The 72089-nt window shown below is 36.1% G+C and overlaps 5 protein-coding genes and 1 pseudogene across 11 annotated transcripts in view; 3 read left to right on the plus strand and 3 right to left on the minus strand.

The window, feature by feature from the left end:
* LOC111911028 (glutathione S-transferase TCHQD) overlaps positions 1–649 on the plus strand; it is a 2228-nt gene extending 1579 nt beyond the window's left edge. For all 4 annotated transcript variants that reach the window (XM_023906812.3, XM_023906811.3, XM_042898322.2 and 1 more), the window contains one exon: positions 1–649. This exon is cut by the window's left edge and continues 298 nt beyond it. In XM_023906812.3, coding sequence (XP_023762580.1) covers positions 1–297 — 297 coding nt within the window. In that variant the 3' untranslated portion in view covers positions 298–649.
* Positions 650–2398: 1749 nt separating this feature from the next.
* LOC111911027 (putative F-box/LRR-repeat protein 9) lies at positions 2399–5112 on the minus strand. Of its 2 annotated transcripts, none has more exons than XM_052768518.1 (4): positions 4511–5112; positions 3670–4063; positions 2867–3587; positions 2399–2631 (listed from the first exon to the last, which is right to left on the minus strand). In XM_052768518.1, exons 2-3 carry the CDS (start codon positions 4056–4058, stop codon positions 2897–2899), a joined length of 1080 nt encoding a protein of 359 aa, XP_052624478.1. In that variant the 5' UTR covers positions 4059–4063; positions 4511–5112; the 3' UTR covers positions 2399–2631; positions 2867–2896. The 2 variants fall into 2 exon arrangements, with proteins under 2 accessions (XP_052624478.1, XP_052624477.1); XM_052768517.1 differs by having other exon boundaries at positions 2399–2637; positions 4511–5111.
* Positions 5113–10374: 5262 nt separating this feature from the next.
* On the minus strand, positions 10375–12839 carry LOC111911026 (floral homeotic protein PMADS 2-like; annotated as a pseudogene).
* Positions 12840–30230: 17391 nt separating this feature from the next.
* On the minus strand, positions 30231–30926 carry LOC111911014 (uncharacterized). The gene has a single exon (XM_023906784.1). The coding sequence runs from the start codon at positions 30924–30926 to the stop codon at positions 30231–30233; it is 696 nt and encodes a 231-aa protein (XP_023762552.1).
* Positions 30927–36371: 5445 nt separating this feature from the next.
* Positions 36372–38367, plus strand: LOC111911025 (putative F-box/LRR-repeat protein 23). Of its 2 annotated transcripts, none has more exons than XM_023906805.2 (3): positions 36372–36618; positions 37316–37685; positions 37799–38367. In XM_023906805.2, the coding sequence occupies exons 2-3, from the start codon at positions 37339–37341 to the stop codon at positions 38283–38285; spliced, it is 834 nt and encodes a 277-aa protein (XP_023762573.1). In that variant the 5' UTR covers positions 36372–36618; positions 37316–37338; the 3' UTR covers positions 38286–38367. The 2 variants fall into 2 exon arrangements, with proteins under 2 accessions (XP_023762573.1, XP_023762574.1); XM_023906806.2 differs by lacking the exon at positions 36372–36618 and adding an exon at positions 36637–36709.
* A 7103-nt stretch (positions 38368–45470) lies between these two features.
* On the plus strand, positions 45471–47620 carry LOC111911024 (F-box protein SKIP19). Of its 2 annotated transcripts, none has more exons than XM_023906804.3 (4): positions 45471–45639; positions 45949–46333; positions 46406–47116; positions 47292–47620. In XM_023906804.3, exons 2-4 carry the CDS (start codon positions 45954–45956, stop codon positions 47293–47295), a joined length of 1095 nt encoding a protein of 364 aa, XP_023762572.1. In that variant the 5' UTR covers positions 45471–45639; positions 45949–45953; the 3' UTR covers positions 47296–47620. The 2 variants fall into 2 exon arrangements, with proteins under 2 accessions (XP_023762572.1, XP_023762571.1); XM_023906803.3 differs by having other exon boundaries at positions 45472–45639; positions 47286–47620.
* The last annotated feature ends 24469 nt before the right edge of the window (positions 47621–72089 follow it).

Here is a 72089-nt window from a genome sequence, read left to right on the forward strand (position 1 = left end):
ATTCGCCTACTTGATGACGTGGAAGCACAACTGGAACAAACTTTGTACTTAGCTGGGGACGAGTTCACATTAGCCGATGTCATGTTGGTTCCTGTTTTGGCCAGGTTAGGGCTCTTGGGCTTGGAGAATGATTATATAAATTGTAGGCCGAAGTTAGCAGAGTATTGGAAATTGGTTCAAGAGAGGCCGAGTTATAAGAAGGTGATTGGGAAGCATTTTGGTGGGTGGAAGAGACAGAAAACGTTGTTCAAGACATGGTGCATTGTTCGTATGAGATGTTTGCTAAAACGGTATTGAATCATCTAGTGCTTTTTCGTTAGTTTGTTTGAAATGTCAGTTAATAGTGTGTTTGGGTTTTTAACTTTAAGTGTGTAGTAGTTTGCTCTTTGATGTATGTAATTTACTTAAAAGAAAATTGTAAATGTGCAGTACAATGCAGGGTTTGTGAATGCATAGTACTGAAAGGTCTTTTGTATTGTTTTTGGCATACATTGGACCAACAGTATCATGTCAGTAGGATAAAATGGTAAATTTTTATGCCAACTTGTGGAACATGATACGAATCTCTCGATCTCTTGTATGTACAAAAGACGTAAATGTCGTCATCCTTAATTATTGCAAAAATAAAAAGTTTGTTGTTTACCTTGTAGCCAAAGTGATCGATTTTTAACGTTTTTCTTTTATGAAACATTGTTTGTTTATGGTGATTGTGATGTAAGTTTACAACGGATCTAAGTCTTTACTACTATGAGGTGTTCAAACTAGAGGTCCACAAATCAAACCGGTTTTTATTTTAACCGATGAAATAAAAGAATCGGATACGGTGAAGACTGTGGAGGTTAAAAATCGTTGTTTATTTACTAAATCGGATGGATTTGATCGATTGTGAAAAAATGATTTAAGTTTTAAAAATAAGGGTTGACCTTATAAATGTTAGAAAGATACGGAAAGAAATAGCCAATTGCTAGAGGGCACTATGGTAAATGTTTGAAAATATATATTCTTTTTTTTTTTCCTAAATTTTTAGTTTTATAAAAATCCAAAAAAAAAAAAAAAAAAAAACAATTTTCCAAAATTTATAACAATTTAAATAATACTTACTTCAACTCATTATACTAGTGACTTTGTAAAAAAAAAAATCTAAAATAACTTTTTAAAATGCTCATATTAGTTTTTATAAAAATTTAACAATTTATAAGATACATACACACTATTTCATACTACACGTATACTCCCCACCTACCGTACACACTAATGCCCTACTTTCACCCTCACCTCATCCTACCTTCATTCTCACCCCTATCTGCCCCACACTCACACCTAAACCCTACACACTCCCACCCTATCTACCACACTCACACTCATACTTCCACCTACACAGTGGCGGACCTATTAAGGGCCTTTGGGGTCTCGGGCCACTGCTCAGTTTCCGGCACACAGTGTAAATTTTTTTTTTTTTTTTTTTTTTGGTTTTTTCTATTAGGTGCACCCGCTTGAAGTACGAGGGACACCCCTACTAAAACAGTCTGCGTCCGCCACTGCACCTACACACCCCGCACCACACCCACATGGCCACACGTACACCCATATCCACAATGACATTGACACCGCCATCAACACTCATATATTAACATATACATACACACACACACACACACACACATATATATATATATATATATATATATATATATATATATATATATATATATATATATATATATACACACACACACACATAGGCACACCCACACCCACACACATATAAACATTAATGTTGATGTGTACGCCCCACCTCACCAATATACCCAACCCATACCCCGCCCAAACAAACATATATTGGTTTGAGTGGGTAATTGTTTAATTAATAAAAGTTCTATTGTTTTTATTAAAAAAAAATAGTTATAAGTTACAAAAAAATCAAGAAATTGTATTTTGGTAATCTTACATATTACTTTGCAATTTTTTTTGACAAATATACAAATACAAACTTTTTTATTTTCAAAAAAAAGTGCAAAAATAAACTAAAATAGATCACAAGAAAAGTTCGGCAAGACACGATGCTTTTAGCAGATGACATTTGCATTAACACATTTAATTGGATAAAAATAGATCGAAGTTAGTTTGTATGGTCAATTTGGTGTATGTCTCCTATTACAAATGTTCTCTTATAGTTGACTTTTTTTGTTTTTGGCTCAAGCTCCTTGCCTGAGTCTATTCTTTTTTAGTTTTTTGTGCTAATGTTAATCGCTTGCCATTAAAAAAAAAAAAAAAACGGAAGAGCAGTTATTTTTTCCAATTTGATGAACCAAGCCTAAATAAATAGGGTCCCTTTAGACTAAAAACCAGAAAAGTTACCATGCGAAGGAAGAATAAAGGGAGTGGTGCACAATGGCAATGGGAGAAGAAAATAAAAACACCGATAAACAATACCTAAGCAATGGAGGTCAACCAAAGGTACACATTGAAATGAAGTAATTAAGATGAGATACCATATTAATCAACAAACCAACATAAAATTCTTTTAGTCTTCACCCACGTTTTAGCCAAAAGAAAAAAAAAATGGAAATGATCAACTGCTTATTTGGAGGTGTATAAACAGAGCCTAAACGTCATTCCCAAAGGCAACAGCTACACCTTCAAAAAAAACATCAACCACAATTAGTAAAGACATCTCCATGGTCACACCCATACACTATTTAAATAATATTTGAGATAATAATTGTGCCTTAGAGAAATTCAAAAATACATACATACAGACAAGGATAAATTTATAATAAAAAATTTAGTCATAGTGACTTTGTCTATTAAGTCATTCTTTCTGCATGAAAAAAAGGGAAAAACCTAAAAAGTCCATTAAACTCACCTTTATGTCAAAGAGATCATTCAGACAAGGTCATAAAAGTAGCAACTCCAAGTCCTCAAAGTCATTCAAATCATCATCATCATCATCATCATCAGCATAGACTCCAAAAGCATGATGAACTGTGAAATCATCGGAATCATCATAGACTTCACAATGATAACAGACTTCAGAATCATCATAGTCAGAGTCATCATAGTCAGAGCCTCTAGGCGCAGTACTAAAGTTCACACCATTTTTATAAATATAAGGACATCCTTCAACACTATCATTGGGTAATTTCAAACATTTAATCTTTTCTGATAATTTTTTCCCAAATTCTCCATCAAGCTTAACGTACAAGCACTGACGCAAGTCAAGTGATTCAAGATGACAACAACCATCCAAAATCACTTGCAACTCATAATTCGAGATGTTCATTCCAATAAGTTCAAGGTGCCTTAACTCATGTAAGTTCTCTCCAATATATATTGGTATCTCATTGAGGATGTTTAACCCCTCATCACCATCATACCCATACCAATACCTATCTGCTTCTTGATTTATTTTCAGTGTTCTTAGCATAGGGCAACAACGCCCTGCAGTTGCAATAGATTCTTCTGAGATATTTGTTGTGTAGAGACTCAGTTCCTCTAATAATGGAAACTTCTTCATAGCTTCATTAAAGCTCCCATAAATTTCATTATAGCAACATGCAATTTCAAGACGTTTAAGCCGACTTGATCTGTTAAACACACAAAAAAAAAAAAAAAAACAATTAAAAAGCAAGATCATGTAGCGATACAAATTACACTAAGCACACATACCTATTTGCAACATACTCAAGAAGCTCATCATCTGTAAAATTCACCATGGAGATATCAACCAATTGGCCCTGGCTTCGATCCACAGCATTCTTACACATTTCTCGTAGACGGGATCTTGCATTTGGATCCGTGTAAATATTCTCCATATAAATGATCCTCCACATGGCAGGATCCTTGCAGATATTACGCCAAGTAGTGCAAACTTTCTGGGCATTCTCAAGTATGTCATGAACACCAACTCTGTATAGAATATTAGCCATTACATCAGATGGGAGTTCCAACCAATTCCTTTTCTGTTCCTTCACACGCCATTGTTGCTTTGGTTTTGGAACGAACTTGAAATTCTTGGGTTTTCCTCGATTTGATTTTGATTTTGATGTGGATGCCATCGTAACTTTAACATGTATAAAGCAAAGTTAAATTATACAAAGGCATTTGCATATGCTTTTATATGAAAATTGCATTAAATTTATCAACGTATTTTCAAAGAATAACATATAATGTAACAGATCGATCAAATGAATATATATGTTTTTTAATACATGAAGAACAGACTCCCTACATCCCGCAGGCAACAATGTCAGCAATTCAATTTGCAACGATATATTGCAGAGCACTGTGCAACATTAGTTTGAGCGGTTGCAAAGTGGATTTTTAATGTAAATTAACAAACAATGGATACAACCAATATGAAATCAAGTGTGATTATAGGAAGATACTATAAACATAACGAAAAATCTAAAAACCCTAGAACTACTGAACTTAAAAAAAATAAATAAACGAAATCATAGATTAAAATTTCAAAGTAATATAAGAAAGGTTAAGGAAAAGATAAACGCACAGAAGGTGAAGAAGAGAATCGATCGCTGTTTTCCGATAACTGTTGCGGCTTCCTATAAAACGGTCAGTCCGTTCGGTGGCGAAGAAATTGTTGGAACGAGTATTTTTTGTTGATGGAAGTTGTAACAGTTTATCGGTTTGAATTGACGTTTATTTCTAGTTTTCTACTCATAGACAAAGACGGCCAAGGCCCGGCCTGGCCCATGCTTCAAAGCCCAAAAAGTACACATTCCTCAAGAGCAGTTTTTATGTGGTTGATACTTGATAATTTACCAATGGTATTTTTCTTTTTTCATTCTTTTTATTTATTTAATTTTTTTAAGTATCTTATTTTTCTCTGATTCTCTTTTATTCTATTTTTTTACCCTTTTTTATATATTTTTTTAAATGATAGTTTTTTTTTTAACTTTTTTTTACTGCTTTTTTAAATAACAATTTTTTTATCTTTTTTTTTTCCTATTCTTTTTTAATATCCGTTTTTCTTATACTATCTTTTGACCATCAAATTTTAGCCATTATAAATTAAAAATACAATATATTTTAAGTTGCAAAAACTTCAACATTCACATATAATGATTTTAAGGTAAAAAGAAAAAAAAAAAAAAAAAAAAAAAAAACTCAACATTGTTTGTGACAGAAAAAAAAAACACCACAAAAAAACTCCAACATTGTTTATTACAAAAAGAAAAACATCACAATTAGCTTGAACTTGAACCGATAACATATCCTTACATGTACACAAAAAAAAAAATAAAAAAAAATAATCACAACAAATACCATAAAAATATATTTTTTCCAAACTACTTTGGCATAGATGGACATCATTTTCGACTATGCCTCGGTTGCCTACAAATTCCACAAAGATTGACATTTCTTTTTTCTTTAATATCTATACCGTTTTTTAGTTTTGTTGAACAATGACGACTTTTTTATTTTGTAATAGTTCTAAATTTGGAATTAATTTATTAAATGATGATTGTGGCTAATACACTTCATGAGAAAGCGGGGAGAACTCAGATGCCCAAGTAGCACAATAGTATTCAATCGAGTAACACTTATCAACATATTGCCAACTATTCAAAGAGAGTCTGACACATGCACTCAAGACATGAGAACAAAGATATTTAAATGTCTCCCATTTACCACATGTGCAAGTTTTCTGTTCCAAATTAACTACTTACACATTTCGACCTCTTTGAGTTATCAACTCAAATATACATTTTTCTTGGTTAAAAGATCTTAAGAAATATGCACTTACTTTTGCCATCAAAGCTACTTGTTTTACAACAACATATGTAGTATATTAGGGATGAAAGTGGGTCCAAACCCGGACCCGGAAAACCCGGAACCGGTTAGCGGGATTTTATAGAACCGGAAACCGGATCGGTATATAGGAACCGGTTCCGGTTCGGTTCCAGGTATGGTTCCGGGTAAAGTGGGTCTAGAACCGGAAAACCCGGAAACATCAAAGTGGGTAGGTTGGAACCGGATAAAGTGGGTTTAGACCTGGAAAACCCGAAAAAACCGAAATTTTTTGGTAATTACTTACAACTTAGTGGGTTGAACTTTGAAAACTTTCATATTGATATCCCCACTTTGGGGGGCTGTAACTTATTGAATACGAAACCACAATTAACAAAATTAGAGTCTAAAATCATGTACAAACTCTAAAATACACTCTGGAAAAACCCGCATGTCAATCCGAATTTAAACGAATGAGATATACTTGTGTTAATATTTTCACATAATACAAAGTACAAAAACAAATAGCTGAAAAGTTGAAAATTTTCAGTTTTGATATCCCGACTTCGGAGGACTGTAAATCATTGAATGTTAAACCAAAAATGACAAAATTATAGTCTAAACTCATGTACAAACTGTAAACTAGAAGTTGGAAAAAACCAAATGTCAATTCGACTTCAAACGAATTAGATATGCATGCTTTAAAACTTTCACCGAATACAAAAAAACTAAAAACTTTCAGCTTTGGTATCTCAACTTTTGAGGACTGTAAGTCAATGAATATAAAACTAAAAATGAAAAATTTATAATCTAGAATCATGTACAAACTCTAAACTACATGTTGGAAAAAACCGTATGTCAATTGGAGTTGAAACGAATAAGATATGCATCTTGTAAACGTTTCACAAAAAGTGGTTCCGGCCCTAAAAGTGGTTCCGGTTCCAAAAACCGGTTCCAGATTTTTGACCCGGTTTACCCGGACCCAATGGACCCAAACCCGGATTACCCGGAACCCGGATAAAGCCAATTTTTAAACCCGGAACCGGACCCGGTTCTATATATTCCGGTTCTAACGGGTCCGGTTCCGGTTCCGGTCCGGTTTTCCGGTTCTAAATCTCATCCCTAGAGTATATGCATCTCCGTTAGCTTGAGAACCAGATCCTAAAGGACGTCTCACCTCAAAATAATGCACCATTCTATAGAATGTAAGTTGCACACAAGCTGTGATTGGTAAAAAATGAGCACCTTTAAGTACACTGCTGAAAATCTTTGACAAATCTGTTGGGAGCAACCCATATCTCCTTCCACCATCATGTGCAAGTGTCCATATATTAAGTGGATGACTCTCCAACCATTGTCGAACACGTGGATTTAACTTCCCAATTTCTTCCATGATGGAGTTGAACTTTCGAATTTGATTTTGACTCCCGACAAGATAAGCTAAAGCTTTCAATTCTAAATTACGAAACTTGTCATAAAAGTTGTTGATGAAATGTCGTAAACAATACCTTTAAAATAAAAAAAATTAGTGTAAGTTAATGAAGCAAGTTATTGAAATGTCATAAAATAATACTTAAGAAATATAACAATACCTATGAAAACCACATGACTCTAACCATGGAGATCCATGCTCATTGACAGCCTTAAGAATTCCACCATAACGTTCAGATATTAGACAAATGCCTTCACGGTCTTTCACTACATGATTCTTGAAATAAGAAAGAAACCAATCCCAAGTATCACAAGATTCATTTTGTACAATAGCAAATGCAAGCGGCAAAATTTAATTATTACCATTAACTCACATTGCAATCATTATCTTACCCTTGAATTTACCATACAAGAGTGTGCCATCAATGCTAATCATCGGTCGAAAATAGTGAAACCCTTTGATAGTGGGAGATAAATCCCAAAAAACACGCCTAAATTCAACTTCATCCATATTGGTCAATCTTAAAACACACAATTTAACTATAGTTCCTAGATTGAACTTTTGAAGTGCACCTAGATATTTTGGTAAAGCAACATAAGACTTTTCCTAGTTTCCAAACACATGTTCAATTGATTTTTGCTTTCCAACCCAAAGCTTTTTATATGAAGGAGTATAGCCTAATGTTTCAACTATTTCAACTCTTAAAGCCAGAATACTGATAGAAGGTTGCTCTTTTATAAGGTGTCTAGTTTCCATAGCAACCAAGCTTGCATCTAGGTTCGGATGGTCTTGAGAAAGCTTATAGTGTAAACAAGTGTGCGAACCAGTATACGTTGTGATTTGAAAATAACCACTAAGTTTACGTTTACTTGCATGAAGTTTCCATTTGCAACCAGATTGTAAGTACAACTTGCATCTTAGTGTCCAAATAGTTGCGCCGTGACTCAATAACCTCAAATGGTCTATGTGTCCTGATGTTATGGATCTTGATTACTCTAACAAGTTCATCTTTATCCTTGAAAGAATCTTTTCCCAACTCTTGCGTAAAATCATTCTTAATCGTTGATTGTGTCATAATCCAATTGTCATCAATAGTCAAATTTGTTCCTTCCATATTAGTACAAGTTGAAGGTACTTCAACATTATTGTCAAAAAGATGCTTCCTCGTCATCTTTATCTCCAAATCCATCTTCTAATATTTCATTTAGCTCAACTTCATTGTCTATATTTATCAAATTAGTCACAACAGCAGCTTGAGAGATTACAGAAAAATTTTCATTGTCAATCATTTCTATTATATAATTCATCTACAAAACAAACAAAAACAAGCAAAAATTAATCAAAAAATGATCATACGAATTTATGCTAACAAGAAAAAAGAAACACAATGACATGTTTGCAATCAATTCCATCTACAAAAAGATTAAAAAAACAAGTTGGGATAAATCCATTTACAAAAAAATAATAATAAACAAAAGCAAAAACTGATCAACAATTCGCCCTAACGAGAAGTGGAATCGAGAAAAGCATAATAGAGAAGAAAAAAGTAAACTGAAAACTGAAGAATTAGAATCGAGAGGCAACAATTCGATAATAGAGAAGCAAAAAAATTAAACAGAAAACGAGCAGGAAGAATCAAAATCGATAACAACTTTGCATACCTTGAATGGAGCGAAGGGCAGAGGATGTTGCAGATCGTCGGTGGCGGATGGAGGAGGCTGCAGGTGGTCGCGATGGTGGACGTGCGACAACGACTGAACTACTGGTGGAGCCTTAGTTTGCGTTTACAATTTTTTTTTTCTTTTCTGTTCGAGCCTCATTCCAACCTTCCAGGAAACCAATTTAAACAATAATATTAGTTTTCAAATTAAAGTAATACCATTTTGGAAAATATTTTTGAAAGAACACTAAAATGATAAATATTTTTTCCAATCACTTTATTATGGTTAAAAACTCTCCTCAAGAGTAAAGGTACCCATTAGGCTATACGGTGTGGAACGGTAATTACCGACGGTGTGCGTTTGTGGTGTACAAAAAAAGAGACTAAATGTGAATAAATCAATAGTTTATTATCCTCCAGAGTTATTTTTTCTATGATTATACAATGATTATTTTGTGTAAGCTATTAGATGTGTATGTCACTAAAGGATACTTGTAGTAATTTCTGCTCCAACAATGGAATAGTGGTCTTATCAATTGTGGCTGAGTTTTTACCAAAGAATATTGATTCAAGTGGTAAGATGAGTGTCTATAAGATTACCGTATTCAAGATTTTTGGGTTGTGGTTGATGGTTGATGCTTGGAGGCATTTCCTGCCAAGTAGCTTTCTAGTTATCATCCATTTTAGATGTGAAGATATTGATAAGAAATGACTTCATGGGTTCTTTCCCTATCTCCTAATGTTTGGAACATGTCTCAGTAGGCTTATAGAATAATGACACTGACCACCATTCGAGCCTTATAAGGAATGATGTCTTATGGAAGTTGTCTTTTGAAGGCAGTTAACAATTTATACATCCAACTGATAGCACGCAGGATGGTTTTCCGATTTCTTGGTGCCTTGAGGAACGATAAAAAAGTAAAGAGGTAATCGTTCATCTGATCGGATGGTGGTCACACCTCCTAAACATGGAGCGAGTCGATTCCATCGATGATTTGATCATGTTTGAGGACTCAAATAGAAGGTTGGGGGTGGAGGCGATCAAATACGAAGGTTTCATTAGCGCCTTGCTAGGAGTGTTTTTTTATAAAAGTTGCAATGTTGAAAAAATCTTTCGTAAAGGCAATGACACTGAAATAATATGATGTAAACTAAAAACAACTTTGTTTTAGGACTAAAAAATTTCGGGAGGAATTGACACATTGTGAGTCATATTAATTTTCCGGCTATAAAACAACAATGAAATGCTATTAATTGTAAAAAGACCATCAAATTACTTGATATTATCTTTTGTTGAAAACCATCCGTTTTTCCAAATTCTTGCTCCATATATAGTGTAGTTAAGAGCTACCATAATGTATAGTTTAATAAGAAAGTTGAATGAGATGGTATGTCTAATTGACATTCAATGGATATGAATTTCAATGACCATTGAACTCTTCAATGGGAAAAAAAAAACCTTTTAACTCTTAAATATATATTCCATTGAACTCTATTAACTTCAATACATTGTAGGAAAATTAATATAGAGTTGTATAACAAGTAAAATGATGATGTCTCAATCTATTAAACTCTAACAAGTTTAATACATTGTGCATGCCCCTAATGATCTAAAAAATTTCACTCAAAGACAAAGTCAGAATCTAATAGTCATACAAACAACAGACACCCTAACACCCTACTAAGTCACATTATGAAATTGGAGTTCTATAAGCAAATTATGATTACATCCTCTCATGCAAGTTTGGCTGCATTGGCTGAACCCGAAAGGAGAATGGCTCTTGATCAGCTTGATATTCTTCCATGGGCCATCTCACCTTGTTGCTGCATGTTTATGTATCACAAATATCAGCCTGACAGTTAGATATGATATATATAAATTGTATGCTTTAATCTAACTCTTAACTTGTGTAACATCCAACAAATTATTAGAAATATGCCAATCGTTTTATCTCCTTTTTCATTTCATCCTTCCATTTGAACTTATATAAATTCCATTATTCCATGAAATTAGATCTAATATAAAAAAGGCATCTTCTTTATCTAACCATTAATTTTAACCTGAAAATTACTAAGTAATTATACTGAATGACGAGATTATATATCTTGTAGACTGAAACAAATACTGAGTTTTACCATCTACTGCGTATGAAGAAAACTTACCACCAAAAACATGAGATGCTTATTCTCCTCCTGCAGAACTAGTTCCTATTTCAAAAACACATACACAAGTTTAGCATGCTCACAATTAATTAAATATTGGTGAACAAAAAGAAGATCTAGGAAATATACATGCTTCCTCATGATTTTAGGGATTTCATCCTGTTCAAAAGTACAAGAAATGCGATCAGAATTTCAGATATACTTAATTTCTTAAAACACCAATATATGTATCTATTGAACATTTGCTTGCCTTTTTCTCACGAATGCTTGTGAGTCCATTTTCAAGTGCATCTTCATACGCAATTAGTTCTTCATAGTTCAAAGATGATATGTCTTCCCCTCCCAAGTGCCTAAAATAAAATATATACTATCTCATACACATCACCAACAGAGAGAGAGAGAGAGAGAGAGAGAGAGAGAGAGAGATTACCTAAGCTCAATTTGCATGTTCTCGTTCTCTTTCTTGATTCTATCAATTTCACTCTGCAGATTCTGATGGAAGGGAGTAGGGAGTTCCAACATAATCAAGAGAAAATATCAATTAGTCATCGCAATGAAATAAATTAGGAAGGCACATGTACATGTCTAGCGTCTACTTAGTGTTTTTTATAAAATTCCTACTGATAAAAAAAAAAAAAAAAAAAAAAAAAAAAAAAAAAAAAAACTAGTCATAAACCGTACGCCTCAGATGTGAATAATGTGTTTTCCTTCGAATATATTTCTACCGAAGCATAAAATTAGCACTCCATTACTAGGTTTGTGCAAGACAAGTGTAGAGAGAGAAAACCAGTTTCTACCAGATCTGGTGATGGATGTAACATCTCATACAGTATTAGTGAGTCAAAGTGCTGGATCCTATCCTATATGTAGATCTGGTCATAGAATTCGTATATCCAGTTACTTGACATAATTTTAGCAAAGAAAGATCTTCAAATAAACAGATATTTCAAGAAAAATTAATGTACATAGAGAGAGTGTGCGTGTGTGCGTGTTTGTGTGTGTGAGAGAGAGACCTCATGTTTAGCATCCCACAACTTGTTTCCAGAAAGCCTTTGATATCGATCCAGCATGTCAATCAAGCTTCCATTTTATTATATTACACAAAATGAAGAATTAAAAATAATAATTTAATATCAACCCACGACAAGAAATCTGATAGAAATCAAGTTACAGTAGAAAACCAGGTACAAGTCAAAAGAAAGAAAACCCTAAATAGAAGAGGAAAAAAAGATGGTCAAGTTCAGGAGGCACATACTCGGTTTTGGGGCTACAGTACTCATGCATCTTGCCAGAAGAGCCATAGATAACAAGAGAGACATTAGCATCACAAAGAACAGTGATTTCTTTTGCTTTCTTGATGATTCCATTCTTTCTCTTTGAGTAGGTGACTTGCCTGTTACTTGAGTTCTCTATCCTCTTGATCTCTGTCTTTCCTCTACCCATTCTCTCTCAAACTGCTTTCCGATAAGAATGGAAAGATTTTATGAAGTATAATTAAGAGAGAGAGAGAGAGAGAGAGAGAGAGAGAGAGAGCTCTGGTAATGGCTGGAAGACAAGAGACTTTCCAAATGGTCAGCAAGAGTGTATATGTTTGTGGGTCTTTGACATGGCCAACCCAACTGCATCTTACCTCTTGTACTTATCACTTCCCTAGACTCATCATTCTATTACCCTTTGGAAAATTCACTCTTCCTCAATCCCTCTCAAGAACATCTTCAAAGTTCAATTAATTTATATAAATTGACTTTTGATTTGATGACTAACATGTCTAAGACTGAAGAAGGAAAGAGAACTAGGGATGGAAATATATGGTTCCGGCTGTTCACATTGACACTTAATGGTTTGTGAGGTGTGTATATAGTCAACGAATATAAGCGTGGCATATGTACATATATGCATACATTATCTTCATACCATCACATCAAATCAAAATCAAAGTCTTGCTAAACTTAAAGTACATACTGACCGTCCATGTATATTCAAGATGATATGATAATGTCGCTACATTTAAAATAATTTCAACACCATTTCTAAAATGTGAAAAGAAGATCATAATTTAAAAGCAACCATATTAGATTAATTTAAATTTGAAACACATTTTTATTCAAAACTAGAGCAAAAGAAGGAGCTTACTAGCTAAATATTACATGAAAAGAAAACAATCCTCTGTTACAAATATTCAGTCTAAGTATTTTTCTATCACTCTTTGTTTTTGTGGTGTTCTATAACCGAAGTTAGAGCTCTTATTTATATCTAAACAAGCCTACAATTACTATTATTACCATTTATTGTGTTCATTATGTGCACTTAGGAAGTTGCCATTTTAATGTCAACTAATGAAGCATTCATTTGTCAACAGAAGAGGGTGGTGCAGTTACTCTTGTCAGGTTTATACCTAAGTCACCTAAGTCAGGGTTACATTAATATTCTTCCCCTTAAACCGAACATGGATTGAGATTCGTCACGTCGATCATCTTTTGCATTTCACTATATTTAACGTATGCTAAAGCCTTTGTAATGATGTCCGCCCGTTGATCCTTCGACTTGACATATTCCATTATAATTTGCCTACATTCAACACATTCTCGTATGAAGTGATGCTGAATGTCAATGTGTTTGTTTCGACCATGAAACACAAGATTTTTCATCAATGCGATTGCTAACTTGTTATCAACATATAAGGTGATAAACATGATATGATGTCCCGTGAGCTCCTTCATGAGATTAGCAAGCCAAGTGGCTTGACATGTTGTTGTTGTAGCTGTCATGAACTCGGCTTCACATGTGGACAAAGCAACAATCTTTTGCTTTTGGGATTGCCAAGTTATCATATTCCTTCCAAGATAGAAAATCATTCCACTTTTGCTCTTGTTATCAACAGGATCACCTCCAAGATCATATATGAATGTTATATGAATTTTATGATCATATATGAATATACATTAATATCCACGTGCTTTTTCTCATGTTCACTCCTAAATATATCTTCATAGATGAATATGTATGAATATAAATCATTGAAACTAAGAATAAAAAATTCCAAATAAGTAAATTCCACCACAACTTGAATATACCTAATCCATTATGCAACAAAAATTCATCAATATCCCTTGTCAACTATAAAAATTCTACATAGAAATTTTGTACAAAAGAATCCATCCCACCCAAATCACAATACCAAAAAATCGTAATTCTTAATTTACTACAAGAATACGGAGCTATAGAGACGACACCTATACCGACAACAACAATCGTCGCTACAAGTCCACCTATGCCGACGACAAGTCGTCATCACACATTTTGCCAACTTTGACCAAAATCCTTTGACCCGGATACCTGTGCCGATGACATGTTGTCTCCACAAGTCTGGCGGGAACGACCAAATTTTCGCGGTATACTGACGACATGTCGTCGGCAGGCCACGTGGCGATCCGAGTGAAAACCCTATACCGACCACTGGTCGTCAGCACAAATTTTGTATTTTTTATATATATTTTTTTGTTTCAACAAAAAATGAAACGACATCGTTTATTGAAACCCTATACTGACGACTTGTCGTCGGCATAGGGGTTTACCCTAACAGACCGCAGTTTTTCTTTCATTTGCACACATCGACGCAAAATTATACCCTCTCTTCCTGATGAAAATCAAATTAGAGCTTCCAAATTCCGGCGATTGGCACTAGGTAACATCTCTTGTACTCATATTTCTTTCTTTATTGTTGTGTGGTCAAGGTTTTTACCCCTAGTTTCGAGTTTTTTTGTTGTTCATCGGTTTTGGTTCACCACCATCGGCCTTCCACCATCTTCAGTCTTCCCCACCGACGAGTCCACCTCCGTCCAGCTTATTAGACCAAAGTGTTGTATGATACATTTAATTGTTTATATTTATTATTTGTGGTGTACCCTTGTAATTATTTATCTATAAATACAGCATAACCCCATGATCGTGGTCATGGAGAGTCATCTTTAATCTCATTATTTTCATGGTATCAAGAGCCTCTCTCCCTTCACCTCCCACCCCCTAAAATTCCGATTCTCCTTCTTCTTCCTCCTGTTTCGATTTCCTGCCACCCTTCTCCTCCCTCCATTGGAAATCTGCCACCACCCCACTGCCCCTCCCATGGCGTCTTCTTCCACTGAAACCACCCTACCCATGAACACAATTCTTCACCTCATTACCATTCGCCTCTCTCCCTCAAACTATCTGTTGTGGGTCAACCAAATGACCCTTCTCCTTACCTATCAGAATCTTTTTGATCATATAGACGGCTCCTCTCAAGCCCCGCCATCCCACCTTGTGGTTGATGGCAAGCCTACTCTCAATCCGGCTCATGCGGAATGGCTAGCTGCGGATCAACGGGCTGTTATTTTGCTTCAAGCCTCTCTCACCAAGGAGGCCTTCTCAGAAATTGTTGGCCTCACCACCGCTCGTTCCATTTGGTTGGCACTTGAGGCTTCCTGTGGGAATTCCTCCATGGAACGTGTGCATAACCTTCGTGACACTCTTTGCCTCCTTACCAAGGGTTCCGCCTCGGTTTCAGATTTTGGTAGGCGTTTCAAGACCATTTGTGATCAACTAGCCGCTATAGGCCACCCCGTTGACGACGAGGACAAAAATCATCATTTTTTGCGAGGACTTGGGGGATCATTTGAGGCCTTCTCCACTGCCATACGTGCCTCCGGGATGCCTCACTCCTTTCGTGACCTCCTTGCAAAGGCCGAGGGCCATGACATGTTCATTTCTTCGCTCCACGGTGGCTCCACCCCACCCGTCGCATTTTCTGCTACTGCTGCCCCCGACGCCTCCGCGACTGCCATTGCCTCTCGTGGTCGTGGTCGTGGTGGTCGGGGTGGTGGTCGTGGCGGGCGTGGTCGTGGCCGTCGTCCCCCTCATTGCCAACTTTGTAGGAATAATGGTCATTATGCCAGTCAATGTCCTCAACTCTCGTCTTTTGCATCTTCTCCTCCCGCAAATGATTCGGATTTGGTGAAGGCATTTTTAGCCAAATGTAATGTTTCAACTTCTGGCCCGGATTAGTATGTGGACTCTGGTGCTTCCGATCACATGGTTTCGTCCTCCGCCTCGGTTAATCAACCCGTGCCTTTTGGTGGTGATGGCTCGGTCCATTTTGGGAATGGTAATACCCTTCCTATCTCTTCTATTGGATCCTCTTCTCTTAATAATGGGATTCGTTTGCAGGATGTTTTGGTGGTTCCGCAACTCACCAAAAATTTATTATCGATTAGCAAATTGACATATGATAATAATGTGGATGTTCTTCTTTCAAAATTTTACTGTGATATTCAGGACCGGGAAACGAAACGGGTGCTAGCCCGAGGAAGGCGTGACCATGGATTATACGTTCTCTCCACCAAACCTCCTGCACGTGCTTATTTTGCTAGTCGGGGGTCCAAGGCGTCGTTTGAGTTATGGCACTCTCGTTTGGGCCATGTGTCGTTTGACACCATTTTGTTATTAAATAAACTCGGACGTATTTTTGTTACATCTATTTTACCTAAGCCGGTTTTATGCTCTCCGTGCCAATTAGCGAAATCGCATCGTTTGCCATTTAATAATAATAACACACGTGCTATTGGAGTTTTGAATTTGGTCCATTGCGATCTTTGGGGCCCATCTCCAGTTACCTCGGTTGATGGTTATCGCTATTATGTTACCTTTGTGGACGATTTTTCTCGTTTTACGTGGTTTTACCCACTTAAAACAAAGGCCGAATTTTGCATTGTGCTTGAGACTTTTATTGTATTTGTGGAGACACAATTTTCGTCCAAAATAAAAATATTTCAAAGTGATGGTGGTATGGAATTTTTAAATAATCGGGTTAAGGACATTTTTCACGCCCGTGGTATTTTTCACCAAGTCTCATGTCCTTACACCCCTCAACAAAACGGGCGGGTTGAGTGCAAACATCGTCACATAGTCAAAACCGGCCTTGCCATGATGTTCCATGGTCACATTCCGGCCTCTTATTGGGTGCATTCTTTTAGCTCGGCGGTATATATTATTAATCGTTTGCCCACCAAAGTGTTGGCCACCAAATCACCATTTGAAGTCTTGTTCAATCGAGTTCCGACTTATGACACTTTTCACCCGTTGGGGTGTCGGGTTTATCCATATTTGCGCGACTATTCGCCCCACAAACTTTCACCCCGGAGCATCCCGTGCATATTTCTTGGTTATCACTCGCAATATAAAGGGTTTCAATGCCTTGATCCGGTGTCCTCTCGCATATTTATCATGCGCCATGCTCGGTTTGATGAGGTTAATTTCCCGCTTTGTGGCCCCACCGTTGCGACACCGCTTGCTTCTCTTCGCTTGCAAGAGTTTTTGTCGGATGTTCCGGTTGTTTCCGCACCTGCTCCGACTCCGATCACTCCCCCCGCATCTGCTGGGTTTGCTCCCTCCGGCCCGTGTCCGGCCTGCCCTGAGCCTGATCCGCCTAGCATCGACCCAGCTGACCCGGTTGGCCCGGCCGCTGATCCGGCAGCTCCATCTCCTACTCCCGCGCCCCATTCTTCTGATTCGGACTCCTCGAGCAGCTCTTCGTCTTCGTCTTCTGATGACGAAGGGGCTGCTGACCTGAACACTCCGCCCCCTCCACCTACGTCACCCACGGCTCCATCGCACCCTATGATAACACGGGCCAAAGCGGGTATCTTTAAGCCTCGATACCGGGTTGATCTTGCGCATTTTGAGTCCCATGGCTTACTCTCTGCGGTTCTCTCTACACCCGAGCTGGCAAATTATTCTATTGCTATTAAGGATCCCAAATGGCATTCGGCTATGAAGTCCGAAATGCTTGCTTTACAACAAAATCATACATGGTCCTTGGTTCCCCGTCCTAAGTCTTCCAATATCGTTGGCTGTTATTGGCTATTTCGCACCAAATATCGGGTGGATGGATCCATTGAGCGCTACAAAGCACGCCTTGTGGCACAGGGGTTTAGTCAAGTTCCGGGTCTTGACTACTCTCATACCTTTAGTCCGGTGGTTAAAGCTGCAACTGTTCGAATTGTACTCACTCTTGCTATTATTAACGGTTGGTCTTTGCGGCAACTTGATGTCAATAACGCCTTTTCACATGGCACGCTTGGTGACACTGTCTTTATGCAACAACCGCCTGGGTTTGTTGATACTCGGTATCCGGATCATGTTTGAAAGCTTAATAAGGCTATTTATGGCTTGAAACAGGCCCCTCGTGCCTGGTTTCATCGTCTTAGCGCGTTTTTGGTTGCCCATGGTTTCTCTTGTAGTCGGGCTGATCCTTCCCTTTTTATATTTCGCAAGGGTAGTTGCCTCCTTTATTTGTTGGTATATGTGGATGATTTGATTCTCACCGGCTCTGAAACCTCTGTTATCTCCTCTTTTGTCGCTCAGCTTCATGCCGAATTTCGCATCAAAGATCTTGGTCGTTTGAGCTACTTCCTTGGTCTTGAGGCGTCCCATCTTCCCTCCGGCCTGTTTTTGAGTCAGGCTAAGTATGCTCATGACATTGTTTCACGTGCTGGTCTGCTCGATGCCAAACCTATGCCCACCCCGTTGGCTTCGTCTGTTTCCATGGTTCGGGATGGTGTTTTATTTGATGATCCCACTCACTATCGTTCTCTGGTTGGGGCACTTCAGTACCTCACTATTACCAGGCCAGATATTTCTTATGCTGTTAACCAAGTCAGCCAATACCTTGCTGCCCCTACCATTGATCATTTTCAGGCAGTGAAGCGGCTCATTCGTTATGTCAAAGGCACCATTACTTATGGTCTCACCTTCTCCCGGCCTTCTCGCACACCCATTGTTGGCTACTCTGATGCTGACTGGGCTCGTTGCCTCGATACTCACCGCTCCACATATGGGTACTCGATATTCCTGGGGGGTAATCTCGTGTCTTGGAGTGCTAAGAAGCAACCTACGGTTTCCCGCTCCAGTTGCGAGTCTGAATATCGAGCCATGGCCAAAACTGTTGCTGAACTTATGTGGGTCACTCATCTGCTTCGGGAGCTTCATGCTCTGCCGCCCGGTTCACCAACTCTCATGTGTGATAATCAGAGTGCATTATTTCTTACTCAAAACCCGGTGGCTCATAAACGCGCTAAACATATTGATCTTGATTATCATTTTGTTCGTGAGCTTGTGGCTTCCGGCAAGCTTGTCACCATGTTTGTTCCTACCAAGCTTCAGGTGGCAGACATATTCACAAAGAGTCTCTCTCGACACCAGTTTGAACAGTTTCGTCATATGCTTCGTCTCGGTCCACCACCTTAAGCTTGAGGGGAAGTATTAGACCAAAGTGTTGTATGATACATTTAATTGTTTATATTTATTATTTGTGGTGTACCCTTGTAATTATTTATCTATAAATACAGCATAACCCCATGATCGTGGTCATGGAGAGTCATCTTTAATCTCATTATTTTCACAGCTTTCTCTCCTTCACTGCTACATCATGTAAGTGTTCATCGGTTTTTTTTCCTGATTTGGTGTATTTCCGGTAACCACCAGCCACCACCGGAGGATACTCATCAAAGTTGACAATTGGAATCCGACCATCACTGCAAAAAGAAAGAAACAAGTTAGTTTTTTTATTTTTATTTTTTTTTAAAATTGAAATTGTATATATATAAGTTTATATGAAATTGGAATCCTTGTATGATTATGGGATTGTTTGTTTGGTATGTGTTTGATTGTGTTTTTTGTTTGGTATGTGTATGATTGTATTGTTTGTTTAGTATATGTATGTTTGTTTGTTTAGGTTTATGTGAAATTGAAGTTGTATATATGTATAAAGTGTTAATTTAGTTGGTTAATGTTGTATGAAATTAAAATTATCTTTAAAATATTATATGAAATTGAAATTTGTTTAGGTACATATGAAATTGAAATTGTATGTATAAAATGTTAATTTACTTGTTTAGGTTTATATGAAATCAAATATTTTGTATTATTGTGAAATATGTATGATTGTGTTATTTGTTTAGCTTATTAGCTTAAGGGAATGAAGTGATAAAGTGTTTAGTTTTTAAGTTAAAATGTTTTGTCATTAAGAACAAACGTTACTAATAGCAACATAAAACAAAATATACAAATATTTAAACTCAATCAACTGATTTTACCTTGGTTGTCGACTTAGGCACCTTGCCTATGCAGACAACTTTAGGTGAAGTTAGTGAATCAAGTGTGGTTGCTAGGAGGAATGTTGCTCCTACTATAAACGATGACGATTTCATTAACGATGACAATGACGATGGTGATACGTACTTTTTAGATGAAGAAATAAATAATGAAAACTATGACAATGATGATGATGTTTTACATGTATATTGTTCTAGTGATGAATCTAATTGACGGTATTATGTAGTTATTATATATCCAGATTGCTCATAATATTTGTTAAATTTTCAAATGTTGCTTATTTATAAGTAACTTTATTATATATCTTGAATGTTTATAATAAAACCACAAGTGTCAACCATTCATTCAAAACATTTCACATCAGAGTATCATGCCTAAAACATTATTTTATTTTATCAGAGTAAAACATCCCAGGCTAAACAATCAATGGTCTGTGCCATGCAATCACCCTGAGCTCCTCCCTCCGCTACCGGAAGTACCTGAAACCAAAAATGAAAACCGTAAACACGAAGCTTAGTAAGTTCCCCAACCTACCAAATACCACATACATAACCACATACTAAAAGCACTGGGCCTCGCCCGGCTCCGGATGAATTCGGCATTAGGCCTCTCCTGGCTTCGAGCCTCGCTCGGTATACAGATCTGTTTCTCTTAGACCCCGCCTGTCTCTGCACCTCACCCGTTAAACACATACAAATATATAACATAACACATAACACCTAAGCTAAACACACTCTACTGTATTCATGTACTAAGGCCCCGTCTATCTTAGGCCCCACCCCTGTCCTGCTACTAGTGAGTCATGGAACCCCGTCCATGCTCCTTATGGTAGTGAGATACGGACCCTCGCCCACACTCACCTCTCTTCTATCTCGGGCCTCGCCCCTGCTCTGCTACTAATGAGATACGGAACTCCGTCCATACTCTGTTATTGATGAGATATAGGACCTTGCCCACGCTCACCTCCCTACCAGGCACATACAAGTATAACACAAACAACAAGTATAAACTATCATATAAACATTCCTCGGGCACCCGTCCGACATCGGACCTTGATCCGGAATCACATACTAGCATACGATGCCTATGGCTAACCCCTGGGTCTTCCTACTCATAAACTACATGGGTTGGCATTGTGGCCGTAGACCCATTCACACAATGAGGAGACTCACCTCGCACTGCTGAACTCTGCTGATACTCCTCTGGCTACTGACTGGCAATTCCCGAACTGCTGACCCTTCGGCTTCCCGAACTACCAATACCAAACATCACTTAGTCCAATATAATAATCCTTCTAGGGTAAAATCACCATTCTACCCCTAGTCCAACTTGGTCCATATCTAAAGCCCAAAACTAAGGCCCAATACTAAGTAAGCTTCCCAAGCCCACTAATAGCCCACTAATGGCCCGATTTGCTACATTGGGTCCAAATCCCTTAATGGGCCTTACCCTAAGCCTGAAATATATTCCCTCACCCATATCACCTGACTTCTGCTGGCCCACTAAGGCCCAGGGTCCAAGGCATGGCCCAAACCGAGGCCCATTAACTTGAAGTCCAAACTGCCAGAGTAAGCGGGGCGTACGCTAAGCGTACTAGGCAAATGGCGTGTACGTTGGTTATAACTGAATGTACGTTGGGCGTACTACCCCTATTAAGACACTTTCCCATTAAGTGCTTAATACACCACTCCAGAGGCTACCAACTCAGATCCAGGTCCTTTTCCATGTCATAGTCCATAAAGTCACTAACTTGGTGACTTACAACCCACCAAACAAGCCCCAAACTCAAAAGGTGACAACATACTTCCATAACAAGAGCTAAATATCATGCATGAACTCATTAGGACCATCAAGATTGAAACTTTACTACTTATGGGACACTTTTAGCTCTGAGGGTGGCAACCCCAAGCTAAAAAACGAAGCTGCACCAAAAAGGTCCATTCTTGGGACCAAAATGACCCCAAAACCACACTACACAAGATCTAAGCTTACTTAAACAAAGTTATGAACTTTATACCTCCAAAGAGTTCCAAATGATGATACTATTCTAGATCTATAAGCTCCAACTTCCCAAGTCCTTCTATGACAACTTCTTATTTTCCTCTTCCAAGCTTAAAGCCACCAAGATGAGCTTCCCAAGGTCAAGATCTCACAAAATGAAAGGATTAGGCGTTCTAGGGTTTCTCTGAGGTTGGAGAGGCTAATAATGAGGCTAGGGTTTGAGCCATTATGTTCTTTATATAGTGGATCACCCTAAAATTAGGGTTTAAGGACTCTGGGCGTACGTTGGGCGTACTCCTTGTACGTTGGACGTACGTCCTCAACACCCGCGATCACTTTGCCCTGCTACGCTGGGCATACCCAGCTACACAGATGAGTGCATTATATGCATGCCAAGGGGGCTGCCTTGCCAACTTTTCCATTAAGGGACCATAATTGTTAACAACTTCAAAATGCTATGACTTCTTCCTAATTCCGTTTCCGGCGAACTTTATATCCACAAAAAGGTGGCGAGAAGCCCTACGCTTCTAGCTACACACCCTGACCCAAAACTTCTCGAATAAAACTTTGAACCCTTGAAAGACCAAAACGCCCCTAGCCTTGGCATCCGAAATCCATAAATGAATACTTTCAGAACAGGGTGTTACAAAGTACCTCTAAACAGATTAAACCTGTCGCGATGACATGTCGTCACTATAGGTTTGTCGACGACAAATCGTCGCTATAGGTAGTTAATAAAACTTTATTTTTCCCCCAAAAATATGATTGACAAAATCTGTACTGATGTCTTGTCGTCATAATAGGTGAAGCTATGGCGACGACATCTATGTCGACGACACTATTGACCTATGCCGACACGACTATGCCGACAACTCTTTACCGACGACATGTCGTCGGCATACCCTATACCGATGACATGTTGTCTGGATAGGGTCCGAATTTGTCGTTGCCATAAGGTGTTAATGTTGTAGTGATTCTGTCACCGTATAAGTCATCTTTAGCTTTCCTCTTGTATTTAATTTGAAATATCATTTCTTCATGACTTTTTTTCCCTATCTATAACATTAAAATAAAGAAATCATTATGATGTGAAAACTAAGAAACATAAAAAAAAAAAAAAAAAAAAAAGAACAATTGGTATATTACTGAACATGATTGGGCAGATTGATGATTGTTCATAAATGGACATATTATTCAATATTCAATACATATTCACTTGTGAACATATGTTTATGGATGAATATCAATCAATCAATCAATCAATCAATATATATATATATATAGCTAGATCCATTTGTTTGTTACATTTATTGTGTACTATAATACACCAATAGGAATTTAGTAAAATTAAATAATTATTTAATTAAATAAAGATAGATATTAAATGATATCCATAATTATAATTTTTTTTGTGGAAACTAATTAACTTCGTCATTAATGTCAGCAACAACATTCTTTCAAAATGAATTCGCATCTACGTTTCGTGTTTGTTTATAGACTCACTCACTTAAAATACAACAAAGTTGCATGCAATATGAAGAACGATAGTGCATTCTACTAGAATACACTCTCATTCTTCTATAATAAACTCTTAAGCGAATAAATCATGAAATACAATACGAACCCATATATGAAAAACTTGATGTGTATTCATTCTGGAATAATATTATTGCTAATATTAATGACGAATTTAATTAGTTTTCATAAAAAAGAATTATAATTATGATATCATTTAATATACATATAATTATGGAAATCATTAAATATCTATCTTTATTTGGTTAAATAATAATTTAATTTGCACTAATTTTTATTGGGTACTTTGTGAACTTGAATTGGAGGTTTAAAAATTGGGTCAGAGTATGATAGTAGTATAAAAAACTCAAAAAGTTTAGTGATGCTCTATAATAAGCTAAATGAAACCTAGAAATAGAAGTAAAAGTTGCAGGTGTGTTTAAGAAGATTAAGTGGCGCTCCAGTGAATTCCATGGAAAAAGCGAGAAACGATGGAACCGAAAGAAAAAAAAGGAATTTGTTTTTTTTTTCTTAACATAAATTTGGTGGTAATCACAACTAAAAGTCTAAAAACTAATTAACTATCTTTTTGAAAATATTTTTGAAAGTACAAGATAATGGTAAATATTTTTTTTAAAACACCACACCCGTGTACAAAACTCGTTAATTCTTTGTTAATATAACAATTATTTATTTTATTTTTATTAAGAGTAAATTACACGAATGGTCCCTACGGTTTAGGGTAACTTACGCATTTGGTCCCTAATTTATTTTTTTAACCAGAAAGGTCCTTACTGTTTGTTTTTGTTACACAAATGGTCCCTGTGTTACCTAAAAAGACAATTTTGTCTTTGGTTTTTTAATTTACTTAAATAAGCATACCCCCAACTTCACCCCCTCACCTTACCTTACCTACCCCATCATTTTTCCCTATTTAAATAATAGTTCTTTTAGGTAAGACATGGACTAAGCGCGTAACAAAAACAAACAGTAGGGACCAAATACATAACAAAAACAAACAGTAGGGACTTTCCAAGTTAAAAAAATAAGTTAGGGACCAAACGCGCAAATTACCCAAACCATAGGGACCATTCGTGTAATTTACTCTTTTATTAAAAACATTCAATTTTTGATGGGGATTAAAAAAAAAACTATATAAACAAGTTAAAAAATTATTAAAACCGCGGCCAACAATATCCCCTTATTATCTAAAAGGTGTCACAAAATAAACAATGACCAATCAAAATACGTAAAGAATTATGTGAATGCAAGAGATATCATGTGACATTCACTCAAAAACACATGTAGTTGTTGCTTAATAAGTAGATCATTTGAAAGTTATGTTGATGTAAGTTTATATTGTTATTAATATACTAGTTGTGAGACCCGTATATTATACGGGTTGATTAAAACAAAATGTTAAGTACAAACGATTAAATAGATATATTTTTTTTTTAATTTGAAATTGAAATAAGTGAAAATTATGAGAAAAAACATGCAAAAAATAAATAAATTGAAATTATGTGTTTATTGTGTAGTAAACGGGTTAATTATAACAAAATGTTAAACATAAAGGTTTAAACTGTAAATTTATTTGAAAGTTAAAATTTAAAATTTGAAATTAATTGTAGGTTTAATTTATGGAAACTAAATTAATGATATATTGAAAATGAAAATTAAAGTAATGACAAGTGGAAAATAAATATATCTCAAATAATGACAAAATGACATGTGGCTAATTTTATGAGAGAATGACATGTGGCAAAGTCATTTTCATTTATTTGGATAGATAATATTGATTGAGAGAAAAAAAATATTTTGAATTCCTAACAGAAAAAATTTATTTTTGAATTTCTAGAATAAATGTGAACTCCAAAAAATATTTCAAGAAAATATTTTATTTTGTTAAACAATTTATTTATAAGAATGAGTGTAATAAATACAGTATCTCGTAAGTGAATAAATAAAAAAGAGTTTGCTAATTTAGTAATTTGTGAAGGAGAGTATCCCACATTCTTCAACTTAAATCATCCATATAAGTGTAAATCCATATAGCCCAAATGCGAAATTTAATGGGCTTGGAGTAAATTGGGTATTAAAGAGCTTTAGATGGTTTCCCGAATTCTACGCCTACGTACGACCCACATAACCTCAATGCCAGCTTAATTCAATTACCGTCTTTCCACTCGCTTTTATCGTTGTATTTGTTAATCGTCTTTTTAGACTTTCGGTTTATATAATTTATTCAAATTCTTTACATTTCTTTCATATGGCTGTGTTTATTGTTAGTTTTTAGACGTTTATTATATTCTCTTGGTAGTATTATTTTGTAATACTAAGTGTTAACCCCGTGTATTACACGGGTTGATTAAAAAAATATTAAATATTAAAATATGACATTAAATATTTTTGAAAATAAAATTTTGAAATAATAAAGAAGAAAAAACATATTCATTGCAATTTATTGTCACATTTATTACAATAAATACTTTACATATAGCCCAAATGCGAAATTTAATGGGCTTGGAGTAAATTGGGTATTAAAGAGCTTTAGATGGTTTCCCGAATTCTACGCCTACGTACGACCCACATAACCTCAATGCCAGCTTAATTCAATTACCGCCTTTCCACTCGCTTTTATCGTTGTATTTGTTAATCGTCTTTTTAGACTTTCGGTTTATATAATTTATTCAAATTCTTTACATTTCTTTCATATGGCTGTGTTTATTGTTAGTTTTTAGACGTTTATTATATTATCTTGGTAGTATTATTTTGTAATACTAAGTGTTAACCCCGTGTATTACACGGGTTGATTAAAAAAATATTAAATATTAAAATATGACATTAAATATTTTTGAAAATAAAATTTTGAAATAATAAAGAAGAAAAAACATATTCATTGCAATTTATTGTCACATTTATTACAATAAATACTTTACATATAGCCCAAATGCGAAATTTAATGGGCTTGGAGTAAATTGGGTATTAAAGAGCTTTAGATGGTTTCCCGAATTCTATGCCTACGTACGACCCACATAACCTCAATGCCAGCTTAATTCAATTACCGCCTTTCCACTCGCTTTTATCGTTGTATTTGTTAATCGTCTTTTTAGACTTTCGGTTTATATAATTTATTCAAATTCTTTACATTTCTTTCATATGGCTGTGTTTATTGTTAGTTTTTAGACGTTTATTATATTCTCTTGGTAGTATTATTTTGTAATACTAAGTGTTAACCCCGTGTATTACACGGGTTGATTAAAAAAATATTAAATATTAAAATATGACATTAAATATTTTTGAAAATAAAATTTTGAAATAATAAAGAAGAAAAAACATATTCATTGCAATTTATTGTCACATTTATTACAATAAATACTTTACATATATAAGTATAAGTATTATATGATTTTTTAATTTTAAAATTTGAAAAAATCCCTAAAATGACATGTGAATATTATTTATTTTAAAAATACTACAAAATGACAAGTGTCAAAATTAATAAGAGATTGACAAGTGGCAAAATTTATCTTCATTTATTAGGGAGGATTTAGTTGCTTATCGGCTATTTTGGTAACAATATTTGATGAATGGATGGGGGGGGGGGGGGGGGGGGATTGGCAATATAATTTTTTTTTTAATTACTTGCCTTAATATCTTGTTTAATGGCTTATTTGTTAGGGTTTGATTTTGTTTGTCCCTGCTGTATCAACGAGATAACAATATAGTATTTGATTTTACATATTCAGATATTCTTGTGACTGCTGTAATGGTGCAGTTTTTATATAATTACCACTCACATTGTGAGAGAGACATACTTACACCATTTTTCTTCAATTCTCAAACGAACCTTTAACTAACTAGAGAGTAAAGTAAAAGGAAAACAACAGAAGCTATTGTACAATTTATTATAAATAACAGCACTCTCGTACAATTTATTTCTAAGGCATTGAACCATGTTTGTCATAAACGGATATGGAGCACAATTGCTAAATCAGTTTTTGTTGTATTTGTGTTTAATAGATTCCCAATATATTGAAACTTGATTTTATATTGCGCATTCATATGAAACATCCAAATGTGAAACTAATGTTGCATATTATATCCTATGGTATATTATTTTATTATGCATATTGCATGTTGTTGTTATTGATTGGCAAACTAAAACATTTTGGTTCATTTGATATATTTGTTAGACACTGTGAAATCTTTTTTCACTATGAAATTGAAATTCGTTTTAAATTCAAAGAAGCAATGGGAGGTGAAGCAACAAACAAGGAATTGGCTGGATCTTCCTCAAGATGTAATGGCTAATATTCTATACAGAGTCGGTGTTTATGACATACTTGAGAATGCCCAGAAAGTTTGCACTACTTGGCATAAAATCTGCAAGGACCTTGCCATGTGGAGGGTCATTAATATGGAGAATATTTTTTAATACAACAATAGAAATAGAAGGTCTGTGATGCAGGAGATGTGTAAGCATGCTGTTGATCGAAGCCAAGGCCAATTAGTTGATATCACCATTTGTGATTTTGTCAACGAGGAGCTTCTTGGGTATATTGCTAACAGGTATGTACGACTTTATTATTCAATTCATATCTTTTTATGGTTGCATACACACTTGGGAACCACCGGATGATCTTGCTTTTGATTAATTTTGTTCTTTCTAATAGATCAAGTCAGCTTAAACGTCTTGAATTCGTGGGTGGTGACATTTGTAAAAACTGGGTTGCTTTTTTGAAAAAAATTCCATTATTGGAGGAACTTAGGTCCCGTTTGATAGTTGCTGTCTGGGAAAGTGTTGTCTGGGAAAGTTTTCTATCTTAGAAAGAAATCATGCTGTTTGATTTAACATCTAAATAACTATGCTGAATGATAAAAAATGACCAAATTACCCTGCAACCATAAATCAATTAAAATCCAAATAAAAACATACTAATTTGCATACAACATTGAAAAATAGCAATAACTATGAAATTTCAGCATATAAATTCAAAAAAACAGCATGTATATACACAATTCAGCATATATATGAAATTCAACATGTATATTCAAAAAACAATATATATATATATATATATATATATATATATATATATATATATATATATATATATATACACACACACACAATTCAACATGAATTTTCATAAATTCAGCACCTATGTAAAAAATACAGCATATATCGGTTGAAAAAAAAAACAAAAAACAACATGTTTCAACATTTTTGTTCAACTTTCCGAATCAATATGTATTTTCTTCACCTATGCACAAAAATCAGAAGAAAAAAGAAAACAAGATGAAAAACATGAAACAAATTCTGATTTTGATACAAAAAGATGAACAAAAATGAGATATCTAACATACAACTGAAAGAGATGAAGCATAAAAATCAGAAGAAAAAAAGATAACACAAATGAAACATACAATCGAAATACAATCAAAATAAATCATAATTTATGATTTTAATCCCCAGAAGAAATCGACAAGAAATCGGCAGAAAAAAAGGAAGAGATTACCTGTGGGCGGAGGTGCAGGGCGGAGACGATGGCGATGGAGGCTGCTTGGCGGGGGGAGGCTGGCCGGAGAAGACGAGTGATGAAAATCGACGAACGGATCAAAGGAAGACGATGATGGCGGATGGAGGCGACGCAGAGAATACGCTTCTGTTGTTTTTGCTATGGCATAATTGTTCAACGCGTTTTCTTTTCCATCCAGACTTGGGTTTATTACTTTATGGGAAAGACCCATCTTACCGAGATCGATGATTTTTTTGTTCCAAATCAAACGGCATTAAGCTGGAAAGATCTTTATGGGTCTGGAAAAACGTTTATCAAACGGGACCTTAGTCTCTACCTAACAGACATCTCGCATGGAGCTATTATTACTGCCGACCATTGTTGCCCTAGGTTGTCAACACTGAAAATAAATTATGAACAGGGCAGACGTTACAGTAATGGCATAGCTTTTGCTATTGGAAAAAACTTACCTAAGTTAAAGCACCTTGAACTTATTGGACAATTCATGTCAATTGTCAAATACCGGGTTGCAAGCCATTTTGGATAGATGTTGCCAACTTGAACTACTCGACTTGCGTCATTGTCATTGTTTGAACATTAATCGCAAGGGAGAGTTTGGGAAAATATCTTTAGAAAAGATTAAATGTGTAAAACTGTCCCACGAGTCTATTGAAGGATGTCCATATATTATGGATATGCGCGATTAAGGCTGGAGGGACTGGTGACACTCTCTCCCCCGCCACATAAGCGTCATGTCACTTTTTACTATTCAAGTGTGGTTTCTTGTCACACCAAGAGTGTGGTGTCACACTTTTCATTTCTTTTATTTTTTTTAAGTATTTTAATTTAATAAAACTTCCTTTTTTTAAACTATTTTAATTTAATATAACTTCTACTTTAATTAAAAAAAACATAATTTTTCATTACTTGAAAATTAAAAAAAACAGTACATTGCGTTACCAAAAAAAAAAAACTCTCACACATGACATTTAAATAATCCTAGAAACTTAAAAAACATAAATAAAATAACTAAAGCAAACTACATAAAATCGTTCTCCGAGAACTCGTCTTCGGGGTCATCCGGTGGATCCAAATTAAGGTTAATGTTTTGAACCCCGTAAATGTGTTCTACCAAGTCATTGCGAAGATTGTGAAATGTTTCAGTGCAACGTATCTCTGCTGTCCTGTTTATATACTCTTCGCCATCAATTTCTATTGGTTGTGTCTCTGGTATGGTTTCTTCCTCGTCAAACGCACATATCGCTTTTCCTTCATCTTCAATAATCATGTTATGCAATATAATACATGTATACATGATTTCTTGAAGTTTTTCCTCGCCCAAATAAGCTGTTGGTTTTTTCAATATGAACCACCGTTTCTTCAGAGCTCCAAAAGCACGCTCAACATTCTTTCTAGCTCTTTCTTGAGCTCTCTTGAATTTCTTTCGTCTAGAACCATGTGGAGCTGAAAACGATTTAACAAACACAACATAATCAAGATAGATTTCATCGACCAGATAATAACCATACTTATATGGCGTTCCACGCACTTGAAAAAAAGAATCTGGTGCAGATCCATCGTATATGTTGTTAAATATTGGTGAACGGTTAAGAACGTTGATGTCGTTAATCGAACTAGGAGAACCAAAAAAAATGCCAAATCCACATATCTTGTGATGCAACTGCTTCAAGTATGACAGTTGGGTGACCATGATCACCTCGGGTAAATTGCCCATGATATGCTTTAGGGCAATTTTCCCATGCCCAATGGAGACAATCTAAGCTTCCTAACATTCCAGGAAACCCATGCACACTAGCATGATGAGCTTGCAATTGCAGGATGTCATTACGTGTAGGCTTATGTGTGACATCCCCAAAATCATGGCCAGAAAAGACCGATTTCTTTTATGCTTTAAAATAATTTCAGAGTAAATCCTTTTGATTTGAAAGAGTTGCGGAATTTGTTCCCAAAATAAAACATGATAAAATAATATTTATCGAAGCATTTCATCAAGAGATGCATTTTCATTATATAATCAAAACTCGGGATGTCATGTTCCGATACAGACCATAAAGCATAAACGATAAACATTACAAGTCATTCAACAAATATTTACATAAACAAACTTGTAAACAAAACAACAAGATGATCCATCCATCTTACGCCCTTGCGCCACTTCCTGTAATACAAATAAAACTGAGTGGGTCAGGCTTGGGAGCCTGGTGAGCATATAGGGTTTTCAACTCACAATAAATAAGTTATATTTAATTTCACCAACCAATCACTATCCCAATTACCCATTCCCGTTATCCTCACTTTACGTCCCTAAAACAACATCTATCTCAAGGGACCTAATCTAGGATTTTCATCAGGACGGACATCACTGCTAAGGGGTTTCCTCAACAATAGATATCCTAAAGGCAACCATGAGGGGGATAGAGTACACCGGTGAACACATCGTTCACAACACCTACAGGTTATGAACCTGCTAGCGTTCCACTGGACTGTCTAGAAAGAGTCTGTGGTCGTTATCCATACTCCGCTGAATAACTAGATCAACAACAACAACAACATCGAGGCCTCTCATCTATTTATTACACACCAACTATCTACCCATGTTCTACCCAACATATTAGTAGATAAGAATATATATTTTCATACATAGATTAAAACCTGTATATCATTTTCATTCAATATATATTCCACATAACAGATGAGGCATACCACATAACACGTATTCCATAGAAAACAATTCAGATCTATGAGATAGAATAAAGTGAATATCCATTCATGCATATAACCACAAAATATACACATAACAAGTATATCGTATAAAATACTTCATAGTTACGCGTTAGAAGAAAGTAACTACACCCTCACACATATAAACCACAATTTACTTAATACACTCAAACCGTACTTGTATTATTATCGTGTTTATGAAAGGTAGTATACACTCACTTGATCAGAAGATGATCGGACAGCACTACGACTTGCAGAAGTAGTAATCCTCAGCAGATCTGGAAGATCTCCACAAAAATCGAACTTCTCGCGAGCAGAGCTTCGGCTCGGGAACCGCACTTCTCGGGATCTTCGGGATCTCGGGACTTGCCTCGGGGCTCGAGAATAATACCGGGGCTTCGGGGTATTTCTAGCACACAAAACGATGCAAAACGGGAGAGAGAAAAGAGGAAATTAGCAAAATAGCCGGCTGCCCTCGCATCCTATTTATAGGAGGCTGGAGCCTCGGAGTACGCGGGGCGTACTGGCCTCCGAAGTCGTCACTGCATGCGTCATCCGAAGTGTCGACACTCTTCGGAGTACACGGGGCGTACTCGCGTACGCGGGGCGTACGTCGGATCGGACTGCTGACTCTCCCTTCGGATAATGCCGGATTTTTCAATTAAAAATAAATACAAATTATTTATCAAACTTCGGAAATTCATATCTTCTTCATATGAACTCCGTTTTCGACGTTCTTTATATCCACGGAAAGGTGAGACTACGCTCTACAACTTTCGTTTAGACTCCGTCGGCAAATTTTGACTTTATTTTTAATAGGCCGCGACAGAAAAACTTTGTTATAAATTCATAACTTCTTCGTTTGACGTCCGTTCTCGCCTAACTTTTTATCGCTTCGATACCAACAACGAGACCTTCGATCCTCATTTAGATTGTTTCGGCTAAAAACCGCTCAATCTCAAATCGAGTATTTCAGGCTGCATACCGCTAAGTCAAAACTTCGATAAATCATAACTTCCTCATACGAAGTCAGATTTGGGCGTTCTATATATATTCGGAAACCTCGTTTCAACTACTGCAACATTAACCAAAGATATTAAGTTCATTTTACACTTAAATTTTGACGCTTATTTTTATTCTTAATTAATCAGACCACATAATTAAGCAATTAAGCACAAAACACATAATACTCAAATAATATATTCTTATTATTTCAAAACGGGTTACAAAGGTTAACCTAGACTATTACATTGCTAAAAATGGCAAGCCCGGAAACACAGACGTTACATTATGTAAATATTTTGGACCATAAAACTGAATCACAGTTTTGCAGAAAAAATGGAGACTGTCTCGTGCTATCCTATCAGACATCCTAAAACTTTCGTCTAACGCATCAGGCAGAATGCTATATGCTAGCTGACGAAGTGCGGCCATGCATTTTTGTAAGGGAGTGAAACCGAGTATACCTCTAGCATCGTAGCGTTGTGGGAAAAAACTGCACTCTCTCGTTACATCTTCAACTATACGTTCGAATAAACCTTTGAGCATTCTGAAGCGCCTACGAAAATAATACCCTTGGTAAGTGGCATTCTCTGCAAAATAGTCTTGCACCAAACGTTGGTTGGCTTCTTCACAATTTTTGTAAATATATCTTCGTGTTCTCTTGAGAACTTGCAGCTGCGTTGTTACATACAACGTTGTATGTTTGTTCCGCCATTTGAACACACGCAATAGCGGTATCAAAAATAGTCTGAAATTCTTCAGAAGATGACATTTTTGAGAGAGTGGTGATTTTTTTACAAATTTTTTTTTTGAGAGAGAGGAGACTGTGTTGTGAAAAAAAAATTAAGTTGATATGTATATATATAGAGGAAAGAAAAAAAAAAGAAAAAAATAATAAATAAATAAATGCTCGTCAATCCTTCCCAACTTCCCTCAACCAATCAGAACACCCAGCTTTGGAGGACCGCACCGGACCGCGGTCTAGGGGCGGTGTTCCAGTATTACGTGGCACAAAGTGCGGTCTGGGACCGCACCCACACCGGCAGTCTAAGAGAGATATTGAAATCAGATGATGATTACAATGACTTCTCTGACATTGAGGACTTGTAAAATATATATTTTATTCTAAGCATTATGGTATAAATAGCATTGAAAGCATGGCATGTGGACAGCATTATGGTACATGAAACCTGTATTTTTATAATTTTTACTCGTAGTCTTAAACTTCTATCTCATTAATATGACAGCTTATGCTTCAGTAACATTCTTCACAACAATGAAGATAGTGGTGCTCTATTTGCATCATAATTAAGCTCTTGAATAGAAGGTGGACTTAATATTATTGAATATAAGGTAGAATTAAGGGCTTAATTTTGTATTATGAGTATAACATAGTAAACACTTATAACCAATAATCAAGCTCGACTCTCTAAGGTTCATTATTGTTCTTTTTTTTTTAGGATATAAAACACCTTTTTGGTAGGGATGAGTATGGGTCGGTTTGGGTCGGTTTTTGGCTAAAACCAAACCAAACCGTAGAAAGTCGGTTTTTCGATTTTTAAACCCATATAGGTTCGGTTTTTGCATGGTTCGGTTTTTCGGTTTTCCGGGTTGGGTTTATGGGTTTTCGGTTTTAAACCGTGGGTTTATGAGCTCCTATTTTTTTTTTTCTAGTTTTTGGGTTCAAACCTAGTGAAAATACGTTGCGATAAATAGTATTGTATCTACTTTAAATATACCAAAATAAAGAGTACAAATTCTAGTATTATAGAAACATAAAAATATTTAAAATATCAAAGTTTAACACCATTAACAGTTTATTGAAAATAAACATAAAGTATTAAAGAGATAAAGTCTAAAGTCTAAAACTAAAAGTTTAAAACATAATCAGGGCCGGTCCAGACGGTGGGCAACCCGGGCAACCGCCCAGGGCCCACGACTCCTGGGGGCCCAAATTTTATGGGATATATATATATATATATATATATATATATATATATATATATATATATTATTACCAAAATGATTTTTAGGGCCTAAAGTTGGTTCAAACTCAAACTAACTTAAAAGATAAACAATTTGGCTTGCTTTTTATTGTTAATTGAATGTGTTTATAGTCAATAATAAATGATATTTTTTTGAATCTTTATTATATTTATCTTTAATGGGCCTTTTTTTTCCTTTCGCCCCGGGCCCTATATACACTTGGACCGGCCCTGAACATAATAAATAATATATATGTGGGTCGGTTCGGTTTTTATGGGCGGTTTTATACGTCAAAACCGAACCAAACCGTTATTTTTCGGTTTTTGTAAAATTCAAACCTAAACCGTTGGTTATTGTTTTGGTTTCGGTTTTTCGGTTTCGGTTATATCGGTTTTTTCGGTTTTATGGTTTTTCGGTTCGGTTTTTGCTCATCCCTACTTTTTGGTGTAACTTCAACTACCACGGTTTAGAATGGCAAATTCAGTTGAGAAAATTATACGCTTATGTATTAAAAAAACTTTTTAGCCAACATGACTCAGATAAGTATGATAACTTGGTGGCATCAAAGGAAATTAAGGTTACCTTTGATTTTGGCAGCCATGACAGATGATTTACTACCATTCCAAACTAGCATTGTAGTTTATGAATGATAAGGCAAAATTGGGGCAATTTATGACAAATGAAACAATCTAACAAAGGTCTTGAATGAACCTGTGGACATATATGTATTTGCCTGAAGGACCATTTTGATGGTGAGCAATTCATCACAAACATTTTAAGACAAAATTGTCGAGCTAGAAGAAGATATAATAATATAGAAAACATGGTTTTGAAATACCGAACTAGACCGTCCGTTTCAACAGATTGAACCGGAAACTTATCAAATTACTAGTTTTTTGACCCCACAGATAATTTGTAATTGAACTAGTAGACCGGTTGGTTCACGAAAAACGGTCCAACAAATTGGTCCAACCACTTCATATTCTTTTTTAAAGCTATAGGTTTCATGGGGGCGCGGAGGGACCGTCAAAGTGGGCAGTTGACGCCTAATTTTTTTGGGGCCAATTTTATTTATTTATTTTTATATATGTATATATATTTATTTAAAAAAAAAACTTATAAATGGTCATTTTTCTAGATTGTTCAGGACATTTGAGCAAAATTTATATACTCAAAATCGGTCTTGATAGGTGTTTTAATTTTTAACGATTGCTAACAATACCGACAATTTGTTCTTTGTGTTTTATTTGTATCGAATAAATCAATAGAAAAAATAAGTCAAAGAAGAATGTGTTTCATGATATTTTGATGTTGTTTTTATATTTCTTATATTTTATAATTATAAAATTAATTATGATGTAATAATAATGTTTTCTGAATCAATCCTATCAGTCGAAACGATTGAACCATCCATAAAACGACCGGTCCAAACTTTCAAAACATAGACCGACTCAGCCGATAAACTTAACGCATACAAACATGATAACATATAAAAGAAAACCAGATTTTGTTGGCGAATTCTACGGCTACGGCCTACATAATACAAAACCTCACTGCGCTCTTAATTCAATTTCCGTTGCCACTAACTGCTCCCATCGGCCACCGCGTGTCCTACAAACAATCGGCCTCGCCGCTTATTAACTCGGTTCAATCGTTGGCGCCTTAAATCTATTTCTCACCGCCTCGCCTGGTGAAAGGTAATTGTGGTTGTATTGCTAATTCTGTTTTTAGACTTTCGTTTTTTCTAATTTATTCCAAGTCTTTATATTTCATGTGGCCGTGTTAATTGTAAGTTTTCAGACTTTTATTATTAACCTATATAATATATAGTGGATTTACTAATTTTTTGCATCTAATTTTTTCGTCATAATTTTATTCGCAGTATGGATGTTTTTTCTATCTTGCACTTTCTGCAATTACCAATTTACAAATTGAGACATTCAATCTTTGATTTTAATTTATTGATAGTATGCCTAATCTCTCTTGACAGTAGTATTTTAATTATGTAGATGCTTATTGACTATTTTCCTAACAATATTTAATCAGGGATTGCTTTATTTTTCCAAGTTCAGTAGTTCTAGGGTTTTTAGATTTTTCATTACAACCTGTTCTATTATGCTTCCATTCATCGTTATTTAAATCCTTTCTTTTTTTGATGAAAGCATCGAAGCATACTGGTCATAAGCTCAATTGCTAAATCAAATTTTGTTCCATTTGTGTTTGTTAGATTCCCCGTATATTATCACTTGATTTAAGGTTGTGTATTTATATAAAACATCCAGTAGTCAAATTAATGTTGCACAATCCTATGCTGTATTATTATTATGCATATTGCATGTTGTTGTTATTGGTTGGCAAACTAAAACATTTTGGTTCATTTGGTATATTTGTTAGGCTCTGAGAAATCCTTTTCCACTATGAAGTTAAAGTTCGTTTTAAATTCAAAACAACAATGGGAGTTGAAGCAACAAACAAGGAACTGGTTGGAGCTCCCATATGATGTAATGGCCAACATCCTATACAGAGTTGGTGTTTGTGACATTCTTCTGAATGCCCAGAAAGTTTGCACTACTTGGCGTAATATCTGCAAGGACACTGCCATGTGGAGGGTCATTAATATGTACAATGTTTTTTATCACAAAAATGGAAGGCCCCTGATGCAGAAGATGTGTAAACATGCCGTAAATAGAAGCCAAGGCCAGTTGGTTGACATCACCATTGAGGATTTTGCTAATCCTCAGCTTCTTCGATATATTTCTGATAGGTATGTGACTATATATCTTACTTGATTATTCACATCTTTTTATAGTTACATTCTTGAAAAGAACCACTGCATGATCTTGATTTTCTTTTTTTTGTATTTGTTCCTTTTAACAGAGCAAGTCAGCTTAGACGTCTTGAATTCGTATATTGTTATGGAGAAACTTATGAAAGCTGGGCCGGATCTTTGAGGAAATTTCCATTATTGGAGGAACTTAGTATCTACCTAACAGACATTTCAACAGGAGTTATTGTTGCTGCTGGTCGTTTTTGCCCAATGCTAACAACACTGAAAATAAATGATGAAATGGTAGCTCCTTGTGGTAATGTGATAGCTGTTGCTATTGGAAAAAACTTACCTAAGTTAAAGCACCTTGAACTCATTGGAAGCTTCATGACAAATACCGGGTTGCAAGCCATTCTGGATGGATGTTGTCACCTTGAATTACTCGACTTGCGTCAGTGCGTGTACATTGATCCCAAGGATGACCTTGTGAAAAAATGTTTAGAAAAGATTAAATGTGTAAAACTTCCCTATGATTCCCTTGAAGGATGTCGATATGTTTTTCTTGATGAACCCATAGCCGGGCCTGCCATCGTTTAGGAAGGAGACGGTGAAATAACAGCGGTTTTGGATGAACATGTGTATAATTGTATATATAATAATTATGTATGCTTTGCTTGAAGGACCATTTCGATATATAGTAGTGAAATGAATCATCACAAAACATTTCGAGAGAGAATTGTTGAGCTGGAAGAAGATTTATTGATCTAAAAAGTACACCCATAAGTATAAATGAAAATGACGTTGGTATTGATTTATATAAAATTGACAAAAAAAATCCGATATTGATAACTGAAGATAAAATTTAAAGAAACTTTTACTGAACATTGAAGAAATGATAACTGAAGATTAAATCGTTTAGGAATAATATTCTAGATTTTTGGATAGATGTTTGAAAATCTTATAAAATCTGTAGTATCAATGTGTGTATCTTTATATATTTACTTGACAAATCATCATTGTTCTTGTATAATATTTAACTTATTAAAAAGTTATCTAATGTTATTGGATTGGATCCGACCGGATAAATTGGTTTACAAACCCGAAAATATGTTAAAAAGATTTTCTGGGGGTTGCGACGATGGACCAGGCTAGCCCAACAGTTATCTGATATCAGTGATACGATTCTTTTTCTTCAAACATGAGGTACGTTTATTTTAAACTACTTTAGTTTCAATCGACGATTTCTTCTTTCAATTCTAGGGTTTCTTGATTTTTCATTTCGTCCTACTCTGATTCTTGATAATTCCCCTCATTCGTTATTCTTTATATCCTACTTCTTTGCATGAAGGCATTGAATCATATTCTCCAAAGTGGATATGGAGAACAAATGCTAACCGTTTGTATTTATATAAACCCCCCTATATTGACACTTGATTTTACAGTTTTCAAACTAACTACTACATATTTTTATGCAAATTGCATGTTGTTGTTATAGATAAACTAATGCATTTAGGTTCATTTGATATATTTGTTAGACATTATTTTCTCATTTCTAGAATGTTATTATAATTGCATATGTACATGCCAGTCAAAATGAAATCGACAAAAACCCAGGAATTTGAAGTTCTTTTTAAATTCAAGACAGCAATGGCAGGAGAAGGAACAGAAAAGGAATTGGTTGGTGCTTCCTTATGATGTAATAGCCAATATTCTATACAGAGTTGGTGTTTATGACATACTTGAGAATGCTCAGAAAGTTTGCACTACATGGCATAAAATCTGCAAGGACCCTGCAATGTGGAGGGTCATTAATATGGAGAATAATTTTGAAGATGTAAATAGAAATGAAAGGTCCCTGATGCAGGAGATGTGTAAGCATGTTGTTGATCGAAGCCAAGGCCAATTAATTGATATCACGGTTTGTGATTTTGTCAACAAGGAGCTTCTTGAGTATATTGCTGATAGGTATGACTTGATTATTCATATTTTAGCTTTAGCATACTTGGGAATCAAATCAAAAGAACCAACCACTGCATGATCTTGTTTTTGTTCTTTTTAACAGATCAAGTCAGCTTAGACGTCTTGATCATTGGCATTTTGCTATGGTAAAGTTAATGAAAAGTGGGCTGAATCTTTGAAGAAATTTCCATTATTGGAGGAACTTAGTCTCTACGTAACATACATCTCACACAAAGTAATTGTTGCTGCCGGCTGTTTTTGCCCCATGCTAACAACACTGAAAATAAATTATGACCTGGTCTGGCATTGTGGTGATGGGATAGCTACTGCTATTGGAGAAAACTTACCCCAGTTAAAGCACCTTCAACTCATTGGACACATCATGTTAAATAACAGGTTGCAAGCCATTCTGGATGGATGTCCGAAGCTTGAACTACTCGACTTGCGTCAGTGTTTGTGCATTAATCTCAATGGAGAATTTGTGAAAAAATCTTTAGAAAAGATTAAATGCGTAAAACTGCCTCACGAGTCTCTTCAAGGATGCCTATAAATGGAGATGATCACATAGCCGGATTGTCATGAGTTTGGAGATGATGATTAGTTGATTACAATGACTTTACTAACATTGAGGACTTGATTTTAGAAGATTGCTGACTTTCATAGCCATTAATAGTGGTTGATTTTTTTTTTCAAAGATGTTCCTGTTGCACTTGGGAATCATTTCCAATTTTTGGCTCAAACATGGGTAAAGACTAAGATGTTATGTTGGTTTATTGATGCATTTGCTTGGAAAATTTTCTTGATCGTCATCAAAAGTTTAAATTGGTTTGTTACAATAATAGATGATATTCACCAATTAAGGTGTCCTTTTTTGTGGAGTTAGCCAAGGCAAAGACTTGGTAAGGTATATATGATTCTTAATTTTTGATTTAATAAAGAAATAACACATAACATAGGACGTCAAAGAAATTATACTTTCCTTGAGTTCTAATTGCTTGCATTTTAATGCCTATAAGTCCTTAATACTTGAGGAAGTTAATGAGTTATTATTGTTGTTATTTCTTTCTCTCTCGAATGGACTATATATTAGTAGTACGTAGCCTAGGGGTGGGGTATTTGGACCCATGGTCCGGACCTGGACCTTTTTCCGGACCCCCGGACCGGTTCTTGGTTCTAGGATTTCATCAAAAACAGTTAGGTTTTTTTACCGGTTTGATCCGGCCGCTTTCGAGTAAAAACTGGTTTTAGATCTGATTAAAAAAAATTCAAATCTATTTTCTAATTATCATATGGCTTTGACGGTTTAACCAATTGTGTCCCTTTCCCATAAACTATATGTACGACACAAAGAAAGAGGCTACACTACAGCCTGTCGACGTAACCCTTCTCCTTCTCGTACTCCACCTCTCCCTCTTGCAAGAAAAGGTTTCTATGTGGGGACACCCCTAGTCCCTACCCGATGAAACTCAACTTTCGAGTTATTGCAAGTCTGCATATCATACGATATACATTTATGGAATTTGACGTAACAGGTATTAATTATTTTAAAGTTATATTTCAACTTTTCAGCTCTTATTTTAAACCTTTGTATTTTGTAAAAATCTTTAAACAATCATAACTCATTCATTTTAAGTCGGATTGTCATATGTTTCTTTTTCAACGTGTAATTTTGAGTGTGTAGATAAGTTAGACTATAATTTTGTCATTTTTGATGTTATATTCAATGAATTGGAATCCTTCAAAGTTGGGATAACAAAACTGAAATATTTTAGTTTTTCAACTATTATTTTAAACTTGTGCATTCTGTGAAAAATCTTTAAATAGACATATCTCATTCATTTTAAGTCGGATTAACATGCGGTTTTTTTCAACGTGTAATTTAGAGTTTATAGATGAGTTTAGATTATAATTTTGTCGTTTTGGTGTTATATTCAATTATTTACAATCCTTCAAAGTTGGGATATCAAAGCTGAAATATTTTATCTTTTTAGCTATTATTTTAAACTTTTATATTCTGTGAATATCTTTAAACGAACATATCTCATTCGTTTCAAGTCGGATTGACATGCAGTTTTTTTCCAACATGTAATTTAGAGTTTATAGATGTGTTTAGACTATAAGTTTGTCGTTTTTTGTGTTATATTTAATGAATCACACAATCCTTCAAAGTTGGAATATCAAAGCTGAAATATTTCAGCTATTTTTTAGACTATCGTTATGAATTTTATATATCTTTGACAAATAAATCATATGAAGGGATCTCGGTAGAGTATCGGAAAATTCTGACTTCGAAATGGAAAATTAATTTTGCAAGTTATAACGTTATGGATAAAATTAGATTTGTTACGCATGAAAGTCAAAAACCTATTCATTTAAACGTATTAAACCCAAAAACATATTCATTTTAACGAGTTGTAACGTATCAAATCCAACATTATATTCGTTTTTATAAGTTGTATCAAACCGAAAAACGCGTTTTAATGAGTTGTACCGTATGCATATAAAGGTGTACCAATCTAACCGGTCCAAGAACCGGAAAACCCGAACCTGGGCCTGGACCCGATAAGCCTCATCCGATACGCTCCACGGTCCACTATTCTTCGAAACCTGTCCGATCCGATTCGGTCTAAATATTCACCCTAATGTAGCCATATTTGATAGACGAAAAAAAGCACGATCTTTATGTTTGGTACACCAGGGCCTTGATTAAGCTCTGGCCCTCCGGACCTGCCGATCTTTTTGACATATTTTTTGTAGGGGTGTTCAAAAATAACTGGATCCGAAAAATCCGAAATCCAATCCAAAGTTATTCGAAATTCAGATATCCGGATATCCGAATACCTAAATATCCGATATTTCGGATTCGAATATGGATAGTGATTTTACAAAATTTCGGATATTTTGGATATCCGATATCCGAAAACATATGAATTTTTTTAAATATTTTTTCCTATTTTATGAAAATGAAAATAATAATTTGTTAGTTAATATTTACAACTCTATATTTATGTAAGTTAATAATTTGTATCTGCCTCGGCTTAACAACAAAATTTGGTGGTGTCAAAACAATTTCTTAAATGATGGTGCCTTAATTTATATAATGTTGTTGTTTTAGTCTGGATGCATTTACTATTTTCTTATGTGTATAAACTGTTTAAGTTACTAAAGAATGGAGTTTGATCTTTATAAATGAATTTCATGCAATGTTTTTAAAACCGGTTTGAACCGGTTGGTCCAACCGGTTGGACCGGGAACCGGGGGAGGAAACGGTTCAACTATTACTGGTCTTATGTTGATTTCTGAACCGGATTGAACCGGTCGGCTTTTAGAAAAACCTGGTTAAACCGGTCAAAATAAACCGATTGAACCAAATAAAAATACACGTAAAAGAACCATTTTTATAATAAATTTTGTTGATTTTTTTCAAATTTATTTAGTTATTTCTAAATAAAAGCATATGGTAAATGTTATAAAGTGTTTTGATGTGTTTGTCTTCATCTAAAACTATATTTTATTTTGATATTATACTTTATTTTCTTTTTGACGTATATGGATTGATGTTAAAAACCGGTTAACCTGATGGTTGAACCGGGAACCGGTCACCATACCGATTCAACTAAAAAAACCAGTTTTTAAAATATTGAATTTCATGTTAATGCTTAGTGGTTCACGAGTTTTTTTGTTCTGAATTGTTAATGCTTGATCATTTTTTTTGTAAATACTTAATACTAAAACAATAGTTGTTTAATTTGATTAATATTTGGTAATGAAAAGAAGTTATAATTCTGGACATCCGATTTTGGTATCCGAATCCGTATCCGAAAATACAAATATCCGAATTTTCGGATACGTATTCAGATAAAAAAATTCACTATCCGAATTTTCAGATATCTGGTTTTAAACACACCTGATTTTTGGGTCTTTTTGTCTTGTTGTTTCAGCCCGAACCTAGACCACAGAGGCTTTGAGTTTTGGTCCATCAAAACGCTTCTAATTATAATCAGAACAATTACACTTGTGATTGTTGGGGTTTGTATCCTTTTGCACGTTTAGTCCTAATTACGTGGTGTCAGGCCCATCCTAGAGGGTTGGCGATAGGGGTGACCGTCCAGGACCCAAATTTTTTTTATTGAAGTTGTTATATTTAGAAGATAGTACAAATAATTTTCTTTCAATTATTGAATTATTATAAAAAAATTGACGAAATTTGTGTATTTTAAGGGCCCATTTTTTTCTTTCGCCCTGGGCCCAAAATATGTTTGGAATGGCCCTGCGTGGTGCTGATATTAAATAAACTTGGTCTTCACGAATTACATCTCAACTCAAGTATACACTATTATATGTTATATAATTATATAATATTGATCAAAATTTTAGAAATATAATACAAAGGTAACAAACTTTAGGTTTTTGTATTTCCAGGTCATATTTCAATTTCATATTTTTGGTCTAGGTTTTAAACTCTTTTATGAATTTGACCCAAATTTTAAATTTTGTTATGATTTTGGAAGAAAGATACTTTTCAAATTTATTTTCTTTTTATTATAATTTGTTTTTATTTAATTAAAATATAAAATAAATTTAAAATGATATAAAAATCTTTTTATATGAGCGAGGAACCAACCATGATAAAATTAATATTTTAAAAAGATGACAAAACTCAATATTCTGGAAAACTTTATAAACCATTTATGAAGATTTGTCTAATCTAAATCAATTAAAAGAGTAAAAAGGTGATCGAACAATTAATCCACATAAAAAAATTAACTATTCTTTATAGAATCCAACACATAAACCATCTTAAATTACAGCACTAACTTTCAAATTCAAAGAATTTCAAGTTTTTACTTGATAATCGGGACATTTATAAAACTTCATAGATGGATTGATATATAATCAAGACTTTTTAGGTGTTTTTGTTGTATATTAGGAAAGTATATTATATATATATATATATATATATATATATATATATATATATATATATATATATATATATATATATATATATATATATACTACGAGAATGAAGGATAAACACGAAAATTTAGAAAATGAAGAGGATGAAAGTGATATTTTATAAAGTTAAAGGTGGAGGAGTTGAAAGTGATATTTTAAATGAGATAAATATATCATTTTTTACAAAATAGAAATGTTGTAAGTGACAGATTATACAAAGTTGATGGATGAAAGATGAAGGATGAAAGTGACATTTTATAAAGTTGAAGACGAAGGAACAAAAATGATATTTTAAAAGGTAAATAGAAAAATATCATTTTACAAAATAAAAGAATTACAAATAACTAGTTATATCAAGTCGAAGCTACCTTTACTTATACATCAGAATTTTGTTTTTATATATATTTATAAGTTTCTTACTTGAACTGCATAAGTACATAATATAAAGCAAACCTAATCAATACATCAATTTTTCTTATATGAACATATATTGTCATTTAGATCTCATCTCAATGTAGCTTTGTAAAAACTTGAACTCTTTTTTAAAATCTTTTATAAATATTAATGTATTTTCTGATTTTTTTTTTTTATAAATTCAATGGTTTTTCTGGAAAAAAAAAACTTGTCAGATTATTGGTAAAAAATGTAAGCTTATTTTTTTTTTTTTCTTTTCAGAAAACAGAAAAGAAATAGTTATATAAACCGCTGACGTTAAAAAAATGAATGACAAAAAGAAAATGAAAATCAGACTTTTTTTAGAGCGACACAAACATATTTAAATAACTAAAAAATTTGTTTTTTTTTCCTAAAAGATAACTTTACCAAAGACCGGTTTTTTTAGAAAGTGACCACGGGCCGGGCCGTAATCTCTATGCGGTCTATGAGTAAGAACTTCATTTCAAATTCCAGCCACGCCACAAACACTGTTCTTGTCTCCTACAATTTCTATATATTTGCATCGCTACTTGCTCGTTTATCGGAAGCTGCAAAGGCTATCGGAAATCAGAGATACCATTCTCTTCTTCACCGTGATGTACGTTTATCTTTTATTCAACATCTCCTAATTTCTTACAAGTTTTAATATTCATTTTTCCATGTTCAGTAGCGCTAGGGTTTTTACATTTTCATTTCGACCTATTCTGATTATCGATAATGCCCTCATTCCTCGTTAAAGTGGATATGGAGCAGAATTTCTAAATCAATTTTTATTCCGCTTGTGTTGATCAAATTCCCACTGCATTGACGCTTGATTTCATGTAGTTATATCTATCGTTTATGTGTATCTGTATTTGACATCCAGTTTGTAAATGTTCAAACTAATTCTGCTTTGTACATGTTTAAGTTACGATGCTCTCCACATCAAAATCTACTCGACGAAAACCTAAGAATTTCAAGTTCGTTCCAAAACCAAAGCAACAATGGCGTGTGAAGGAACCGAAAAGGAATTGGTTGGAGCTCCCATCTGATGTAATGGCAAACATCTTATACAGAGTTGGTGTTTTTGACATACTTGAGAATGCCCAGAAGGTTTGCACTACATGGCGTAATATCTGCAAGGACCCTGCGATGTGGAGAGTCATTTATATGGAGAATCATTCAGATCCATGTACAAGGCCCCCACTACAACAGATGTGTAAACATGCTGTGGATAGAAGCCAAGGCCAATTGGTTGATCTTACCCTTGTGCATTTTGCTAATCATGAACTTCTTTTGTATATTGCTGATAGGTATGTGAGCTTATTATATCGTTCATGTGTGTTGATAGGTATGTGAGCTTATTGTTTTTACTCCTTTAACAGATCAAGTCAGCTTAGACGTCTTGATATCACCTATTGCTTTGGTGAATTTTATGATGGCTGGACTGAAATTTTGAATAAATTTCCTTTATTGGAGAAACTGAGTCTCTGCACAACAGAGATCTCAAAAGAAGATATTAAAGGTGCTGGTGATTGTTGCCCCATGCTAAGAACCTTGAAAGTAAATCAAAAGTTTTTTAGGTTTTCTGATGAAGACAGTGATGTGGAGTCTTTAAGGATCCGAAATCAAATGGCTATTGCTATTGGTAAAAACTTACCGGAGTTAAGGCACCTTGAACTCATTGGAAACACCATGTCAAATACTGGGTTGCTAGCAATTTTGAATGGTTGTCCTCATCTTGAATCACTTGACTTGCGTCAATGCTTGTACCTTGATCTCAAGGGAGAGTTTGGGAAGAAATGTTTAGATAAGATTAAATGTGTAAAACTACCTAATGATTCTCTTGAAGGATTGCCATTGTGTCTGAGATGTGATGATAGTTATGATCTGCTTGAAGATTTTGTCTCTGGTGATTCTGATTATGAATATGATGAGTGCTTTGACTATGATGAGTACACAAACCCTTATCATTATGATTACATAAACAATGTTAAACCCGATCTCTTTGGTAGTGATGATGATTCTATTGACATTGATGACTTGGGCGACATGATGACTTTCATGGTTTGTTTGGATGATCTTTTTACAGAAAGGTGAGTCTGGCACCGTTTTTTTTTTTTACTCAGTTTTTTTTCTCATTTCTCTAAGAGTGCTGTTATTTTCTCAATTATTTTCTAAATGTCATTTATGAAGATATATTTCAAAAATCAATTGTAAATTTTGCATTTGGAGATACTGATGTGGTTGATATTCTTTTTGAAGGTGTAGCTGACTGGTTGTTGCCCTGAACATTTTTTTTGACATGTTTCTGGAACTTAGACAAGGTAATGCAAGTTTTTTAATCAATATTCTGCTGATGGCTTTATCCAATTTTGGGGATGACATCTACCTGTGTTTTAATACACTTGTAAATACTTGTGGGTCATTTCCATTTTTTTTTTGTCTCAAACTTGGGTAAAGACTAAAGATGTTATGTTGGTTTGTTGTTTTGTATGTTATCGTGAATGCATCTCCTTGGAAGATCTCATTGATCCTTGTTCAAAATTTAAAATCGTTTGCATCTATTTCCATTTCAATTTCATCTCTTTATGCGTAAATTTGGTTGTTAATTTGGCTTGGGTTGGTTTGGTATCAAGTCATATTTGATATGGATATGGATCACAAATTGGAATTGATGTGGTTCATACCTTGTTTCATCAACAGTTTTTACTGTCATATGTGTTTTATGTTGTCTTGGAAACCAAAGCAAGAAGATAAATAGAAAACTAGTAATTTTTTTTTTACCATTTTTGGTTTAAAAGAAACCACTTTTTTGTTATTTTTAGGTTTGGTTCATCAAATTGAAAAAAAATTAAAAACTAATTTGTCTAAAGAGTAAAGACATTTAACCAAGAGATTTAAATAATAAAAATGGATCAGAAGCCGCAAGCTCACTGATTTGTTACTTTGAGTTTCGAGGAATGTTGAATTCGTTAGAATATGGCAAAACTGCATGACAGTGTTTTGTTGACAATTAAAATGGAAAAGAGGAAATATCGTTAAGGCACCGTATGTATATGTTTTGGAAGTAATGTAAATATGTTTACCATTTTTCTGCTGCTTATAGCTATCTTGTGGTTTGAAAATAGTTGAACAATAATATCCATGTGGAGTATGGTGGCTAGTGTTATAGAACCTGTATCCCTTTTTTGGAGAAGGGATCAAAAATAAGGAAGAAGAAGATGGTTAACTTCTTTTCATAGTTCTCAGTGAAATATAATCGATTTAAATACATCTAAATGACATCATTTCCTAGCTCCTGTAAACCTAAATAAATGACAATTTGACAATTAAATCTGATGTGTCCAGTCTGGAATCTTGAAGTACTGATGTCCCAACTACAGCCTAAAATGTTGTTTCTCAAGCCTCATGGTCTCTACGAAAATTAATGCCCCATCTTAGTTAAGCCCAATAAAATTATCCAATCGAAGCCACCAGGGGATTCCTGATTTTTAGACGGATTTGATTTCTTGAATTTTAAAAATATATTAAATTACTAGGGTTTCCTGCACATTGTTTGGGTTAGAAGGTGGTGTTTTTGTGTGTCTATTCATATGTTTCGTCTTTATATAATTTTTTTGGTTTCATGTCTGAAAAACGGTCCCAAAAATGAAAATTAAAAACTATGAAATGTCAGTGATGCAGAACTTGGCATGGGCTTATTAGGGTTTGAATATGTTCGTGCTCACAAATTGCGACTCAAAATCATGCTAAAAAATAGCTAATTTGTGAAAGCGATTTGCAATTTTTATCGTTCATACAGTTACAGAACAATAACAAAAAGTTCATACAGTTAGAGAACAATACCAAAAAAGTATAGATTATCATCATCACAAAGTAACTGGTGTCATACTCTTGAAGGGTACTTTGGACAGTTGACAGACAAAGACTTAAATGCATCACCAAACCGTAATGAACAATGATCCAAAATGCAAGCTTTTGTTTGCGATTTATTTGCAAAGAGTCAACATTCTCAAGTTTCTTGACCAATGTTCTCATTGAAGTTAATGAGTAGAATTACCTGAATCTTTTTAGCATCATTGCAACATAACTGAAACCGACATCATCTACACCTATTTTCAAAACTTCAATCATCGTAGTATACAACTATTTTTCCTCTTTTATCCCTCCATTGTTACTATCCCACAAAGCCTCCTGAGTGTAATAAGGAGTCTATGCACAATGGTCAAGGTTACCTCAAAAACATCAAATTCGAACTCTCAATCAAAAGGTTATTTTAGTCAAATCATCCACTTTTACATTTGTTTTCATGCCCAAACTTGAAAGACTATCAATCATCACATGAATATCAGCTTGCAAACCAGTAGCCAAGGCCTGAAAACACATTAGATTACCATATTGTCCATATCAACTTATCATCTCAAGTTAAAAAAAGAATAACACATTAGATTACCATTTTGTCATTGTCATCTTTCAAACTCTTTATGACCTCCAAAGGCCACACACTAACCATTTTCTTAAATTTTGTCATGATATATAGCCTTTTCGCCTCAGGTAATGTCTATCATTAAGTAACAACATGTAAAATAACAATATTACCCCCAAAGGTATTTATAAGTTAAGAAAACATAAATAATACATTGGCGACAACTAGAAGTATTGCAGCTGCTTCTTCTGGTTTATGTATAAAATAATGAATATTAATGTTTTCTTTTATAAAAAATCTGATTTTAGTCTTTATTTACTATAGTTTTTGTTTAATTTAATTCTTAATTACTGTAACTTGATTTTTAATATTTGTGCTTAATATTAAAAATATAAATTAAATAAATGGTGAATGCTACAGAAACTCTTTTAACTCGAAAAGTTAACAAATCTCAAAAAAACTTTAATGTAAATTGTAACACCCAGACATCAGGTATTTTCCTCTTTTGACCCAAAGTATCGATTTATAGCAAAAATGGTCCTTCCATATGCGTACTTGGTTTGTACGCATGACGTAACTCATTTAAAAGAACACGGGTCCTTGTGAGTACGCGATGCGTACTCAATGGGTATGTAGGGTGTACTCGACAGTTATGTAAACCCTAATATTGAGGGTTTGAGCCATATTTAAGCAACCTTAACTCTCATACACCTTCCACCTTTAGCCTCCATCCTCCCAAACGACCCCTTGCAAACCTTAGTGTTCATTTGTGAGTTTTTGAGCTATTTGTGTGTTTTGTGTCCATCCTTGAAGGGAGAAGATCTTTGGAGTGCATTTAGAAAGCTTCAGGCATTGTAGATCTGGGATTTTCACCTCTCAAGCAACCTCCAAAAGATATAAAGTTCTGAACTTGATAAGTGTTTCACTAGATCTTGTTAGTTCTTAAGTTTTGGAGCATTTTGGTCCCATAATCCTGGTATATATGAGTAGGCTTACTCCAGACCTGTCCTTTCAGATGTTTTTGAGTGTTAGGAGCCATAAAAATGTGATCTTGGTCCCTTTTTGTTGGATTAGTGTCTAAGTCCATAATTATTTTGGTATGTACTTGACCCGATTGTGAGCATGGTCCTTTTGGGTTGCCTTTACCAAAGCAACTTGATAGGATGATTTATGGAGAAAGAGTTTAATTATGATTTATTAATATATTATGTGAATAATATATTTAAAGAGAAATCATATTGTTTAATTAATATTAGTCAAGAATTAATTTTGTAGCTAAAAGAGATTAATTAAACTTGGGGGGACTAATATTGTAATTATAAGATAATTGCATTGTGGGCTATGGATTCCTCTTGGAAAGTGGATTGGACGAAATCTATGGGAAGCCCAAAGAACCAACCAACATGTTACCAACCGAACCAAATATATCGGTAGCCAAGTTGTTTGGTAGCCAATATGTTTGGCTGGTAATACCATGCCAATTAAGTAGTCTTGGTATGGTAATGGTATGAAATTTTGAATACCACGATTGTACCGTACCAACCAATATATATATATATATATATATATATATATATATATATATATATATATATATATATATATATATCAATTCATAACTACAAAGAAATATGAGTTCTCATATCTTCATGTTTTAATTAGAATAAGAACTAACAAGTCTTAGAATTACTAAACTAACACATTGATCGACAAATTTCTTGATACTTATTTTTTGATGTGTACGAGATTGGTGATACATACACTAAAACTTAAAAATGAATACTAACTTCTCATTCCTTCTACTGTTTCCATTTATTTCCTCTAGCAACTTGCTAGGGGTGAACATCTTTTAATCTTTTTAGTGGTTTCCAAAAAAAAAAAAAAATACTACCAGAAGCGAGTGAAGCAACGACCAGATGTCCACAAATTCAACTTATATTCATGTATAATACATATTAGTTAAAAATTTTGGTATATACCAAATACCAATATGTACCAACCAAATTTGTTGGTAGCCAAATTAATTGGTACCAAGTATACATGGTACGGTACTGGTAGCTAAAATCTTATACCAACTATATTTGGTACGGTACACGGTTTGAAGAAAAAAAACTCGGTACTGTACCAATTCCACCCCTAATTTAAATAGTTAAACCTAATTGTTTTGAAAAGTTTCAAAACTTGCCCTCAAGTTTTGGAAATTAAATTTTTGATTGAAAAGTTTAATTTTGAAATGTTTAAATTCTAAACCCTAATTGTTTTGAAAAGTTTCAAAACTTTCCCTCAAGTTTTGGAATTTAAAATTTTGATTAAAAGGTATTAATTTTGAAATATTATATTCTAAAACCCTAGTTTTTTTTTTGGAAAGTTCAAATTAGACCCTTATGGTTTTATTAAGTTAATTAAATGTATAATTAAAAGAGAGTTAATAAATCCATAATGATATGGTTTATATTTAATTAAATTAAGAGTATAATTTTATTAAATTAGACCACCTAGTATTTTAAAAGTGTAAAATACACCCTTATACTATATATAAAATTAAAAGGTCTAATATTATATGTATGAGTAAAAGGTCAGTCTTACCGTTAGTAGGCCTCATTCACGAAGCTGGTCTATAAGGGGTGTTTAAGGAATCGGCTTGTAAAATGACCGTCATTGGGTATCCATTCTTACCAACCGCATTCTTGACTAGTGGATGGTCGTTAGCCGAACGGGTAGGATAGGATACAACCTTCCATTATAAGTATAATGAAATATGATGTAATTAAATGTTTTATAAATTCCCAAATCTTAGTTACTTTAGAAAAAATGTGGAGTTAGTGTTGTTCCATGAAATTACACTTTGTACCCTAGCTAAGACGTTAGTGGAGCGTGTGTGGTTAACCGGCACACTAATTGGGCTCTAAGCAAAGGTGGCAAAAGGGTGACTCGATGTTTGTCATAGATCGATGGAGTGTGTGTGGTTAACCGGCACGTCAATTAGGTGACTATAACATTGAGGGCACCATGTATATTTGCATGGTTATCCACAACTTGTTTGTGATCCTCGGCATCCCAGTCACAAACGAAGGGCACACTCGAGATTTAAACATGTCATTGAAAATTTAAATGAATCTCAAAAGATCTAGGAGTTTCAATTCATTTAAAACTTAATTTTTAATTTTCTTTTTTCATTGTGGAAATTGGTAAATTGTCATTTACCTACTTTCAAATGTTCTGCAATTTGGATTACAACATCCCTCTTCCATATTGTAGGATATTGTGTTGGATCCTAGCCTTGATATTTCATTTGGGTGTTATATCAAGGATTCCAATCAACTAAAACTTGAATTTCTCCCGTTTTGTAGATGTCAAAGTCCGACAACTATGGTCTTCCTGAATCCGTTGGAAAAAGTTTTCCGCTTGAAGATGATGTTCCACGATTTGATTGTGGAAATGGAAATCATGCTTCACTTCCTCCACCTCCTCCAATTATTCTCCCTGACCCACATGTTCGAAGACTTGAAAATTTCAAGGTCACTCAAGCCCTGTTGACAAAAAGACACAAAGATGGAAAGTCTGTATGTGCTCATGTCTTGGATATGAAGTTGCATATTGATAGATTAGGAATGTTGGGCGTCGATGTCTCAGAGAAGTTGGCTGTTGACTTTGTTCTTCAGAGACTTCCCGATTCATATGGTAAGTTCGTTAGAGAGTACTATATGATGGAACATGACGTAACCCTCATTAATTTGAATTATTTGCTTATTGTTGCTGAATCAGCGATGATTTGGCGCACTGGTCAAGCAAATTCGTCTGGTGAATCAATGTCCCATCCTTCTATGGGAATTGGCAACATTGGAAGTCCAGAAAAAATTTCTGCACGCAAGAGAAAGGATGAGGCTGAGATAGTCCCATGTACCATTCTAGAAGACTCCTTATGTTTCTACTGCCAAAAGAAAGGGAATTGGTTACGAAGTACCCCCGAAGCCCCGATATCACCCCGACACCCGAAGCAAGTCCTGAAGCCCCGAAGATCCCGAGAAGAATAGAGTTTTGAGCCGAAACTCTGCCCGCGAGAAGCCCGGTTTTTGGAAGATATCCCGGTTACACCAAAAGAATAGTACTTGAAGAGTCGTAGTGTTGTTCGACAATCGTCTTAACAAGTGAGTGTGTAGATACTTTCTTCTAACACATAGATATGAAGTATTTGCTATGAAATACATGTTACGTGTTTATATATTGTTTGTTTACTTGAGATGGACGTTAAATGAATGTTTTATACAGGTTTTTAAATGGTTTAAACTGTATATGTAATTTTTATCTACAAATATGTTGGGTAGAACATGGTTAGACGAAATAGTTGGTGTGTAATGAAGGATGAGTTTGAGGATGAGACGAAAGATGATATAGATCATGAGATGAGGGTGACAGGCGAAAATAAGTGAAACCTTTACCCAAACGATGGCTCCGTCATTCAGCAGAGTAGGGATGACAACCATGGACGATTCTAGACAGTCCAGTGGAAAACTAGCAGGCTCGCAACTTGTAGGTGTTATGGGCTTGATGTTTACCGGTGTACTCTAAAAACCATGGTAGTTATAGATATAGTGCCTTATATAAGAACTTTGGTAGCTATGGATTTAGTATTGTGTAGATGAACGATGGTAGCTATGGATTTAATACTATGTAGATGAACATTGGTTGCTAAGGATTTAGTATTGTGTAGATGAACGATGGTAGCTATGGATTTAGTACTATGTAGATGAACCTTGATAGCTATGGATTTAGTACTGTGTAGATGAATGTTGGGCAGCAATGGACTTTGCGCCAATTACTTAGGTCAATCCTTAGGAATGAATGAAGGAACGATAGTTGATTCTTAGGGTAAAACCTTAAGAAATAAAGAAGATAATGGGGATGGGTAATTGGGTTGATTGTTTGATGATTAAATATAATAATTATATTATTGTGGGTTGAAAACCTTATATGCTCACTAGGCTCCCAAGCCTGGCCCACTCAGTTTTCTTTGTATCATAGGTAGTAGCACTAGAGCATAAGTAGGTTGACATGACGAGAGATTTTGGATTACAGATCAGTAGTTATAAATAACTGTTGTAAGGTCTATTTTATACTGTTTATGTTTTATGTATGTATCGGAACATGACATCCTGAGATTTTGTTATTTAATAAAAATACATTTCTTTTGAGAAATGTTTTGATAAATTCTTATCATATTTTGTTTTGGGAACAAATTCCGCAACTCTTTTAATCAAAGGATTACTCTGATTGATAAAACAAAACATAAACAAATCGGTCTTTTCTAGCCGTGAAAGTGGGGAAGTCACATTCTGAGGAAATACAGATAGGCGTGGAAGGTAGTATTGGGCCCGTTCTACTGAAAGTACGTGATCTGTACTTGAATCATGGAAAGTATTGGAAATTATAAGGAGCTAGTTGAGGGCAGGAACATGGTTTGGCACCATGAATCCGTTGCAGCATTTTGGTATTTATCAACCTTTCGGTTATGGTTTTTCGGGATAAAGAGGGGTCGGGTGATTGTTTGGGCCTTAGTATCCATGTTAGTTTGGGATTGAATGGTGCAGATCTAGATAAGTTGTTGATTTTGAGGTCTTGGTCCTTGCTTGAGGTAGTGTTTGTCTGAGTAACGAGACTTAAGAAGGGAGCGATTGGGATGAGCAACTTGGGGATTATAGCCCGAGGTTGAGTGATCGGTCGATGGCTTATGATGTCATTTTCTATGAAAAGGAATTTGATCCTCCAGTTTTTTGTGTTGGGGTAAAGAGAGAATGAGCGTATGAATTCATAATTTAGAGGAAGTCCTAATGGGGGAACTAGATGGTTGCGGTATCTGTGACAAGTGTGGAGATGCACAAGAGGATTCTTGTGGTTTGATTTCCTCGAGATATTTCATATGTATAAAGAGATTCATTTTCGTAGAGACTATACAATATGAGAACAAGGGTATTCCTTCTTTGAGTTTAGTTAGAGCGTGTTCTAGCTGGTTGTTCGAGGTGATCAGGAGAAGTGAATCAGGAATGACTACTTCCGTTGACTATGTTGTATCTCGACTATGAGGATGATGCCTCTTGTTTTTATGATTGATTCTCACAATGAAGTGATGGTTAAGGATTTATAGGTAAAGTGTATGGTAGTCCATTTGTTCTTGGATCGAGAATCGGTGCTATGAATAGACTATCAGAGTTATTGCTTGTGCATCTGCATGGGATTCTTGATGATAGAGGCGGTTATGATTGAGAAGTTTCTGAGGTCTCCATCTAAGATTCAAAATGTCTTTTAGTTTGTTGGGTCTTTATTTGGAAGATCATCTTGCATTGTGTTATACATTCCAAGAGTCGGGGATGTTATGTACCTAGTTGAGCAAGTTTGAAGTGCGGTTTGTTTGCAATGTCAGTTGGTGATAATTTGAACCCAAAGTGGGGGAGAACTAGGTATGCTACTTGGAAGATCATCGATCAGTTAGAGACAAGGATGCAGAGCAAGTTTCCATTAGATGTACGCGCTTAGGAATACATGAATTTTCTTCATGGCAGGAAGTTGTTGGTCAAGGAGCTCATTGTATCCAGCAGTCCCTTTCAGGGATGCCAATAAACTGATCAAGAGGTGTTAGGTCGTTCGATTTCAGTATCGGTTGATTGAAGGATTTGACAGCTCGATGTATAGATGGCTACCTATAGTCTTAATATAGGCAGTGGTTTTATCTGTCAATAAACTTCATAGTTTGGTATGTGTAGTTCCTCATGGGTTAGTTTAGTAGAAAATTGGATTGATGGGTTGTTGTCAGTGCATTCTCGATCGTTGGTTGTTTCTTGTTCATCGTCAATAGTTGGGATGCTTCGAAGGTTTTGATCTGTATAAGTTGGAGGTCAGTAGACGTGGCAACCTTTCATCAAGTTCTGTTTATGGTATATCTTGGTTTCTAGGCACGTTTCACCTAAATTTTTGGATTATGGAGTTATTGTTTATAGCAGATCCAGGTTTGATTTGGTATTAAGTAGAGCATTGAATTGATTACCTTTTTGTTCCAATTGTGGCTCTATGGGTTCTTTGTCATCAGTTGGGATTGTGTAAGGATGTGGAATTGTATCAAAGAAAGCTACTTTGGATACGAAAACCTTCCGTTGAGAGTAGTAAAGAGCTTAATCATGTTTGGGGTGTACGCACTTGATATCGTTTGGTCACGAGATCTTAGTCCAGTAAGGTCAGTATGGTGGTGGTTGGCTAGGGAGATTGTCAGATGGCTCGGTGATCTAGTGATTATGAGGTTATTAGAATGTAGACGAATACAGGTAGGGGATAATCACTTGGGACCTCTGGGGATAGTTCCAACTGTGAACCATTTTAAGAAATTATACCCGTGTTGGGGATTTAGATCAGTATATCTTAAGGAAGCGCCAGAGTTCCTTGAGGATGGGAAGAATCCAAGATAGGTCAGGCTGTGAGTGTGGAGAAAGCTATTGTTAGGTCGGCGAGGCCTTGACTGGTTGATCAGGTGGTGTGGATAAGATATTATTTGATGAAGGTTTAACCGGGAAGGCCAATAAACATAGTATTATTCTAAGACAACTAGAGAGTCAGTTCTGCTTGCGATAGGGTTCAGGGTGTAAGAAAGGAATAATTTTCTTTGGTCAGTGGTAAGTGATGGGTTTTTGGTCATAAGACATCCTATGTGCTCATACAAACCCTAATGCTTGGATCTAGGTTTCTCTATTGTACATGCAAGTTATCCAAGACTATAAACCCTAATTCTAGCATTCAAGTAATCATATTAACATGAGAATAGGTTTAAGATGTTACCTTGATTGTTATGTAGCAATAACAATCCCAAATCTCTTTGTAATGACTTTAGAAAGCTTAGAGTCACAATTGTCACTCCTCTAATGGTTCACAAACACCATAAGCAAGAGTGTGACAACCCGAAATTTCCATTTGTACGAACAATATCTATTCAATAGAAACCAGTCCAGTTTCAGTGATTTTCAGACTTTTCCGAACGAGTTTGTGTACATTAGGGTTTACATTTCAGGAGATATCAGGAGAGTGGATGCTCCTGGATTTGTGAAAATTGAACATTCCAAGTTTCATTTTGTCATAGTCCAATCTCCGGAATAAAAATATTTTCTGCCAAAATATTTCAGGACTATAAATAGATTTCTGAATTTAATTAATTCATTATTCACAATTCCAACTAGAGAAAAGCCATTTTCTCTCTGACGGATCTTCGGGTTTTCATCCCAGATTGTGAGTCTACTTTCCTAGATACGTTTTATTACTTGTTTTATGCTTTATAACATAGATTACATGTCTAAAATGCAAGATCCAGGAGTTTACCGCCCAAGAACGTTCTTGGGGAGTAAACTCCAAAATGGAGCTTTAAGGCTACCTAGTCCCGTTTCGTGGTTAGACAACTAGTTGAGGACTTAATGTATAAACATTAGAGGCTAGAAATCAATCAAGAACCACTAGTTATAGGAGTTTACGACCAAGGATATCTCTTGGGCCGTAAACCCCTTTTTAAGGGCTATAAGTGCCCTAAATCACCCCTAAGGCTTAGGACATTTACCCTCTAATGCTTGTAGCTATTTTGGACACCAAAACACTTCAAAATCATAAAGTTTTAGGAGTTTACGGCCAAGATATGCTCTTGGGCCGTAAACCCCTTTTTCAAGGGCTAAGAGTGCCCTAAACACCCCTAAGGCTTTAAGACTATTACCCTTTGATACTTGTAACTTGAATGGGGAGTAAATGACATCAAAACCATCCCTTAAAGGGAGTTTACGGCCAAGGAACATCACTTGGGCCGTAAACTCCAAGTAAAGGCACAAATGTGTGCCTAATGTCCCCTTTAGCCTTAGACAAAAACATAGAAGCTATCCTACATGTGCAAGTGACTTAAAAGAATTAAAACCAACACCCCATAGGAGTTTACGGCCGTAAACTCTAGGGGATATGGTCTTTAGGCCGTAAACTCCTCTATGGAGCATTCTAGGGCCTTAAACTACTTCAAGGATTATTCCAACAATGCTAGGCTGATTCTAGGATTAAGATAGCACTTCAAAACACCCAAAACCACCAAGTGAGGAGTTCACGGCCGTAAAATCATGGGTTCACGGCCATAAACTCCAAAGGTGGGGTTTGTTGGGTGGTAAGCTATTATACAAGGTCATTTGGTGCTTCAAACCCCTTTGCCTTGTCCCGTATCGACTTAGATGCAACCCTTAGGACCTATAACATTTATGCAAAGTGTTTTCATGTTCCTAAGTGTCCCAACTTATTTTATTAAGTTATTACTTGGCTAATTAGTTATATATATGCTTATTATATGATAACTAGGCTCGTGCGTGTAAACAAGTCTCCGTTTGCCACCTAGCACGGTATCCGACACTGCAATTCAAACAGCTCACCACATGTGAGTTCATACCCCTTTAATCAACCTTTGAAATGATTTTAAATGTTTTAAATACTTTATGGGGGGGGGGAATACAAGTCAAACACTTATAGTTATTGCTTCAATCACATGTGATTGCATTTAATCACATGTGATTAATAACTAGGAAACCAATGATTTTATCACTGTTCAAACTGTTTATCAAACTGCTTTACTTTGAAATGTTTTACAAACTCTTATACTTTTCAAACTTATTTACAACTGTGATTCAAACAAATGTTCCAATTACTTAAACTGTTTTATCAAACTCATGCCTTCAAATTGTTTTATAGATTGACATCAAGTCGATCTTTTCTTGAAATAATATTTATGGTTCAAATGCCTTATAAAATCTTAATTATGCTTTTACTTCTTATAAATTGCATGCCTATATATGTATAGATGTATAAATAATGTTTAAAGGGCTTAGGAAGGCCATCCGCCCTATTTCCTTTTTCTCGATTTGGATGTGGTCTGGTGGGATTTCGGATGACCATCCGAAGGTCGTTTCAATATTAATTATATATCATATATACATATATAGACATAAAAGTACTTCCATATTCATACGTACTAGACACATCATTAGTAAGTTACCATCGGGGTAACACAGGATCATACATATACAACTATACTATGAGAACATATACAACTATACTATGAGAACATATACAACTATACTACGAGAACACATACAACTATACTATGAGAACATATACAACTATACTAGGAGGAGAACATATACAACTATACTAGAACGAGAAACATTACATTACATATACTAGAATACTTAAATTACTGTGATTTAAATCGGAGCATGACTTAATTGTCATGACTCGAGTTGTGGCCAGAGTCTCTTGGAGGGGGAGCGTGAGTTTGCGTATAGATCTATGCTGGATTGACAATCCTACACCTTGCTGCTAGCTACAGCCGGACCTGCAGGTCTGCGGGTGCCAAACGTCATTTTCTTTATTACGACCATTCATTATGTCGTTGTTACTAGTCGATAGTATGGTGCAATTTATCACATAATGCCTTAATATAAATCCGGTTTAAGGTAGTTAGTACAACAGTAGTTCCTATAATACAAAACTACAGTACTACAATGATTTACCCATTACATATTTTTAGTGATAACCTCACTTAAACATTAATGTACAAACTATATTTTGTTAAATGATTGTTACACGTGGGATATTACACACTTTTACAACAAACGAGCGTACAAAACAGTTAAGCCTTGGTAGAAGGCTACTTTAATAGAAAATATAGGTTTTTCTGAGAGATTCAAACTTTTACAAACACTTACATACATTTTACAACTTATACTTACGACAGGTTCAAACGTTTTGATAACAAACATCGACACTAAAATACTTATGAACTCACCAGCTTAAAGCTGATAAACTCTTTCAAAATAACTTGTATTCTCAGGTCATCAGTAGACAGGTAGCGATGCCAGCTTTTGAGAAGATGGAGCGCATACAAGACTCATCATATTATTATTTTGATTTACATTATATTTTGGTGTCTAAAACTGTACAGAACACACTTGTATTAAAATTATTTATTTAATGCAATGGATGATGTTGTTTGCTTATTTACATTTACTGTGCTGTGATACTTTACATGACGTCCTCCGCCCCAGAACGTTTCCGCCTTTCTTGGTTTTGGGGTGTGACAGATTGGTATCAGAGCATTGTTTATAGTGAATCAAGTATATCAACCCATAAAAGATATACTAAACTATAAACCCAAAAAGGGATTAAAACACTCTGACCCAGAGTCTATACTTTAAATATTAAAATATTTAATTAAGTATACTAGTCTGCATTCATACTAAAATCAGTGTCACAATGACAAGAACAAAAGTATTACGATTGTTAAATATCACAAGTGAGCTCGGGGATGTATGGTCAGTCCTGGGAATGGCATAGCCTGATCAACTATGTTGGTCCTAGGAGTGATTAGCATATGCCCTAGAATGGTTGTGATATGTTAACAAGTCTAAAAACTTACCAACAATACCACAAGAAGATCAGTAGAACTTAAACTTAAAATACTATAGGTGTATTTTGTACTACTAGTTATACGTATACTATATTCTTATACCTCTCTTCTCGCGTAGATTTAAATGGCTGGATTCCATCACGGCGACCCGTACTTTCCAAATGAAGGCAATGCCGGGTGGATCGATGAAGAGCCCGAAGATGAGCATCCAATCCCTTTGGATGATCACTTCGCAGAAGGCTTTTCTGATGGATCCGACTCCGAGCCTGAAGTCAACAACCTACCGCTTGTAGGTCAAGCCCCGAACAACAACCCTCGGCCAGCTTTTCCAGGTTCTACTCCCATGTGGGCAAACAACTTGAATCGCTGGAGTGATGAACAGGGTCAACCCTTACCATAATTTGGAGACCGAAGCTTTTACAACGTCAGCGATGGTGGCTCTGCTGACCAAGCTCTGCCTGTCATTATCCGCAGAATAACTCGTAATGTCGAGCAAGGTCGAGCAGCCATCGACCGGGTCATGGAGATTGATGCCAACTCCGGTGTCAACACCGTCCGCATCCGCCGTCTTGAGGAAGATATGGAACGGACCCGGAGAACTAATGAAACCCCGCAGCAGCAGCTGGCTGCCTCACGAGCTGAAATCTTGGAACTTCGAGCTCGTCAGAGGGCTCAGGATTGACATCTTCAAGAGGTGTTTCGTCAAGTGTCCGACCTCAGGGCTCGCCCGGGGAATTCCCATCGCCGTTAGATGATGTCTAGTGCATCTCTGTCTTTTGGTTAAGGAATAGCCTTTAACATCTGTGCTCTAAGTAGCACTTGTCTGTAAAATATTCTTAACTTTCAGTACTCTAATTAGGAATCTAAGAACTGTCAAACTATCTGTATGGTATGATGTAAGACCTACTGTTAGGTCGATTTTCCTTGAACTTATTACATCAGTAATACCAGTATTATTGAAATCTATCTAATCTGTGGGAAAAATCTATACACTTGTGCTTTCCTACTAATATTTCTTATTGTGATTTCAAACACTCATTCAACTGTTGGGCTATGGTTAGTTAGTCCATGTGTCACTCTCACGTTGCTTACAAATGATTCTTACCATCTTTCTTATCTTTATAAACTTATAGCTGAAAGATGCCGCCTCGCAAATCTCCTTGGAATAACCCTGCACCACCACCTCCTCCGCCTCCGGTCATCGATACTGCAGCTCTGAATGCTGCCGTAGCCGCAGCAGTGGCGACTGCCATGGCTCAGTATCACTCAACTGACGCCAGCAGAGGTGGAACCCCTATGGAATCAACCCCGGTTGAAACCCCTGTGCGCTCGAGAGAGTGCTCATACAAGGATTTCACAAATTGCAAACCGAAGCCTTTCTATGGCACCGGTGGAGTCATTGCCCTCTCGCAATGGCTCGAGAAGACTGAATCAGTCTTCGAAATCTATTTATGCCATGCGGCGAGTAAAGTCAAGTACGCCGCATGTACCTTTAAAGGAAAGGCCCTGACATGGTGGAACGGCCATGTTAAGGCACTCACTCTCGTCGTAGCCAACGACATAGGCTGGGAAACGATGAAAGACCTCATGATGGAGGAGTACTGCCCGAGGGGCGAAGTCCAGAAACTGGAATAGGAACTCTGGAACCTGACCATGAAGGGCACCAATGTGATCGCTTACACTGCCCAATTTAGCGAACTGGTGGCCCTCTGCCCCAATATGGTTCCCACTGAAGGGAAAAAGATCGAACGGTACATATGGGGGCTAGTGCCTCCGTATCAGGGGAATGTCTTAGCATCGAACCCCGCTACCTTTGACAGTGCCAAGCGATTGGCACAAAGACTCATTGACCATGGAGTCAAGACCCCTGCAACCACAACCACCCTAGCCATCCCAGAACCCTCCAAACCCGCTGACACTAAGCGGAAATTCTGGGATGAAAAGAAGAAGCAGTGAGCTGCCAAAAGGCAGCAAATCGTGGCAGTACATGCCGCGGTAACCCCTACTGCTGTTACTGCTCCGATAAAGCAGTATGCTGGAAATTTGCCGAAGTGCAACAAATGCAACTTCCACCACAACGGCCCCTGCCGTGAAATGCAGTGCTCTAACTGCAACAGGAAAGGACACACCGTCCGTTTCTGTAAGTTCCTGGCACAACCTATCAACCAAGTCCCTGGCTCTGGCGCGAGCCCAACCTGCTATGGATGTGGCGAAGCAGGCCACTTTAAGAGGGACTGCCCCAAAGCGAGGAATGCTGGAGGAACAGGAAGGGTACTAGCTATAGGCCACGGGGAAGCAGTTGCTGACCCGACCGTGGTGACTGGTACGTTCCTCCTCGATAACTCCTATGCATGCATTCTGTTCGATAGTGGAGCGGAGCGAAGCTTCGTAAACCATAAATTTGCTCGCATGCTTAATCAACCACCGCACGCACTCAAAGAACTATTCACATTAGAAATGGCTAATGGAAAAACTGAAAGTACGAGTAGCATATACTTAGGTTGTATCCTAACTCTAGATAACCATTCATTCCCAATCGACCTCATGCCAGTCTCAATAAAAAGTTTCGACGTTATCATTGGCATGGATTGGTTAAGCCTTCATCACGCCGACATCATGTGCTTCGAGAAAGCAGTCCGTCTAAACCTTCCTTCTAACGAAACCCTTATAGTCTACGGCGACAAACCCGACGTAAATCTTCGTATTATATCAAGTATTCAAGCACACAAGTATCTGCGTAAGGAATACAGTGCATTCCTTGCTCACGTCGTCGACACGAGCCTCGAAACAAAAGAAATAAAGAACATCCCAGTAGTGAGCGACTTCCCCGACATTTTCCCAGAAGAACTACCCGGGTTACCTCCGCAACGACAGGTCGAGTTCAGAATCGACTTAGTCGCAGGAGCTACCCCAGTAGCCAAGTCGCCCTACCGTTTTGCACCAGCTGAGATGCAGGAACTCTCTGGTCAACTTAACGAACTGCTCAGCAAGGGCTTTATAAGACCGAGTTTCTCACCTTGGGGAGCACCGGTCTTGTTCGTTAAGAAGAAAGACGGATCATTCCGTATGTGTATTGACTACAGAGAACTCAACAAACTGACGGTCAAGAATCGTTACCCTCTGCCTCGCATAGACGATTTATTTGACCAACTGCAAGGGGAGAACTATTTTTCTTAGACTGATTTGAGATCCAGATATCACCAGCTACGAGGGCTAGAAGAGGATGTGCCGAAGACAGCTTTCCGAACTCGTTACGGACATTACGAGTTCGTGGTGATGCCATTCGGATTGACCAATGCGCCTACAGTCTTCATGGATCTGATGAATAGAGTATGCCGGCCTTAATTGGATCAGTTTGTCATCGTTTTCATTGACGACATCCTGATCTATTCCCGAAGTAAGAAAGAGCACGGCGATCACCTGCGACAAGTTCTAGAGACATTACGAAAAGAGAAGCTTTATGTGAAGTTCTCGAAATGTGAATTTTGGATCCGAAGAGTCGAATTCTTAGGACACGTGGTAAGCGAAGAGGGAATCCACGTGGACCTATCCAAAATAAAAGCCATTGAGAACTGGTCAGCGCCAAAGACGCCTACTGAAATTCGCCAATTTCTAGGCCTCGCTGGCTACTACCGTAGATTCATTCAGAACTTCTCCCGAATAGCGAAACCTCTTACGACCCTGACCCAGAAAGGCGTGGCCTTTGACTGGGAAGAGAAACAAGAAAGAGCGTTCCAAACGCTCAAACGAGCCTTGTGCACTGCGCCAATACTATCCCTTCCCGAAGGAATAGAAGACTTCGTAGTCTATTGCGATGCATCAAATCAAGGACTCGGATGTGTTCTGATGCAGCGAGGAAAGGTCATCGCCTACGCCTCGAGACAGTTGAAGACACACGAGGTTAACTACACGACGCACGATCTTGAACTAGGAGCGGTAGTGTTCGCTCTGAAGATCTGGAGACATTACTTGTATGGAACGAAGAGCACTATCTTTACCGACCACAAGAGTTTACAACACATCTTCGATCAGAAGGAGCTCAACATGAGACAACGACGGTGGGTCGATCTACTCAGTGACTACGAATGCAATATTCGTTATCATCCGGGTAAAGCCAACGTAGTAGCAGACGCCCTAAGTCGGAAGGAATATTCTGATCGCAGAGTCAAGTCGTTGTCAATAACCATCCATTCACACTTGTCTAAGCAAATTCAGGCGGCTCAACTTGAAGCCATGAAACCTGAAAATGTGACGAGTGAATCCCTTAGAGGAATGGACAAGAATTTAGAAGCCAAGGGTGACGGAGCCTTATATTTCATGAACCGGATCTGGACACCGAAACACGGTGGTTTCCGAGACTTGGTCATGACCGAGGCGCACAACACTCGGTATTTCGTCCACCCAGGTTCAGATAAGATGTATCTGGATCTTAAAAAGCTGTACTGGTGGCCTAATATGAAAGCAGAGATTGCTACCTTCGTAAGTAAATGCCTTACTTGCGCAAAGGTTAAGGTCGAGTACCAGAAGCCCTCTGGTTTATTGCAACAACCAGAGATCCCGGAATGGAAGTGGGAGCGGATCACTATGGATTTCATAACCAAGTTGCCCAAGACAACGGGTGGACTTGATACCATATGGGTCATCGTCGATAGATTGACCAAGTCTGCACACTTCCTACCTATCAATGAAACCGACAAGATGGAGAAACTTACGAGAACATACATTAGGGAAATCGTACGGCTACATGGTGTACCTACGTCCATTATCTCCGATAGAGATAGTAGGTTCACCTCAAGATTTTGGCAATCACTACAACATTCCATAGGAACAAGGCTGGACATGAGCACAGCCTACCATCCACAGACCGACGGACAGAGTGAGAGGACCATCCAAACACTGGAAGATATGTTGCGAGCCTGCGTGATTGACTTTGGGAAGGCATGGGATACTCATTTACCCCTTGTCGAGTTTTCCTATAATAACAGTTATCACACGAGCATCAAGGCTGCTCCATTTGAAGCTCTTTACGGCCGAAAGTGCAGATCCCCTCTGTGCTGGGCTGAGGTGGGTGATACCCAATTAGCCAGGGGGCAAGCTTCCGACAGTACTCTCACCGGTCCGGAGATCATTCGGGAAACGACAGAGAAAATCGTTCAGATCCGTGAACGATTGAAAGCCTCTAGAGACCGGTAGAAGAGCTACGCTAATAAACGAAGAAAACCTTTGGAATTTCAGGTGGGAGACCGAGTCCTTCTCAAAGTCTCACCCTGGAAGGGCTTGATACGCTTCGGCAAGCGTGGGAAGCTTAATCCGAGGTACATAGGGCTATTCGAGATTCTTGCAAGAGTCGGACCCGTAGCTTACAAACTCGACCTACCCGACACACTACGTAACGTACATTCTACATTCCACGTATCTAACTTGAAAAAGTGTTTGTCCGATGAGACTCTTGTAATCCCACTCGACGAGATCGAGATCAACGAGAGCCTCAACTTCGTGGAAGAACCTGTAGAGATCATGGACTGTGAGGTCAAGCAGACAAAGCAAAGCCGTATCCCTATCGTGAAGGTTCGCTGGAACGCCAAGCGAGGATCGGAATTCACTTGGGAACGCGAGGATCAGATGAAACAGAAATACCCTCATCTTTTCGCTTAGTTATTTGTAACTCCTTATTTGCTTAAATTCTAATTTCGGGACGAAATTCCTTCTAACGGGGGGATGATGTGACAACCCAAAATTTCCATTTGTAAGAACAATATCTATTCAATAGAAACCAGTCCAGTTTCAGTGATTTTCAGACTTTTCCGAACAAGTTTGTGTACATTAGGGTTTACATTTCAGGAGATATGTGGAGAGTGGATGCTCCTGGATTTGTGAAACTTGAACATTCCAAGTTTCATTTTGTCAAAGTCCAATCTCCGGAATAAAAATATTTTCTGCCAAAATATTTCAGGACTATAAATAGATTTCTGAATTTAATTAATTCATTATTCACAATTCCAACTAGAGAAACGTCATTTTCTCTCTGACGGATCTTCGGGTTTTCATCCCAGATTGTGAGTCTACTTTCCTAGATACGTTTTATTACTTGTTTTATGCTTTATAACATAGATTACATGTCTAAAATGCAAGATCCAGGAGTTTACCGCCCAAGAACGTTCTTGGGGAGTAAACTCCAAAATGGAGCTTTAAGGCTACCTAGTCCCGTTTCGTGGTTAGACAACTAGTTGAGGACTTAATGTATAAACATTAGAGGCTAGAAATCAATCAAGAACCACTAGTTATAGGAGTTTACGGCCAAGGATATCTCTTGGGCCGTAAACCCCTTTTTAAGGGCTATAAGTGCCCTAAATCACCCCTAAGGCTTAGGACATTTACCCTCTAATGCTTGTAGCTATTTTGGACACCAAAACACTTCAAAATCATAAAGTTTTAGGAGTTTACGGCCAAGATATGCTCTTGGGCCGTAAACCCCTTTTTCAAGGGCTAAGAGTGCCCTAAACACCCCTAAGGCTTTAAGACTATTACCCTTTGATACTTGTAACTTGAATGGGGAGTAAATGACATCAAAACCATCCCTTAAAGGGAGTTTACAGCCAAGGAACATCACTTCGGCCGTAAACTCCAAGTAAAGGCACAAATGTGTGCCTAATGTCCCCTTTAGCCTTAGACAAAAACATAGAAGCTATCCTACATGTGCAAGTGACTTAAAAGAATTAAACCAACACCCCATAGAAGTTTACGGCCGTAAACTCTAGGGGATATGGTCTTTAGGCCGTAAACTCCTCTATGGAGCATTCTAGGGCCTTAAACTACTTCAAGGATTATTCCAACAATGCTAGGCTGATTCTAGGATTAAGATAGCACTTCAAAACACCCAAAACCACCAAGTGAGGAGTTCACGGCCGTAAACTCATGGGTTCACGGCCGTAAACTCCAAAGGTGGGGTTTGTTGGGTGGTAAGCTATTATAGAAGGTCATTTGGTGCTTCAAACCCCTTTGCCTTGTCCCGTATCGACTTAGATGCAACCCTTAGGACCTATAACATTTATGCAAAGTGTTTTCATGTTCCTAAGTGTCCCAACTTATTTTATTAAGTTATTACTTGGCTAATTAGTTATATATATGCTTATTATATGATAACTAGGCTCGTGCGTGTAAACAAGTCTCCGTTTGCCACCTAGCACGGTATCCGACACTGCAATTCAAACAGCTCACCACATGTGAGTTCATACCCCTTTAATCAACCTTTGAAATGATTTTAAATGTTTTAAATACTTTATGGGGGGGGGGGGGGGGGAATACAAGTCAAACACTTATAGTTATTGCTTCAATCACATGTGATTGCATTTAATCACATGTGATTAATAACTAGGGAACCAATGATTTTATCACTGTTCAAACTGTTTATCAAACTGCTTTACTTTGAAATGTTTTACAAACTCTTATACTTTTCAAACTTATTTACAACTGTGATTCAAACAAATGTTCCAATTACTTAAACTGTTTTATCAAACTCATGCCTTCAAATTGTTTTATAGATTGACATCAAGTCGATCTTTTCTTGAAATAATATTTATGGTTCAAATGCCTTATAAAATCTTAATTATGCTTTTACTTCTTATAAATTGCATGCCTATATATGTATAGATGTATAAATAATGTTTAAAGGGCTTAGGAAGGCCATCCGCCCTATTTCCTTTTTCTCGATTTGGATGTGGTCTGGTGGGATTTCGGATGACCATCCGAAGGTCGTTTCAATATTAATTATATATCATATATACATATATAGACATAAAAGTACTTCCATATTCATACGTACTAGACACATCATTAGTAAGTTACCATCGGGGTAACACAGGATCATACATATACAACTATACTATGAGAACATATACAACTATACTATGAGAACATATACAACTATACTACGAGAACACATACAACTATACTATGAGAACATATACAACTATACTAGGAGGAGAACATATACAACTATACTAGAACGAGAAACATTACATTACATATACTAGAATACTTAAATTACTGTGATTTAAATCGGAGCATGACTTAACTGTCATGACTCGAGTTGTGGCCAGAGTCTCTTGGAGGGGGAGCGTGAGTTTGCGTATAGATCTATGCTGGATTGACAATCCTACACCTTGCTGCTAGCTACAGCCGGACCTGCAGGTCTACGGGTGCCAAACGTCATTTTCTTTATTACGACCATTCATTATGTCGTTGTTACTAGTCGATAGTATGGTGCAATTTATCACATAATGCCTTAATATAAATCTGGTTTAAGGTAGTTAGTACAGCAGTAGTTCCTATAATACAAAACTACAGTACTACAATGATTTACCCATTACATATTTTTAGTGATAACCTCACTTAAACATTAATGTACAAACTATATTTTGTTAAATGATAGTTACACTTGGGATATTACACACTTTTACAACAAACGAGCGTACAAAACAGTTAAGCCTTGGTAGAAGGCTACTTTAATAGAAAATATAGGTTTTTCTGAGAGATTCAAACTTTTACAAACACTTACATACATTTTACAACTTATACTTACGACAGGTTCAAACGTTTTGATAACAAACATCGACACTAAAATACTTATGAACTCACCAGCTTAAAGCTGATAAACTCTTTCAAAATAACCTGTATTCTCAGGTCATCAGTAGACAGGTAGCGATGCCAGCTTTTGAGAAGATGGAGCGCATACAAGACTCATCATATTATTATTTTGATTTACATTATATTTTGGTGTCTAAAACTGTACAGAACACACTTGTATTAAAATTATTTATTTAATGCAATGGATGATGTTGCTTGCTTATTTACATTTACTGTGTTGTGATACTTACATGACGTCCTCCGCCCCAGAACGTTTCCGCCGTTCTTGGTTTTGGGGTGTGACAAAGAGGATGAAGAGAAGGGAGGATGGAGGCTGCCCAAAACGTTTTCTAAGCCTAGAATAAAGCTTTTCCACGTTTTTGGGTCATAAGGGTCTTATATATAGTTAGGCAATTAGGGTTATCTAACAAGGAAACCCTAATTTGGATGCTTAAGCCCTAAGCAACCCATGGATTCCTTTAATTAGGGCCTTGGACGATTTCCTTATGGGTTTCCCCATAGAATTCGTCCACTCCTTAATTTAAGACAATCCATGGCCCAAATTTCAATTATCTTATAATTACAATTCCAGTCCCTTAAGTTTAATCAATCTCTTTTAGTCACAAAACTAATTACCAATTAATTATTGACTAATATTAATTAAACAATATGATTTCTCCTTTAATATATTATTCCCATAATATATTAATAAATCATATTTAATCATTTCTCTCCATAATTCATCCTATCAAGTTGCTTTGGTGAAGGCAACCCAAAAGGACCATGCACCATCGGGTCAAGTACATACCAAAATAGTTATGGACTTAGACACTAATCCAACAGTCTCCTACTTGGATAAGTCTAATAACTATTATGTGTATGACTTCAGATCCTGATCTGCAATCGTAGCTTTCCAAAGCCGCTGTCTACTCTGATCCTATCAGATACGCGTGTCCTTAGATAAGGGATCATATATTCCTCCATTCTAGATATCATATGATTTCAAATCATTCTCTTTGTACTATATCTCGATTCCCGATTTATGACGACTGACTAATTGAACAAATCAAATTAGCCCTAGCTCGGCCGAGCATTTACGTTTGCCATCACTAAATCATCGAGGGGCCCAAAGATATCGCTTTTATCCTACTTTGAATAAAAGGAACGGATAAACTTTGATACAATTCTTGCTTGCACTCACTCACCGAATTACACACAATAATATGTTTTATAACACCAAGTTACTAGTGCGTTTACATATTATCAATGTGCAACCGATTTGCAAGATACAACTCACACATCTCGGTTTCAAGAATATAAGATGTTATCGTCTCACTAATGACTCGTGATACAATTTCATGGAGTGATCCAAGTGAGCGTGGGTTTAATCCAATGCTCAAATCATATTCATAAGCACTCATGAACGTTGCAGCAAACATTTGCTTATGTCTAATACTCTTTTAGACAATCCACACTCCAATTCACGACAGTCTTCATTCATATCTACTTCCAACATATGAACGATTGTGGCCCGTTCGAATAATTCGATTATTCTTAATAAACTCAATTATTCTGGAAGTCAAAACATGCAAAGTGAAACACAAGAATAATACTAATCCCATATGGCCTCAAACCTTTGGGTATAAATAAAACTCCTTTTATTTATCACCATATCGATTACTCATTATTTGTCGTTTCGGGTAATCAACTTCTTACTTGAATTATTACACTTGTCCCATGCTCTTAGCATGCACACAATGTTTATCTATGGTTCTTACTTTGTGAAATAGATCGCATTGAACACATTTCCAATCATACTCATTTCACAACTCCAAATCCTTTTCCATAAGTGAAAGAATATCAAATTCTTGCTACTTATAGAATATGCTAGATTATAACATTTTATGCAATGATCCTTTCGTAATGTCACTGCACCAAAGTCACAAAGACTATTGCCAATGATATTACAAAGTTCTCTATTGGAGATTGTTACAAGACAATTCCTTAGATATGATGTCTCTCACTCAAAGTACATTCCTTTGAACATCCTTTGCATAAAAGTTTCTAATCTAGTCATAGATTTCCAATATTCAATTCCCAATATGGACACGCTTCCATATTTTCCATATGACAACTCATTCTTAATAGAATCTTATCTATTCGTAATGATGTCGATATGGTCCATCCAATATGGAAACATTTCCACATTTTTCATATGACAACTCATTCTTAATAGAATCTTTTCTATTCATAATAATGTCGATATGGTCCATTCAATACCATGTTTCCAACTACTCACAAGCAACCAATCGTCATCGAACTTTGGATTGTCCTTTGATAGTTGTTTAATTATTTTAGTCAAAACCGATTCTTGTCCTTTTTCCCTCTAAATGCGCTAGACATTTGGAAAATTTTAGAATGGTCAAACATTAAAGCATTTGCAATCGATCCTATACCCGAAGCGTATGGGACACGGCACATAATGTTTTATTTGCTATGTTCTCAAAATTCGAATTGTGAAGAGGAATGTCGTAATCATAATCAAAATTTTAAG

Source organism: Lactuca sativa, chromosome 1, assembly GCF_002870075.4.
Source record: "Lactuca sativa cultivar Salinas chromosome 1, Lsat_Salinas_v11, whole genome shotgun sequence".
NCBI classification, from domain to species: domain Eukaryota; kingdom Viridiplantae; phylum Streptophyta; class Magnoliopsida; order Asterales; family Asteraceae; genus Lactuca; species Lactuca sativa.

Coding starts and splice junctions, on each gene's coding strand:
- LOC111911027 (XM_052768518.1), bottom strand. CDS start 4,058: ATGGCATCCACATCAAAATCAAAATCAAATCGAGGAAAACCCAAGAAT. Junction 3,588..3,669: donor CTTGAGTATGTTGCAAATAG/GTATGTGTGCTT, acceptor TGTGTTTAACAG/ATCAAGTCGGCTTAAACGTC.
- LOC111911014 (XM_023906784.1), bottom strand. CDS start 30,926: ATGGGCAATTTACCCGAGGTGATCATGGTCACCCAACTGTCATACTTG.
- LOC111911025 (XM_023906805.2), top strand. CDS start 37,339: ATGAAGTTAAAGTTCGTTTTAAATTCAAAACAACAATGGGAGTTGAAG. Junction 37,686..37,798: donor CTTCGATATATTTCTGATAG/GTATGTGACTAT, acceptor TCCTTTTAACAG/AGCAAGTCAGCTTAGACGTC.
- LOC111911024 (XM_023906803.3), top strand. CDS start 45,954: ATGCTCTCCACATCAAAATCTACTCGACGAAAACCTAAGAATTTCAAG. Junction 46,334..46,405: donor CTTTTGTATATTGCTGATAG/GTATGTGAGCTT, acceptor CTCCTTTAACAG/ATCAAGTCAGCTTAGACGTC.